Source organism: Accipiter gentilis, chromosome 8 (genome assembly GCF_929443795.1).
Source record: "Accipiter gentilis chromosome 8, bAccGen1.1, whole genome shotgun sequence".
NCBI lineage: Eukaryota > Metazoa > Chordata > Aves > Accipitriformes > Accipitridae > Astur > Astur gentilis.
In genome coordinates, this window is record NC_064887.1 from 21,889,598 (window position 1) to 21,961,365 (window position 71,768).

Sequence of the window (71,768 nt, forward strand, 5' to 3'; positions counted from 1 at the left end):
ACAGGGAAAAAGGCACAGACATAAGAGGCCTAGAGAACTGTGATAAAGGCAGGAATGTAAAAGATACAGATCAAACAATGACATCAAAAAGGAGGCTTAAAACAGAAATGCACTTTCTCACAGTGACTAATTAAATGGGAGAGCAAAAGCATTAATAGATTTTTTTGTTTTAATAATTCATTGCATGTTTCATAAATAAAATCCAATCACTACAAGAGTTCCTGGTCCAGCTGCAGTTTCTAGCTTAGGACATCCTTGCACAGATTCTGGCAAGTAGCAAGGAGATCTTGCTGGGAAGAGAAAATATCACTGCAGTCTTGTTACATCTCTTGCTCTAAGTACTCATTGCTACCACTTCTGGAGACAATACCAGGCTCAGTAGATCTCTGCTTTGCCATGTGGCAATTCTGATGTCACGTATATTAAAACTAGTGAGTTTGTGCCAGATTAATCTGAACTGTTCCACGCTAATACACTAGCTATGTAGCAGCATGGATATCAGATCATTAATTTGGAGGAAGAGAGAGACAAAATGGACCATTCGTGAGTTGTGTGTTTCTGGGAGGCAGGGATGCTCACCATCTGAGCCCTACAGCCCCAGAACCATGCCACATCCCATATCAACAAGAACAGAATTACAAGGCAAATAATATTTTTCACACATCAGTATGGATGCCATGCAAAATTCCAATTCATCATTAAAGCCGAATGATTCCTAAGGCCCAGCAGGACAAAAGTCTCTCTGAAAGGCAAAGCTGGAGTCCAGCTTAGTCCAGTATCATTTGTCCAGGATGACTATCATAGATGCCTGGTTCAGTGACACAGATGTTCAGCTTTTGGGGTTTACAATATGTAAAGTCACTTTTGCACAGCACAAGGAAGACCAGCAGAAGCTATACAGGGGTTGAATTAGCTCATGTATGAGCTCAGCTGGCACCAAGTGTGTTCTGAAGCCCTTGTCCTGTGCCACTCTCTCAGGTAAGTGAATGCAACAGCTCCCCTCTTCATGCATACCCCTTTGAGAAGCTGCAATCAGACTGATGTGAGCAAAGAATTTCTCAGAATTACTAGCAGATCGTCCCTGTTAACCATCCTTCTATTCACTTGGAGTCTTTCTTACTTCAGCCTGCACAATCACTGAGACACTAACTTCTGCATTGAAATGCAAAAGATTGCAGTTTTTCCTCAATGATTGCCATTCATCTTAAGTTGTTTGGAAAAGGGATGTACCCAGGTAGAGCACAGTTTACACACATGAAAAAAGAAAACAGGCCATAAGTATTTAAACAAAAGCTCACGCATAGATACCAAGAAAACACCCATTTCGTAATGTCTATCTGTATGAACTGGCTTGCATTTAAAGACCGAATTTCTTAATAAAGCTTGAGAAGTTTTCTGCTTAGTTCATCTAGGAACACTTCCCGTTTTGGACATCCTCTACGTATCTCAGCCTCTCACTGACAGATTAAAGAAACCAAGCAAAATAAAAATGCTGTTATTTGAACAAGAGCGCCACGTAGCGTTACAAACTGTGATGGAAAACAAAAGGCAGGCAATCTCTAGCCTTCCCAAACCCGAGTAAAGGAAAAACATGGGCATTATTATACTGAATATGAAGTCTCCCCATCTTGTGATTTTTGACAAAACAGGAAACAGTGTAGCGTTCAGTGTAAGGAGGAGAAACAAAGCACACTTTTTAGTTCATTCTGCAGCCTGCATGTCAGCAAAAAAATTATTTCAAGTAAAGCAAAGTAGCAGTGAATCCATTGCATTTGAGCTATTTGCATCAGTTAGTTTTCATTTAAAACGTGCAAGAAATATGATTTGTAGTTAAGTCAAGAGCAGATGACCAGTATTTGCAGGCTGCACCTAACAACTCAAACCAGTAAACTACTTGTTGTGAGACCAATCACAAGTTTCTACTTGACTGGGAGTGTTTGCCTGTCTAGAACCCAAATGGAAATATGTTAGTGTTGATTTGTCATCACAAGTTTAGTCTGAGAAAAGTGAACACTGAAACCTTCTCAATCTCTTCTTGTGAAGAAGTTTTCTTGACTGCAGTGGGATTCCTTTATGAAGCAAAGCAATGAGAATTTTCTTCTATACAACATTTTATCATTCAAAACCAAAAAAATATACAGCAGCCACCAGTGTAGTGTCTCCAGAACCAAACTGCCTGTCAAGTATTCTCCTGCTGATATGAAACACTTCCATAGATTTCCTGCTTTTTTTCAAAGGAGTATACCAGAAATTTTGGAAGTCACTAGAATACAGTGACATATTGCTTCCTCTTACTAGTCATGCAGGAAGAGAGCAGGTGGGGTGGTGTGAACAGACATTACACAAAATTGGCAGGTCTTTCAATCAAACAAGTTAAAATACTGCATATATGCCTCACATAAGAAACTATACAATACTGCTAGCACTGGGAAGGAACAAGTTAACCAGAGCAACTGAAAATTTTGCCAACCTTAAAGCTATATTAGATGTGGAACAAGGAATTTTTTTCTTCTTGAGGAAAAGAAACTGCATTAGGGAATGAAACTATTTTAACATTCAATTTCAATAAGAGTTGCTCTAGGAAGCATTTAGATAGCTTTAATTTATAAAACAACATCTACAAAGAAAACAGACAATCCATTTTGCTGCTAGGCAAGACTATTCTTTTCTAGTTTCTATTTTATGGTGTTTTCATCTTATTAAAAGGGACAAAACCTTTTATTAAGACATTTACATTCATGTTTTAAAACCCCTGCATTCATTGCCCATGCAAATGAAACAACACACAGTACAGCTACTGTATTACAGAAAGAATCCAGCATTGATCTTAATTTAAAAAGCCATCAATCATGCCTAGGTTGAGAGATTTTCTTCTATAAACTCACGGTATACAAGAGTCCCCCAAAGCTTCAGTACTACGTGGGCCTGTGATTCCCAGGCTCTTGAGATAAGAGTTCTCAAAAAACAAACAAAAGAGACAAACCCACACAACTAGCAATATGCCTCTTACACTTCAGCCTGTGTTTTGCCATATTTCTTCATAGTCCCCCTTTCCCAATCTGCACATGACTTTTCCAGCTTCCAGGAAGAAAGGGGACGATTCAGCTTACACTCACTTGCAGTCTGCTGATGATGACAAAGGGATTAATCCCAGTGCTTATGCCTAAACCAGTTACTTGAGTAGCCAAAAAGAATAACACTGACTACAAACACAACCTTGTAGCTTTCTGAATAGGACTTGTCCCTGCAACAGGCTGCACTGTGGATTTGGGGAGACAGAGGAAGAGACAGAAATAGACAGCTTTAGTAAATGGAGAGAACCACTACCTGACCCACACATACAAGTATTTTAGAGCTGGCCATCAGGTACTAGAGAGATGTTGCTGTAATAGTCTACACCAAGCCAGGCCTCACTATTTACTATTCTATCCAATACTCCAACACCTTTATTTCCAACTAGCTTAGTAGCCCTAGGCTGAAGATATATTTTGAAGCATTACAACTAAAAATCAATACTTCCCAGTATCAAAAATGAAGAACTGTGGAAGCAAACTTTCAGAGCTGAAAAAAACCCCAAATGCAAAGCACTGTACTGCATGGCATATTAAGGGTTCATTTCTGAGATGCCATTTGAAGAGTGTCCTTCCATACTTAGACAAATCATGAACCAAAAGTTAAACAATATAGTCTCTTTCCATTCCCTGTACCCAGTCCATATATTTAGATAAATCTTCTGACTAAAAAAAACCACCCTCCCATATTCTTATGAACAGTTCTGCCGTAAGATATGCCAGCTCAAAGGACCCTCACTTAATATTAACAGAAGCTGCTTTTCCTGAAGTCAAATCAGCTCCTAATCTACAGTTCGCTCAATAGTACAAATACAACTGCAACATTCTTGAGCAAATATTTTCATTTCCATTTAAGCATCAAGTGGCATAAATCCATCTTATTCACACAGAAAAGTAATTCAGAAGCCACAAGCAACCAAAGACAGAAAACCACACAAATCCACACACACAGATAGGTTCTTCCCGTTTGAGTTTTGGCTAAGTACAACTGGTTTTAATGCACTTACATTGCAAACATGTTTTCTCTTAATGGTTTAGAAGCACTGAGGGGGATGGGACAGAACAGTGGTTTAGGTGAAGCAAATGGTGGTTTTACTAAAGGAGTGAAGTTCCCAAACTCATATGCTTCTGTAAGTGTACTGCTCTTAGAGCAGAGGGAATATTTTTTGCATTTAACTGCAAAGACAGACAACTGCATTTGGCTCATGCATCAACCTGCATTTGGAACAGTTTCTCACTCCTGGCTTTTTTAATGCACAAAACTGTCATGAGCAGGAAGTTCTCACATCACATGACATTAGAACACAGTAAAGTGAACAGATATGATGGATTCTGGATCAATCTTTCCAGTTTTCCCAATAATATTCACAAAAGGTTTAGGGAACTATCAAAACAGCATTTTTAGCACATCTTAGTCTTCTTAACCTATAAGCTTCAATCAAGTTAATTACTGCACTTAAAAAAAATAGAGACTTCATTCCTTATTCAGGCAAAGACCCTCATTAAAAGTCCCATCAGAAGGCAGCTTTTGCAGAACTGCAGCATCCTTCTATTGATTTGAATTCAAGTTCTCCCTAACACCAAGCATGATGCACATGTGCTATTATTCTTCAATTACATCTTCAGGGAGGTGTTGATGGAAAAGTTGTAATAGAAAGCATTCCTTGCAGGTTTTTCAACTGCACAATATTTCATCACAAAATTCTCAATGACTTATTTCATATGTGGTTGATTGCTGCCAGGAAGGCAATGAGGAATACTATATTTCCACAGACATAGATGGTTAATACAACCTGTTTGAACAGACGACCCTGGAAGAGAAAGGGAAGAAAAGCCATAGAAGTGTCAGTCTTTTTATTGGTTTGAACAAAGAATCAACCCATCTCACAGTAGTTATTTACAAAATTGTGTCTTACCTCTGCTTCTGCAGATGTGAGTGACTGCAGTATCTGTACTCTGTCATCCTCTATCACTTCAACTGTTAGTGGGAAGGAAAAAAAAAAGTTAAGTCAGCTCTTAAAAAGAAGGAGGTTTTTCATTTTTATACTACAGAAGTCTTGATCCTGTGACTAAGAAACTAAGTCTTACTCAGCATCAAATTTGAAAAGCACTTGGAAGTCTCATTTGACATTTTATGGCCTGTACCATCATGCTCACAACAGCACAAGTGAAAAAACTATTCTGGATCTGACCTACAAAAAGTAACTTCTGGACATTGAAGTGGGAAAACATTTTGTCTCTTTTGCTAGAGTGAATCACGAAAACACTGAGTTTTGAGCTGAACAAAATATTTGTCTGATCTAAAACCTTTTACTTTTCATTTTGAGTAGATTCCATTAAGAAGTATCTTCCATTAGCCAACATGAAAACATTAATTGTTCAAACATTTCAGGTTCTTTTCTCTACTTTGAGGAAGTAATTACTGCAAGTTAAATTTAAACTCACATCTTTTATAATCACTCCTTCACGTGCCACCTTAAACAGCCTTTTAACTAATCACGCTTCTTCAATTCTGCAGACATTTCATCTCTGTCTTACATATAGGTTGTTCACATGTGCACAGTCATCTCCTCTCAGTGGCACCAGCCAGTGAAACTAAGAATTTCCAATGAAGTTACTACCAGTCCCTTCTCTAGACATATTGGAGTCAGGATTTCACCTTCATTCCCCTGTTCAGTCAAAATTGCAAGCATTTGTGCTCAAGTTTCTGATCATTTTGCTCATGCAATAATAGCCATTCATATCAGCAATTTGTCACAATAACATGCAGACTAAATCTGCATGACTTAACCTGGACTTTACCTACCTACCTGGGATCAAAATCATGACAAACAGTGATAGATACTTGGAAAATACTTACGCATTTCAGTCTGCCCCTATGAACAGTCATTTCAGAAATAAGAGGCTACTATTTAAAATGGAACAAAACCAGTATTTCTAGAACACTTTGGTCTTGAAAGCTGGTTTACTCCCATATTAGTTTGTACAGAAGATATGACACTGTTAATCAAGAGTTATTCCCTTTCAGCTTCCAAGTTAGAGGCCAAAGAACAGCTCCTGAAATTCAATCCACTCAGTTAACATTCTTTTTGCACAATCGTCAGCAAGCAAGATAACAATGGGAGTTTTCTTGGGCTTGTACCTTTACGTATGAGACAGTAGCTGTGTATTTCCAGAAGAATCTCAATACCGACATGCCAAGCTACAAAACCAATCATTGTATATGTGTCCCATGGGTCTGGCAGGTCAAGTGCTGGTAGATCCATTCCCAAGAACATAGTCACCACTAGTCAGTAAAAACAAGATAAAAAGACACTAAGAGTGCTGTGCAGGGTGATTAAAAAATGCTCTCAACACCTTTGGTAATAGATTTCCCATTGAACTGTCTACAACTGCTTGGGGAATGAGGTTAAATGAATCCATGCAGCTGAAAGTTGGGGTGGTTTTTTTTTGGCAGTGTGAGGGGGAAAGCAGGGAGAAAAGGAGAAGGCCAAGATAGTTTTCATCCTGTTCAGTGCCCTATCACATCCCACTAGCATTTGTGACTCTGCCAACAAGACCACAGTCACCACAACATTTGTGCTTAAGCTAGCTGTGGAAAACTGTCACTATTAATAGAACTAAGCCCAGCTTCTGCTTCTGTGAGTGAGTTTCCCCTCTCCCATTAAATAACATCGAACTATGTTACTCAAGAACACTATCCTCAAGTCTTCCAACACAAAAATAAATTACTCAAGATAAGAACAGGTCGCCATTACACAAATCTTTCAGATTTGTCTGTAATCTCTGTGGTTTTACATTGTCACTTTTTGTCCCTAAAGCTGTACCTGATGGCCACTTAAAACTCACATAGAAGATGTCCATAGATGTTTTAGATGAGCAATAGCCCAGACAATGAAAAAAGTTCCTTTAAATCACTTAAAAGGGAGTTACAACTATTACTCCTACTCACCAGCTAGTATTCTAGCTGTTGTACCAGTACTCCAGTGAAACCAGTTAAACAATTGCCTCCTACAAAAAAATGAAAAGCATTTTATTGATTACAGGGCAGGGTGCAGGAAATCAAAGAACATTGTTACCTACTTTAAAGATATCTTTTCAACGTAAAAAGATTTTTTTAAAGAAACAGGCATATTTAATTCCTGTGGCTGTAACTTAATGAGTTAGTTGCGAGTACCTTGGTGCATGACGAGACGGTCTGAAACCTGCCATAAGTGGTTGAAAGATTGTCAGAGCCATCAAGGTAAAGCCGAGATAGGGATGAAAACCTGCTTGCTAAACACAGGACATTTTTCTTTAATATCATATCTATATGAAGATATAGAAAAAATACCAAATTTGATAATTTTATTTATGTTTGTAGTAGTAAGTTACAATGGTGGAGCAGCACTGTGTTTAGACTGGCAGGGCAACAGGACACAGTAAGCTGCCCTGCAGCTGGATGGAGATGGTCCTCCTTGGCAGCATGAGACACTGCTAAGTCTGCCCAGGGTTTGTCCCACCTTTTTGCTGTATTGAGAAATTCTACCAGCTGAGAGAGCAATATGACTGTAGAAGCTATGCTCCAAGCTCTTCATCCTCAATCCTTTGTCTTCAGGAGAGTCTTATGTCATAACTCCTCCCAGTACTTGTCTCCCCTCTCACCCTATCTGTTTTAATCTTAAGCCTAAAATATTCTATTCAATTTCCCTAGCTCTTAGTTCATACCCGTGACCACATTCTCCCACCTTCAATTCAGATACTCTCTAGACCTTCCAATTTCTGATATTACCTTGTACCAAATATTATAAGGTGACAGCAACAGGTATACAACCTCTATCTACCTAATGTTTAAGACTAAGCTTAATCACTGCATACAGTTACTCAAGTCCAAGTTCATAACAACACTTATTCCCAGCAGGTTTACCACATTAAGTCAGCCATCCCATCCTCACTCACTTCCCAAATTCAAGTTCTCTAAGGAAATGGGAAGAAGACAGATTAAGTACATAAAGAAACTGTGAGCAAGGACTTTATTTTGGAGAAAGAGGAAGGAAGGGAAGTACTGAATTTTTTCAGCTGTGGTTAAAGGAGGCAACATTGCTTTTCTGTGCTGCTAGGATTTGAAATCAGCCTACTTAAGGACAGCTTTCACAGCACTTTCCTTGACAATAATTGTAACATCTTAGTCATCAGCAGACCTTCTCATTGATTTGGTCCAACCTTTTACATTTGAGTTAAACAAAACAAAAGCACGAACTTACTTGGCTCCAACCTCCTCGGTATATAAAAGGCAACACAAAAGAAATGCTTGTAAGCATGACTGTGGTCAACATGAGCATACGATGCACCTAGAAAAGTTAAGTTTGCTTTTAGAAACTCTACAGCTTTCTTAATACACCATTAAAAGACATTCAACAGATCTACAGTTAAGGATGTTCTTAGCTTCCTTTTAGACACCGCTTTTATTAGTAAAGCAGGTGAACTTCTGATTTGTAATTGTTCCGTTTTATAAGATTAAAGAAAGATAAAAATCACACCACGTTTAGTCTCCTATTTCTTGGATCTAGTAGGTTTATAATTCTGCTTACAACAAAGCTAGAAAATACAGATGGAGATATGGGGAGATTTTGCCCACCTGAAACCACATCTCCTTTCCAAACAGGAATGAATGAGACCAGACAGGTTTGAAGAATCGTGCAACAATAACACCAATACTAACTGTGGTAATCCAAGCAACAAACATTAGCACTCCTGAAAATTGAAAAAAATACAAGGTAAACATGAGTAATTTAGCTGCATACAAATACAGCTTCAAAGACTGTGTAATAGTTTAGTTCGTACACATATGGTCAGAATTTACCAGTGGTAAGTTTTTAATCACCTGGTTAAGAATACAACCTTATAGCATTTATCTTGTTAGAGGGCAGAAACATCCATATAAAAGATAATCATACTGCGCTCAAACAGCGTAACAGAGCACCTCTGGCTACTGCGTACTGCATATGCGCCAGTACAGTCAGTACATACTGGTGAGAGATGCTGTTCTGTCACCAATTTAGATGTCAGAGGATGAAAGGTGACATTTCCTGCAATTCGTTTGACAAAGAATGAGTGATAGTTCTCTCACAGGCCTGCTTTAGTGTCCAGTACTGTGCAAGAAAAAATTCTCATTAACTTCAATGGTTCTGGGCTGTCAGTTGAGGAGTTTCTCATTTCAAATAGAATTAAACTAATAATGTAACTAGAACAAATTAAAACCAGAGCCAAAGAGGTAAACAGAAACAAGTCCCAGTTATACATTTAAGAGAAAAAGTAAAATGCAGGTCCATTTGCCTGGGCAACACGAATCTTATAATGTTGTTCTTGAAATGAAAAGTTATTAATACCTTTACTCTGTCTTCACAGTCTCAGATCTTGCTAGCCAACAGTATATATAACATGACTGCCAGAAAGACAAGAGGAAATACTTACTCCGCAATAATGAGGAAAACTTAAATCTCCAGCCTCGGCAAGTCTAGCACTGGAAGACAAAACTAGAAGTTGCAGCTTACCATGAGCCTTGATAAGTTGCGGGGACCTGGAACCTCCAATATCCTGAGGAAGGCCTGTGACATTGTATATTCCATTGGTGATCAGAGGCTGATGACGATGTTTGTATATTAGTCCACCTAAGCAGTGACAAAGTGGTTTATTTATGGCTGATGAAAGCCACTGCACTTGTAAGTGTGCCCAATTCTTATTTATGAATGCAAGCCCTGTTGTGAGTACTGAGCATAATCATACAAACTAAATTTCTAACACACAATATGGTAAGAACCTAAGATGTCATCTAAGCCATCTCACATACTTAATGTACAAGAACCAGCTCGCCCCTCTACAGAAAATAGCTCTCTCCACTACATGCACAAGGCATGAAGAATAATTCCCTTTGATACTAGTCTCCATTTTAAAAAGATGTGGCCAGCTCTCAAGAAGCTACTAGTACCTTGCATCAAGTTGGCATACAACACACATATATGAGTAAGTTTATTATAACTTCCAAAAGCAAGCCCATGATCCAGAGAGGCAGTAAAGATGACTGGACTAAGTCCTCAAACTTGGAAACTGTAGTTCAGATAGTAATTCTCAGCTAAGCCATGTCTTACATAAGATTTACTAACTCATTAAGAGGTGTTCAAAGAAAAGCAACCATATGTAAGTCAAGTTTACCTTCACTAGCTTCCCCATCTGCCAGAAAGATGTAGTAAGTGGCATTCAGATTAAACCTCCCTTTGTAAGCAGGAAGACTAATACTCCTTCTGAAGGAACATTGAAGAATACCATCCACAAGCCTCCATGACACATCTTCAAGCACAGTCTGTGAAACAGGAGACATTTAATATCCAGTCTTTTCAGACTGGCACAGTAATTGGCTTAAAAGTAACCCTGCGGAAGACAAAAGTGTCACTGGTGCACAAAGAAAGAACAGCAATGATCAGGGGAGGAGGGATAAAAATCTCTTGCATGCCTACTTAGAAGGCATGTCAGTAAGCCAACACAGCAACATAAGGGTTGGACCTATTACCACCAATTTTTCCAGCTCATAACAACAATCTCCCCCTCCTTTCCAACATTTAACCCAAGATATATCGATTGTGGCTGCAGCCCTGGCAAAGGGACAGAGTAATAAAGGGCACAAAGTTCCTCAACACAGTAAGCTCCCACCACGTGACTTAATTTTTACAAGTAAGTTTAGACTTCCAAAGGTAACATTTACTAGAAAGTAAGAGCCCAATCAATCTCACCTTAAAGAATTATGTATCCATCTATGTATTTACAGCTGTTATGCAAAATAAAAGCACAAAGCAGCAGCATACCATTCATTACTTCAAACCTACATTTGTGGAAGTGTCTTAAGTTGTTTCCAAATGTACCTCTGAATCCAAAACAGGAGGACTTCGCCCCTTCAGATAGGCAGTGCTTACGTGAACATGGTGGTCCTCATTAACGCACAGATATGTGTCATCACCACCCTGCAGAGTTTAAAAGAAAAAGGTATTTATAGCCCATTAAAAACCACTACTGGCAGTCAGCAAAACCTCTTTGATTTAATATATGCAACAAAACACAAGACAGATTTCTCTAGATGTCAAGCTATTATTTCCCAGCTTTCAAACACTTCAGTATTACAGAGGAATCACATTAAGTCAGATGACATACAGTAAGGCAGATCATGAGTTACATTCCCTCCCCTCTCAGGGTAACAAGCCTATTATCAGAAGTTTCTTTAGTTACTTAGAATTTACTAAATTAATCAGACAAGACAGGCACAGATGTTGATGTTATTTAAAAAGCCTTTTTAGTCAAAAATTGGTTTTCCTCATAGCTGTAAAGATAAAGTATTGTTAAGAACCAAGTGTTCTTGTACTAGGGACATGAATATAAACAGCATCTCCTTTGTGCAACAGTTAGCTTATGGATTATGCAGTTGTCAACAGTGTCGTCCCTTCACTTTAACACCAGTTATAAAAAAGGAGCTCTAAACACTTTTTAAGACTAAATGAAGTCAGTCCTGTACAATGACGAAATGCAAATGGTTTTCAGAAAGCATAGCAATTCAGCTTCTGACAGGTGAAGTTTTTTGGCTAGGTAACAAAGAAAGATTGATCTAACCAGGAATTTCAGTCAGCTGCTGTGCAATCAGACAGGTCGGATTCTGCTAAGACAGATATACACAGGGAAATTCTATTGCGAATAGTCAGTCCCAAGCTAAAACTGAACATCCATCTATGAAAGGCAACCTGTGCTTCAGCGCTATGGGAGAGAAGTTACTTTGTGCGATGTCTAGCAGCATTTCAGTTTTCCACATGCATGTTTTGCTAGAGTACGATTCAAACTTTCCTAAGATCACAAAAGCAACTAAGGAAGTAGAATAGGACACTCACCATCCACTGGTCATGGGACAATGCAAATGCTAAATATCCTTCACTTGGACCACTCATTTCAATAAATACTGAACTCTTCTTTTCTTGGAAGGATAGAAAAAAACAGGAAGCACTTTCAGGATCACAGTTTGAAGGATTCCTAATGCAGAACTTCATACTTCCACAACCTGATGCATTAAACTAGACAATTAAGCAAACAAACAAGTCATAAACAATAAGAGTTTCCCTCTTCTTTCTCTCTTTCTACTCCTTTCTAGAAGAAAGTATGCAAGGAACATCAAAGAAATGCTATCTATGTCTACATACCGATCTCTTAACCCATTCCTACAATTAGCCCAGGATTAGTAGGTAAAATCATGGCAAGTTCCAAGCTGTACTTTTACTCAAGTTGAATTTTTCACTTTAAAAGACAGGATAATAGAATAACTTTGAAAAGAAAGTAAAAACTTTAGAAAAACTTCCCTTGGTTTACTTTTTAAAGAGGTAACATCAGCTGTGGAATGAGGGAGAAAAGAAGGGAAGACCACCAGCTTTGCATTTCCTTTTTAAAGTACAAACTCCACTGATACACAATGAGAAAATACATGGATTAAAAGTCAAACTTATTCCAGATCAAATAGTGATGCTTGCTCAGTCCATTCAAGAATCAGTAATGGAAGTCAGTAACAGATGAACTCATTGAAGGAAGTTTCTGAGCCTGCAGTTACCAAATAGGAAGCTATTAGTCAAGACCAGAGCAAGTCTTCTCCCATTTCTCTTCTCAGGTATGCATAATATTTTCTGACCATTAAGTTCTACATGCTCTATCAACTTTCTGACCTGTGTGTGGTGTAACAACATTTATCCCAGACCAGTTCAGGCAACTCAACAAACACAAGAGGGTAGCTGTCTATGTTCTTAGTCTCTGATATTTAAGTTACTCATCCATCATCTCTCCCTTTCTGTCAATAGGCTGTATCAATACGATTTCATTAAATTCCATCGATCACAAGCATTAAAAACAGCATTAGTTAGGTTTATAATTACTTACTGGCTTTGATAAGTAGGAAACTGAGTGTGAAGTTGATATAGCCTCTGATGTTGCATGCAAGGGTGTTGTTTGGGACAGTGCATTAGGCTGAGAAACAATGGGACCAGGAATCTTCACCCAGAAAGTCTTGTATTTCTTCACAACTGTGGCTCTTAAAAAATACAACATGCACACAGTCATAACTGTATACATCAAAAGCTGATTATTACTTTAAAAAAAAAAAGGAAAAAGGAAAAGCTTCTACAGTTTGTACAACTTATTTGTAAAACTCCCATCTTTATGCAGACCTCTACCATTTTAGGGATTAAAGTAGGAAAATATCTGAAATATCAGTGGAAAAATAATTTTAAAACATACTACTGCATGGTCTACTGAATATAAGAAACTCTCACGCCTGTGGCACAGATTACAACCTCAGAGAAGAGTTGCATAGCTTTTATCCATTAGTTTCCAAAAAAGTTAGTAGTATAACAGCAGGGTATACATAACATTTTGTAAGGTACAAGCACAGGAAAAGATTCTTAACACTGCATATTACAGGTATGAGATGTGAGCAGTTAACTAGAAATACTAATGAAACCCATCTCTGAATACCCTTCTACTTTCTCTGCAAAAATCAAAGTAATCATCTCCAAGCTTTCCCTAAAGAACAAGTGTCTGCATTAGTGTAGACTCTGCAGTGAGCAAGAGGTGTCAACTTTTCAGGCCATTAATCCAAGGTTACTTTCCAGTTGCTGGCCAATATTGGACACAGCCAATGACACAGGTTTACCTTATCTGCATTTTAATAAACTAGAACTAATACTAGATTTACTTACAGAAACTGTACACGTTTTGGTGCATCTCCAGGAGCAATCCAATAAACTTTTATGTATTTCTTTTTTGCTTTACTTGTGTGACTGACAGCTGAATTCTGAAAACACACATATATCAAGAGTTACACAGTGGATACACACTAAGGAGATTTCAGCTAACAGTCGTCACAGGCTGCAGCTAAATCCTAAACAGATACCAGACTGTTACACTGCACAGACCCAGCACAGCTGGCTTTTCCCCAGTCAGCCACGATCAACTCAGATGAAGTCTACCACTGAAACTCATACATACTAACAAACCTTAAGGCTAAAAGGAACAACCAGAGGTCTTTCAATCCAGAAGACTCCAGTGATGACACAGAGGTCCCTGCAGTGTTTATGCAGAAATGGTGTGATAACACTCCAGTTTTTTTGATAGTAAGGTAATGCTCCATTTTTTGATAGCAAGAGCATGAAGGGACAGGGCAATGACTGTACAGAGAGAACAGAACTAGTATTCCAGAGGACAAAACCCCCCAAAATAGTCTTGGGGTCAGACAGTTATTTGCACAAGGTAAACGGATTAGACACAGCACTGAACTAAGTCTTCTGAGCACAGAGGGCACAACCCAGACATCTCCACGGCTTTACTGCACTGATGGATGCATTAATCAGATGCCACTGGGGGGCAGATGGTAGCAGAAGAGAGAGGAAAAAAAAAAAAGATACATCTAGGCAGATCGAGAACTTTGCCCGCACCAGCTCAGATGATAATGTACATGATGTTCATGAAGTTCAGGTGGGTTGCTGAAATACTAGTCAGAGTTCACATCTCTTGCACATGAGGCTGAATCAATTTATCTAAAATGGATATTGAAGACTTATCTAACCTGTTACTAAGAAGGTTCCATTAACAGTAACTGACAGGTCAACACTAAAGATAATAGCCTATTCTAGTGTTTGTTTACCACAATAACTGCCCTAAACTTTCCTTGCTGTAAGACGTGTTCTCTGTCCTTAACAAGTATGGAAAATGATTGATAACTCTCCTCCTCAAAGCAAATAGAGCATGCACTCCTGTTTTTAATATTAAGTACAATAACCAGGAAAGCCCCACATTCCTTGTGCACAAGTAAAAATTACATTATGAATGCTGCATCTTCCTGCAGCAGTCTGACAGAGTTGCAGTGAGCCATGCCTCTATACTGCAAGTTGGACCAATGTCCTGGGAGACTTACTGAGCTCAAAGATTACATAGTTTAGCTCCATCCTGTTACAGACATAGTCTAGTACAAACACCTCAGTGCTTGATGTCCCATTTTAAGACACTAGACTATACCTTGATACGGCCACATGTCAGAAGCTGAGAAAGTTTCTGGTCAACTAACATGAAAGAACCAACTGCAGGGCTATCCAGGTGTTCTGCATCCCGGGCTTGTATGAAAAACCCTTCAAAATCTGGTCCAGACAGATGAACTGAAGCAAGAAGAAAAATAAAAGGATATTGAAATATTCTCCAGAGGAAGAATGAAATATTTCAACAATGACCACCAGAAGCTCATTTTACAAATACTGAATGACTGCTAAATGGATCACCTGAACAAGATTCAGCTGCTTAGATAGATCTAGTATAGCTAACCCAGTACAGACATGCTACAACACAAAGAAACAGTAAATTAAACTTTCCAGCTATAATTGACACAATACCTTCTATGTTGTCCCCTGGTTTAAATTCAGTCCCATTCACTGTAATGGTGTGCTCAGGTGACAGTTGTGGAGAGCTACCATGACAGGGTATCATGCTAGTGCAGGCTTCTCTTATTTTTCCACTTGGATAGCTATCCACAGATGCATAGAAGCAAATAAACATCCAAACAGCAAAAGCAAGGCCAGGCAGCTCCATCTATATAAATGAAGAGTTACAGGCAGTTAAATACAATAAGCATTTACATTACAGGTTACCACTCATCTTTAAAAGAATCAGTTGAATACTAAAATTTAAAAACATGTTTAAAACAAAAGCATGTATGAGAAGACACCATTCCCAACTGCAAAAGCTAGAAGTAATGTGTGCTTCTGATAACTGCCAGACTTTGCAGGAATGTTCACAGATATCATGTTCCAGGCCATCAAGAGTACAGACAGCAGTGGATGGATCTGGGTGGATTATTTCTCTCAGTGCATTTTGACATCACTTTTAAAATTTCTTTTGCTTATGCCTCTCCTGTTCCCTCTCTCCCTCCCTCCCTCTCAAAAAACCCCCCACCATCTCCAAGTCCCTTAAACATCTGCACAGGACAGATGGATCTTAAAACACATTTCATTGATGTATAAAGGTCCACAGTACTGAGGAACTACACAGCTAGTATCAAGCCCACTCTTTTATTAATCATAGCTCCAAACTGTGCATCATTGCAGACTGCCTTTTCTTTCCACAACTCGTGTCTACTTCTTCACATATGACAAATAATACCCAGATAACAAGTTCTTCTTTCTGCAAGGAAACTAAAGTTGCCAAATGTCAAAAATAGATTTTATATATGCAAAAGAGTGGGAATTTGGTATAAAGATTTAGACTAAGACATATGCTTGTTGCAGACAAGCACAAGACTTTTCCTTTGAACTCTTCTTTATGGATACTGGATCTCCAGACAATTAGTCAAACAACATCATTGCTTGTCACACTCTCATTAAGGGAACACTATGCATGAAAAACATGTGGGGTAGTAGGACCAAAGAGCCTAAAACAGTTCTATGAACCCCTAATCCCAGCATTCATCATATAATGTTTTGCTCTGCCACACTACTGTTTTCAAAAAAGCTGTGGTAACTGTTTTGTTACTCAGCAGCATGCAAGGTTTAGAGTTGTGTTGTTGTTTACAGAATGCCTTAACCACCAAGAAAAAGCATTTGCATGTCTAAAAGGCTGGGAGAACAGAGATAAACTTCCTTTCAATCTTTAGGCACAAGAAGTGGCTTATCAGGTCTAGTAGAACATGTACCAAGCAAGTAGGTCTGCCTTCTGGAAGAGCCATGCCCGTTTTGCACCAAGTGATAAGAAGTATCAGGTTATAAAGTTCCCAGACACCACATGTATATGAAGATAAGAAAGGCACAGAGTCATTTCAGACTGAACTCTGATACCTAAAAAGCAGTCAAATGAAGACAAGGCATGTCATTAGTCTTACACGCTCTCTAAGAGTCATCAATATTAACTCTTCCAAAGTTTTCATACACTCAATGCCAAAAACCCACAATATCCAGGGCATTGCTACATTTGTACTTCAACATAGGGGCTTCCTGGCAACTTTACACTAGTAAATAGAAGAAAATTAGAGGGGAGATGGGGTTGAACAGTTACAATTCAGGAACCAGGGAAAAATAAACAACAAACACTCAACTCCTTCGAAATATTCAAGATAACATTATGATAATATCTTTAACTTCTAGTTCAAGTAAGCCTTTCCTTCTAGTTCCAGGAATTCTCCAAACTGTCACAAATCTCCATCAAGGTGATTTTAATCGTAAGTTAAGGAAGCCTACAGGAAGCTAAAAACTAAGGTTCAGTACAACAGTGGCATTAAAGCAGCTTTTATACGTACCAGTGAAATCTTCAAAACAAGTTGCTGCCAGAAGAGATAAGGCTGCATACCACAGTGACAAGAAAAATAGGTTAGTTTAAGTAGCAGAGGATGTGGTAGGGATTTAAAATGAAACAAGAAATAGCCTTTGGCAGATTCAACTGACTCAAAAGCTGGCAGAAGAGAAAGAGGAAGAAGCAGAGATGAAAAGAATGAAAAAGGCCAAAATCTGGAAGAAGTACTGTACCAAAGAGCAATTTTTTTAAAACTTTATACTTTTTTTAAACAGGATTGGCTGTAGAAAAGCTATCTTCCCTATGCACGTTCAACGATGAGGACTAGATCCTATAAAGAGCAGTAAGTTCCATATTAAAATTTAGCCTTCCTCAAACAACGCTTACTCAGTTGCCCTGAGAAGTCCCTTTCCTCCTTTATCTGGAATTACATTATGGCACTCTACATTCTCCACTTGGACAGCAAAAGAGGCTGAAGGAAGATGGGAAGCACTGTTATAAAACCAATCATTCTGTGGTTAAAGATTAATTTTGTATTTTTAGGACAATACCTCCTAAAGTGTTACTGTAGGCAAAACTACAATAGGTCAACATTTGTCCTGGTTGCAGCTGGGATAGAGCTAACTGTCTTCCTAGTAGCTGGTACAGTGCTATGTTTTGAGTTCAGTATGCAAAGGATGTTGATAACACTGATGTTTTCAGTTGTTGCCAAGTAGTGTTTAGACTAAAGTCAAGGATTTTTCAGCTTCTCATCCCCAGCCAGCAAAAAAGCTGGAGGGGCACAAGTTGGCACAGGACACAGCCAGGGCACCTGACCCAAACTGGCCAACAGGGTATTCCATACCATGGGACATCCCATCTAGTATAGGAACTGGGAAGTGGGGGCAGGGAATTGCTGCTCAGGGACTAGCTGGGTGTCGGTCGGCGGGTGGTGAGCAATTGCCCTGCGCATCATTTGTACATTCCAATCCTTTTATTACTACTGTTGTCATTTTATTAGTGTTATCATTATTAGTTTCTTCTTTTCTGTTCTATTAAACCATTCTTATCTCAACCCACGAGTTTTACTTCTTTTTCCCGATTTTCTCCTCCATCCCACTGGACGAGGGGGCGAGTGAGTGAGTAGCTGCGTGGTGCTTAGTTGCTGGCTGGGGTTAAACCACGAAATGTTCTAGAGAAGTCAAGCTTTAAGAAATTATTCCTAATCTTCTGATTAAAGAACTCTGGACTTCAACTCAAATACCACAGTAAACCCCTTTTTATAACACAGTAGAACTTCATATTTAAAACTGTAGTTTGTAATAGCCAAAAATAGAAGTTTACAATCACGCATCTGCTGTCCCTAATTCAGCTAGGATCTCACTGCACCTTCCTACCCCCTTCTGCAACACGCACACACCCCCTTGGCCTTCAGCCAAGACCTGTTCAAAACAACCCTCATACCAATCGTAACAAGCAAGAAAGACAAGGACACAAAATCTGAATATACAGGAAGGAAGAGGGGAAATCCAAGAGACACCCAAAACTTCCTCATATAAGCAGGTTAAGATGTCTCCTTCAGCTCTAAAAAAAGTGCCTGTTACAAGAACATGAAACAGTATGTCATGCCCTTGTGAATACAACAGTCTGACCAAGAAAAGGAAAAAGTGAGTTAGTCTGGAAAGCTGAGGACATATGATTGAGAGTTCAAAAATGAACAATATTAAAAAAACACCTAAGGAAGATACGTAGTTAAACTAATGAACCAGCAATAAGCAGTTCTGAGAAGGGACAAGAAAAAGTATGTTTGTACTAAGGCTGAAGATGGATAAGCAATTATATCCATCCTCAGATCCTCAGTCAAGTATTTGCACAAGAGATCATCTGCTTTGCTAAACAAACAAAAAAACCCCAGACAGCCATGGGCAAGAAAAGTCACTCCTATATAAAACTCACCTCTTCTTCTGTAAGGATACATGGTTTCCTCTTTTCTCTGATTAGAGTTCTAGAGCCCCAATAGCATTATTTCCCTCCAAGTGATGTTGTCAGGAATGACTGCATTTTTAGACATTTAGCATGTCATATATACCTTAGTGCAGAACAGTTACTTAGAATTAGAGGAGTAACTAGCTTTAAAATTTTAACTGATCAAACAGAGGTAAAGGAATCCTGCTCTGTAATAAGTGAACAAACAGTAAACTGTAGAATACGTGACTTTTTTCTGATATTCCCCTTTGCAGGAAAAACAGAGGAAGACAACTAAACCTCACAACTACATACAAGCCCAAACAAAAAGCGTTATGATTAATGGCATGGAAAGGATTTGTTACAGGGAGGTTAGGTTCAGGAAAGCTGAAGTGTGATATGTGAATCATGCTTAACCTCACCACAGAAGAATAAATGCTTTTTAAAGAATAAAGTAGAAATAAAAACAGTTCTCCATCTGTACCAAGAAGGACCTGAGAGACTGACCAAAACTATCACATCCTACAGCACTGTTACTCTATCATTCTTTTCCTCCCAGAAACATGGCTAAATTAAAGAAACACAGTTAATTTGCATTCTAATAAAGATTAATCAGGAGATCTCTGCCAGATCATCTTTTCTAAATAAGAATATAACAAACTGCATCAAAACCTTAAATCACCAAGTATTACCACTAAAGCTATATTCAAAATGAGAATGTATGTTAAGTCAAGTTTTGAGGTGTGTAAGCTGTGGAATAGCCTGCTATTACCAATAGCATTTGAAAATACTCTCAGTTTCCGCTATCACTTATTATAAACTGTAGATTTGTCCTTCTTGATATATTTTGCTTGCAAGTTGTATTAAGAAGCTTTGGCCATAGTGGCTTATTTATAACCCTTTGAAATACAACTCATTGGTGACAGCCTATGAACTAGCAGACAGTCAAGTTCCCTGGACTAAAGAAGAACAGGAATAATTGACTTCAGGACTGAAGCATAATGATATTAAAAAACATAAAAGCTAATTCCTGCAGCATTTTTCTCCTGGCAATTCTTCAGGATTTTTGTTAACTTACTATTGTTTGAAAGGCCTGGAAAAAAACCAAGGAATTTAAGCGTTTCTGCAGTATCCAGTGATTTCTTTTCCTGTATAAATGCATTACACTGAAACACTTCTGTTAACCGAGGGCCTGAGAGTACCTATAATCTCCTTCTTCTATCCTGCCTGTATGCCAGCTGCACACCATGTGGTAGCATGCATAAGTAAATGCCCCAGTCAAAGTTACAAGGATGTGCTACAGAGCATATTAGCTCCACAGTTAGAACACAATCACATAGCATTGATTGTTGATAGTACTTAGTCTTGTACTATACAAAGACTTTTCAATATGTTATATACAACCAAAGATAGCATAAGATCAGGAATCCTTTCTCTACAGATATAGATACTAGTGCATACCACACCGTTACAGCATAGACAGTTATTCAAACCACTACATTTCATACATTTATTTAGAATGGAAAAAATACTTCAATACTCATTAGTTTGGAGCATGATTGTAAATTTGTTATTCCCTCCCTACTTAAATCTTCACTATAATACATAACTCGCACCCCCTGGCAGAAAAGAAAGCTTCAGAACAAGTTTGTTCAAAGAAACATCATCATTACCTGAAATTCTAACAGTGTTTCAAATATCATGTCACTCTTAGGGCGGAGGGAGGGAGGGAAGAGAATTGTGTACTTGAAGCCACTTATAATACAGCCTTCCAATTAATATAAAGCCAAAAAGATACAGAGTGACAGTCATCACCCTTGCCTAATGTGGGCAAAATCCCCTAGAAGTTAAGCTTTTCCAAGGAAGTTGAGTAATCAGAACATCAGTTAGTATTTATTTCATATGGAACTTGATTATAACTGTAAAATTCTACTTCATCCAGAGATTACTCAATACTAACTGATTTCTAATGTAATCTGAAATTTCAGTCAAGCATTTCTTGAGCCACACTACCAATTTATTTTATATGTTTGCTGGGCAGGTCAGAACTCAAGACAGAAATAGAGCTTTTTGTTAGAGCACCCTTTTTTAGGATTTACATTACATACAACCCACCAGAAAATTGGAGGAAAGTTATGTAGAAAAATAAGAACAGGGGTCCCAAAGGTACTCCATTTATGTGGCCAGTTATTCCAACAGTAGTGGGATGCAGAACAGTTATTTTAAATAAGAGGCAGCCAAAAACAGCTCATTGAGAGCCTACAACAGATATTTCTGAACAAGTGAACTTCAGACAAGCATTTCAGTTAGTATGAATGGAGATGAAGTAGCTAGTATTCTTCATACTTATGATGGACCATGACAAGACAAGAATGCCTTTGTGATAATTCAAACATTAATGGTTAAAGGCCAAAGTGATTATTTGTGGCTTAACGTGGCAAGGCAGACTACAAAGAGAAATATGGGTTTGCTTATAGTAATAGCTACCATGTTTTGTAAAGTTTCGATGCAATACAACTGCATTTGTCTGAACATTTAGACTTTATCATCCTATTCATTCAGGAGTCATCTCCTTCTCATCCTAAGGGTGGAGGAGAAAAGAATAAGAAATGGTTGGGAGGGGAAAAAAAAAAGAAAAGAAAAAAAAAAAAAAAAGAGTGTTCTAATTTTAGGAATAGAACCTTTAAAAGCCTGAACCAACCATACCAAAATTTAGTGGGACTCTTTTTGTGATTTCTAGTATACATGGGAATCTATTCTCCTGATTACATCTCATAATTTTACAGCAACTGGATTTGGATAAATGGAGAGAAGTTACTCCCTCCTGTGTTGAAAAAACTCCTACACTCCCAGCAGGTGTCAACAGCTACAAAAGCCCTAGTAGACTAATTCCTCGAGGACGCAATGCTCACACACAAACTCAGGATCTCTTCACAGAGGTTATCTTCTTTCAGCTGTTTAAGAGAACTTTGTTAGCTGCAGAGTACAAAATCTAAAACTAGTTTCAGAGAGAAGAGGAGATGAGAGGAGGGGCAAGGCAAACATACTGCCAGTTCAAAGGTACAAAAACTATCATAGCCAGAACTTTTCTCCTGAGCACCATCAGATAAGGCAGCAAGCAGAAAAGGAAAAAGCCATCTAAAGGTGAATAAGATGTATTAACAAAAGGTGTTTCTGCCTTGTCTCTTTAGAAATATACTCTTACAAAGCAGAAGCAGACAGCCTTACTGTCCAGGAATCACCTTCCCTCTGAGTTTAAAAAAAGAGCTCGAGTTATAACTTCTCCTGCTTATTTAAATGTGGTCATATCACAATAGCTGGATTGACCAAGGGCAGAAAACAAGCAGTGTTCACATTCAGAACAACTCATTACTTTTAAAATACAAGCACGCCTCCCCCCCACCCCCAGACGACAAAACATAACACACCTCAGCCTCTTGATTTTTCTACTCAGGAAACATTCAAAGAGAACTTCAAGCCTAGTGTGTTTCAAAAAGAATTTTTATGATATTTTAAGTGTAGATACTTACCTTACAGCCAGCCCTTCTGTTACAGTGACCAAGTCTGAGTAAGATTGCCATTGGCTTTCTACTTACAGTAAGACAACTTATATTACTTGTAACCTCTCCTATTTGACTTGCATCTAACTGTATTAACCTTCATCATATCCAGGATCAGAGGAAGTTTGTCTGTAAGAAGAAACAGTACACACATAAAAAAGGAAACATTTCTAAGAGCGTTCTTTACTTCAGGCACATATTTTATACTGCCTCCCGAGCTAAGGCCCCAAGACTCCTACACTTCAGCTGAAATGCGTGAAGTTGTAATGATGCACTGACCCTGCAGCTTCCTTTGCTTTGTCAGACATGTACTCCACAGATCTCAGAGAGTTTTGTATTAAGTAATTATTTATCTTCTGGTGCAGTTCAAGAAAAAAACCACCCAAACCCAACAACAACAAACCAACCCCAACTTTTAATACCTTCTTCCTCAAAGGGCAGGTTAGCTGCCCAAAATCAAATTTGCAGCATGATTTTAAAGTTTGTTATGCATTTACTCCCTATTGAAGAGACACTTTCTTTTAGAAAAGGGATAAGCAATCTTACAACAGAATAAGCTAAAAGTTTGTCTTTTTTTCCATATATCCCACCAAGAGTGAACAAGAGCCAAGGATTTTGCCCCTTTCAATTGTTTATTTTGATTATTTAACTTTCTGTTGGGCAAGCTGCTCTGCATATTATCTTTAAGGCGCCAACCATGCCAACTTTTATCTATATGAAGAATCCAAAGTTGCAAGCTGATCTAAAACCAATATAGTTTGTTACCCAACAAGCAAATCCAACCACAGGATCAGCACGTTTACTGTAACAGTTACCATGCAACCATCTCCTATGCACATTAATGAAGAAACAAAAGAAGAAAGTAATATTCATGTAACATTAAGAAGCAAAGATGCAAGAGGAACACAGTTGGTGTAGCTTCCAGATAAAATAAGCCATATCTTACCTTTACTCATTAAGGCAAGCAGGCTTAAGAGCTTTCTCTAAAGCAATTCAGAAATGCTTGCATGAAAGGCAGCAGCTACGAGGTGCTTTAAAACCTTCAGCAAGTTTTAATTTGCTTCATTGCTGCTGCAGATTTTCTATGAAGCATATATAGTTTTGAAAAAGCTTGCAGTATCCGCACTTTGAGCGCTCACTGGCGTCAGCATAACCAAAGCGCCCTGGCGCTACAACAGCGTCTCAGCGAAGACATACCCCTCGCTCCTGACAGCCCCACGCTCTTCTCAACTCCCCAGCACCGCCCCCGCCGAAAAAGGCAGCGGGAAAGCAGCAGGTGAGCTGGCTGGCCCCCACCCCCCTTCCTCTGCTTGGGCCCTCTCTGCGTCAGCAGGGGGCGGTCCCGCAGCAGCAGCAGCAGCAGCAGCAGCAGCAGCAGCAGCAATAGCAGGCGAGCGGTCGGCCTGCTGGCCGGCCAGAAGCCGCTCCCCAGAGGGAGACTCGCCTCCTGCCGGGGATGGGCCGTCCCGCCGGCGGGGGCCGCGCCCGGGGACTCGCGAAAGGGCGCGTGAGAAAGGCGGAAGTCGCTGCCCAGCCTGACTCCCCAGGAGGACCGGGGTCCCGTGGGACTTGTGAAGGGCGGGTAGTCTGACTGCAGTCTCCAAACGTTAGAGGTGTTGAACGTCCTGATTGTGCAACTGCAGTCTTGCCCCATGGGCTTTACTGAGGGATTGTCCTTGTAAAAGCTTGCGGAGCTCATTTGCGGTGCTGTTCGTGTGCCCGAAGGTATTCGCATATAGAGGCTTGCAAAATCAGGGTTTTCTTATCAAGAAAGCAAATAGGTGCTGCTGTAACTGGGGTTTTGCTGGCAGAAGCTGCAGTTGCTTACACAGGCTCCTCACCATTCTGTTTTTCTTCATTTCATTCCAAGTCCTCAATTGCTCGCAAATCAAAGTGGCAAAAAGAGACAATTATTTAATAAAAATCCAATGGGAACTTTGCCCTCCCACAGAATAGAAGTATTGTGTTTCTGTTAACAAACACCTTGACTGGAGGGCTCTGGTAAATCACTTGCTTATTAGCAGGTCTGAGCAGTTCTAGTGATCTCAGTACTATTAATTTAGTCATATTTTCTCAAAAAGTACTATCTGCTAAGATATAGTAGACTTGCAAATGCTCTGTTAGTGTTCTGTTTCCTGAGTTTCTATAAAAGCAACACTAAGCTTAGATGTACTCTGTAATATCATATTATAAGATCTATTTAATGTGAAAACCGATAATGAAGTACTTTGCCTAATCAGACAAGTTATTTAACTGTTACATTTGTATTATATTGCTTATGGAAGTCACTGGGAAGCTGAGATCTCACGAAGTGTACAGCAACTGAAGAAATGTAACACATAATCAAAAGCTTAAAATTAAATATGGATGTTTCCCCCTACCTGGGTGGTTGGGGCGGGGGAATTCAGTTTACAACAGCCATTCATAAAGTCCCCAAAATACAAAAAAGTTTGATAAAATTGTCAGCCCAAATAGATACATCCTTTATTAAGTGCTTGTGTGTTTCTAATTAATTTATGCTTCCTTGCAAATACATTATTAGGATGACAAATACTAATGTAAATACCTTTACAGTATGAAAACTAGTGACCACAGTGACCAATATTATTGACAATATTTAGGTTCATATCTTACACAGATTATAGTGAATTTAATATCCAAATATTTTTAAGATCCTATTTTAGGGTCTTGGCTCATTGACAGAATAGGGTGTATACTTTTGAAACATTGTTATAGATATAAGAATATATGGAAGTAAATTCCTCATTAAGACCCTCAAGGAGGGATGAAATGCAAGCTACAATCCTGTTGGAAACTGTAATCAGAGTCTAAGAAAAAAAAAATCATTTATCTGTGAAAGTTAAAGTTGGTAAGGGAGGGAATACTGTTTTGCTTCTCATGTTATAGCTTCTCTTATTTCAGAAGGTGTTAGTTATTGCCAAAGAGCTATAAAGCAAGAAAACCAGGAAAACACCAAGAGAACCAGGAAAAAACAATTACTCTAACTACTGAGTGCAAGTAGCCATAATCATTCTGCATAGGCAGTTATCAATCTGTGTGGAAGGACTCTTTGCAAACATACTAGTCTCCTTAAAAATATAATTAATAATCAACAGTTCTACAGAGTTCATGAAAATATTTCTGTGAAAGAGTCAAGGAAATAAAATGCATTAGGATATATGAACTATAAAAAGTCCACAGATGCAGCTTCTTTGTAAAGTGTACTGCAATTATAGTTCTGTTAGTGTGTTCATAATAATTCTGTATTTATTGCAAAGCAGGAGTTTCTAGCTTAACCAAATGATCATTTAGAGACATAGAGGGCTGGGGGTTGGTTTTTAGTCTCCCTGCAAGCCTGAAGAGAGAGTCATGTAATCTACTATTGAACTATGTCAGAAAATGACGATGTCACGTGACAAATAAACAACATAACATCTAACATGAAAAGAAGCTGATGACTTTTTTTTTTTTTTTTTTTTACATAGTTTGTTACAGGACCTCAAGGAAATAAGTGAAAGTTTGTAATTTTGAAAGCAACAGCTATTTCATAAAGGAGACTTCATGCTGAGTATACAAAGCAGAATTTCTGTTGCTTAAGAACTGAGGACACTGTAAAAGACATATAATTTTGGAAATTAAATATTGTACAGTCCAAGGCATACACTGATAGCTATGCTGTTTTTTAAGGCCAAAGTAATAAGGAAAACAATAAACCATTGAAGCTAGGTCTGAAGAGAACCTGTGTTATTATGTGGTTCCTTGTAATCAATTTTCCTCTTGGGTACTAAGCTAATAATACAGCAAAACTCCGGTATTTCAGAAGGTCCGCCCTTGCTAAATTTTCATATATGTGTGCACTAGGCAAATGGTTTCTGTATGTTACTGGCAAGATTATCAGTAAAACATTTCTTGAGTTCAAATCAAGTGATGTGCAAAAAGGCTGCATCCCTATTAGATTGTTTTGATGATGGATAACTTGGATCTAAGAAATTTTTGTTACTACTGGTTTCTATTTTGATATAGTGACATATGTTTGAAAAAGTGCATTTAGATTTGGCCAAATACATGTAGAATACTGGTCTTCCTATGAAGATAACAGTCCTGACACCTTTATTTATCTACCTCCCTCTTGTGTATCCTAAACTTACAAGACTAGACTTCAGCATTTTTCAAACTTTTCAGCGTTATCATCTTAGAAAAATATGTACTAGGGAAAAAATAATAATATTATCTTAGATAGGAAGAATTTTTCCTGCCAAAGCAATTTTCATATGCTTTTTTTTTCCCCAGAGAGGGGAATGTTGAGTCATTGAAATAATCCTGACCATCTAAAAGAAAGTAAATGATGATAAAAGTCACAATGTAGCATGAAATATTTTCCTCCATAATTAATTCTTTTCCCTTGAGCTTTGGCACTGTTTCACACTTGTCTGTTTTACCAGCTGACTTACTTTTAACCTACAAACTAGATAAATGTATTCCACTGACCTCCAGAAATATCCTTTTTATGTATGCTTCTTTTGGTCTTTATTCCTCTCTACTAATCAGCCCTTTCTACTTTCACTATTTTTTAATTTTTTTGTGTCACACATAAAAATTCACACATGGAAACGTATTTATACGAAAATATTTGTTTACCTAGAGGTAAAAGAAAAATGCATTTTACGGCTTTCAGTCAATTACACTAACTAGCCACCTGGTGGCATTAGCCACTAAGTAAAATAAGGTTTTCCACTCGGCAACACAGAAACCTTTCATTTGTATCTCTATTCTGACACATCAACAGCTGATGTATGCTCACAATAGCTTTCTACCAAAATGTGTATCTACTTGAAAAGAATTTTTCCAAAAAAATACTTCCTTGCTTATCTGAAATGAAAGAATTAAGTTTGGTTCCCTGATACCAATTTGAGCCAAGTCTGTATAGGTGCTATAATACAATGACAACCTGCCACTTTTCTGAGAAAGTGTCCACTTAATTCAGTGCACAGCACAATTAAATCAATGGATGAAGGACTGCAGTAAAATCATTTTAGCCACTTCAAGAGATGTGGGCCATCACTTTATCTGATGCACACTATTGAAGTTTTACCTGCTAAAAGTACTGAATTATTAACTTCATTGAGTTTTCTATATTTTTCACCATTTCTGTGGTGCTTTTTAAAATTATTAAGTTTATTATATCAGTGAGATGTAATGAGAGCCTATTATACCATTTGACAGGGAACAAAGAGCTTGCTGGCAAAAGCATTGCCCTGCAAGTGCTTCTGTTTAGGGCACTTTAGACCTGATAACACAATTTGTAATGTGAAACTACAAGATTAATTGAAACAGGTTAATCAGTTTCTTTGCCAGCCAATCTCACTTCCAGCTCTGCCCCACAATTTTTTTTCCTCTTCCCTTTCACTAGGACTAGGAACTAATTTTCCCACTCTTTCATTTCATCTCAGAGGTCCTTTCACAGACAACCCATTTACAGTTTTTCACCTTTTTCTCAGCAGCTCTCAATTTGTCTTCTTCATGGCTTATAAATGCATTATTTGTTCAGACCTGGTAAGTCTGTGGGTTTTGTAGTTGCTCTGAGTTCAAGCACAAGCAATCATTCTGTAGGGATGATTGTTCAATGCTGTTAGGTGTAGCAACATGCTAGTTAGTATATGTACAATACCACTGTGGGGGAACCATGTGGTGATGTTTGGGTATGCTCATAGGAATGCTTGCAGGGATTTTAGCTCTTACAAAAGCTAACAAACTGGTCAGACTACAACAGAGCTGGTAAAAGGCATATCCAACATAGGAGAGTTGTGAGACAAATAAGAGAGAGAAGATTGTTTCATACAATCTTTCAAGTCCTGTAAGCAGCAATCCTCACTTGATGAGTACAGGGGAATATCAAATGAGGTGTAAAGAGACCCAGTCCAGAGATGTTAAGGAAAGCTGCATCCTGCAGAGCCAGGCTAGTACATAGTCTCTGTGCAAGCTGGTACCTCCAAGGAAGTTCCATACTTTGAGGGAACTCACTGCACAGCACCTGTAGTGGCCTAACAAATATGTCACTGACATACTTGGAGCCAGAATATCAATACTGTGCTACTGTATGAGACTGATTGCTCCACCAACAAGAATCCAGCTGGAATGGAGAGCCAGTGGTTTGCACAGAGGTAAGATACTATAAAAAGCTGGGCAGCAGCAGCAGTTTGTCCCAATGTACAACAATAATTCCTAGCTCCTGTGAGTTCACGTAGGAGCTGCTGCCCAGTTATGGACAAGCTACTTCTGATCAGGAATCCTAAGCTCAAAGTCATGGCTAACCAAAAGATCTGACAATATCAATATGACAAATGCTAAATAAGGACTTGAATTTCCAGTAGACACATTTGGTGATGGTTCAACTGTAAATGTTTAATTAGGTGCACTGATTGCTATACAGCAAAAGAAGATTTGTCAGTCTGAATTTTAGCTTTGTAGCATTCTAGTGCAAACCACTTTTGCATCATCTTCCCTGCTCGTATTTAACTTGGTGGTAGAATGCAAAAACTGGTTGAAAAGTGTCTTGGAACTGAAAGTGATTTGGCAATAAGAAATCAGGAATTTGCTCCAAGGCATGAAAATGAAGAAGAGATGAAAATTATCATTTAAAACAAACAGTTGCTGTAGTCAAAATTTTATTTGGACCTCTTTAAAGATAAATGCATTGAATTTTACAATTTTCTATTAAAAATTAATAGCAGTCCAGCTTTATACAGAAGTGAAAGCAGAAAGCATTGATTGTTTGAGGCCACACAGGAAAAGAATGGCCAAACTGGGATTAAAAAAAACAAAAATGTTTCAGCAATCCAAAAATTCATGATGACACCAGGTTCATCTTTGAAAGGTCAAACCAACACTACCAAGTAACTAGAGGAAAGGGGATTTACATGTTCAGTAACAACAAACTGTATAGGCTAGTGTCCTAGCCTCTCCATCTCATTTGATTTGTTACTTACATAGACATTTTTATTCAAGCCTACTATTTATTCACTGTCTATTAGGCTATTGCAATCTGTTTAGCTACTTAGAAGGGATTTTTTAAAAAAATAGGCTACAAGGTGATTACTTCAATGTTCTGACCAATATTTTCTCTCAATACTAGATTCTAATGTCCAAGGCCACAAGTAAATTCTTCCTGGGCACATAATGTGCCTAAGAACACCACTTGCTTTCAGCTGCTGATAGCAAAGCAAAGACTGCAGTCGATTCAAATTGCAGAGATACAGTTGTAAAGAAAAGGAGCTTTCCTTCAAAATCAGGGTTGCATTTCTGGATGAGATCTCCCCATTTGAAGACAAGAGCTAGCCAGAAGATTTGACACCTCTGAAGTTTCCTATTGTTTGAAGAGTGTTAATTCATGAATGTACAGGTAATGAGTGTGGGGCATTGAGAAAAACTGTGCTATCAATTTAAATTTTATGAAGTCTCATATCTCCTGCATACAAGCCAAAGGAATCTGCTATTCATTTTAGTTAGATGTTCAGTTAAGTTCTCTCTGTGGTAGTTGGCTTTTACTGTTGTTATTGGGAGCTATTGTTCTGTTATTAAAAAAAAAAGACTAGTCATGTAAGTACTCTCAGTTCCCTCACTGAAGAATTCTGGTATTAATATAGTTGAAAAAGCTGGAAAATTATTTCCTGATAATGACATTGATATGGTACCCAATCTTATTTTGAAGCAACTACTGATCTTTTCCTGCTGTGATATATCATATCACACACAGAAACTGTAAACAAGATAAAATGGCACTTGGAAATCCACCATTTAGATGCCACTGTAGCAAATGTCATGCATAATTGCTGTTGTCTGTGTCCTAAACAACATCAGCAATGCTAAATGGTAGCACTTGTGCATTGATGTTTTGCTGCTGTGGCTTCCATATACAGAATTAACACAGGCCCAAAGTCTGTAAGGGATGTGCCAGCATAAGAGGTGATGTTGACGGAGAAAAGATTAGAGCAGTCTGCTCTGCTTTCCGGATTAAACATCATCAAGGGACCTGCTATACTCATTCAGTATCTTTGTAAGAGTCATTTTTTTCATATTGAATTGAAGGCCAAAGAAATGATACTGTTCTAATTATAAAGTGATTAATAGTACGTAGGGAATTTTTTTGCTCTGTAGTGGATCAAGTCCTTTATTTAGACTGTTGACATCTGTTTTAGCTACAGTCACAAATGCTCAAAATAACTACTTCACGATTTGGAATAAGGAGTCTGTATGCTAGCTTGGTTTTCTAATGATTTTTGCCTTCAGAAACTTAGAAGTCCTTTTTCATAAACTCGTAAACGTTTCAAAACCTGTCTAAAAGCATAGTTTGGTGAGGATGTGGCAGTGTAAACCTAATAATTAGAGTAGGGTGAGTTTCCCTATTAATTAGGGAAAACAAAAGAGCCACATTTAAAAACTTAGTCTTCACCTTGACTTGGCAGCCTATTCACCGGCACAATAGTACTGGGGATCTGTGCTTTCCACGGACTGAACACCTCATGTCTCTCATTCCAGACATAGCCTATTTTCGAAATTCTGGCTCCTTCTCCACAATGAATATGCCAGCTCTGAAAGATGTTCCAGATCTTCATCTTTCCCATGCAGCCTATACACAGGCACAAGAGCATTGGGCATTTGTGCTTTTCCACAGACAGAACATCTAATCGTCATCGTCCTCGGCAGTAGCTCTTTTTAAAAAAGACAAACATCCGGCTCCTTCTCTTTCAAGGCTAGTGCCAGACCTGAAAGACATTGCTGGTCTTCATCTTCCCCGTGCAGCCTATTCATTGCAACAGCACAAGGGATCAGTACTTTCCCACAGACAGAACATCTCATGGTCCTCGGACTCACAGAAGCTCATTTCGAATTAGCATATCTCAGGCTCCTTCTCTGGCAAGGAAGGTAGCAACCCTGAAAGATGTTGCAGGCCTTCATCTTCCCTTTGCACCCTATTCACCGGCACAACAGCAGTGGGAATCTGTGCTTTCCACAGACGGAACATCTCAGGACTCTAATCCTTGCCAGAGCCTCTTTCCGACACGGCAAAAGTCCGGCTCCTTCTCCCACAGGGAATGTGCCAGGTGTGAAAGATGTTGCAGGTCTTCATCTTCCCTGTGCACCCTATTCACCGCAGAAACCGCACTGGGGATCAGTGCTTTCCACAGACAGAACATATCATAGCACTTCTTCTAGGCTGAGACTAATTTCGAAATGGTAAACGTCCGGCTGCTTTTCCCGCAAGGAAGGTGGCAGCCCTGAAAGATATTGCAGGTCTTCATCTTCCCGGAGCACCCTATTCATTGCCACAACAGCCCTGGGGATCTGTGCTTTCCACAGACTCAACATCTCACGGCTCTCATCCTCCGCAGAGCATCTTTCCGAAAAGGCAAACGTCTGGCTCCTTCTCCCACAGGGAATGTGCCAGCTCTGAAAGATGTTGCAGGTCGTCATCTTACCAGTGCAGCCTATTCACAGGCACAACAGCAGTGGGCATCTCTGCTTACCACAGGCGGAACATCTCCCAGCACTTGTTTTAGGCCCAGCCTAATTTAGGAATGGTAAACGTTTGGCTGCTTTTCCCGCAAGGAAGGAGGCAGCCCTGAACGATCTTGCAGGTCTTCATCTTCCCCCTGCACCCTATTCACAGGCAAGACAGCACTGGGGATCAGTGCTTGAACAAACTGAGTATTTCAGGACTCTCGTCCTCGGCAGAGCCTCTTTCTGAAAAGGCAAATGTCCGGCTCCTTCTCGCACAGGGAATGTGCCAGCCCTGAAAGATGTTGCAGGTCTTCATCTTCCCCGTGCAACCTCTTCTCTGGCACAACAGCACTGGGCTTCTGAGATTTCCACACACGGAACATCTTATACCACTTGACCTAGGCCGAGCCTAATTTCAAAATGGTAATCATCTGGCTCCTTCTCCCACAGGGAATGTGCCTGGTCTGAAAGATGTTGCAGGTCTTCATCTTCCCCGTGCACCCTATTCACCCGAACAACAGCACTGGAGATATGTGCTTTCTGCCGCGATTGAGAGATGGGACACAGCTTGATGCAAGCAAAATGTCGATTTTATTATGATTCTTCACATACATTTATACTAGTTCAGGCTAGCGTGTTCTAAGCTGATTGGTCCAAATTCTACGTTAAGCATTTACAGATACATTAATCATTCACAGATTGGCTAATGCTAAAGGAATTTTTTAAACATTTACTTCTTCTATTTACAGCAATCTATCTTGAGCAAGAACAATAGTTCCTCTTCTACAGGGTGATTGTTTTAAAGTCTCACCAGCTCACAATCCTCTGTACAAACATAGAGTGAGCAGTCTTTGTCTCTTATAATCAAAGTTCTTATCCTATCTTTCCCAGGGCCTATGGTCGACAAGTTCTAGCACACCTCCTTCTATCAATTTAGCAGTGCTGGGGGTTTTACTGACACCAGACAAATTCTGTCCCACATCTCCCCCTTCCTGTTGCACAATAAGAACTCTTCTTATGGAGCGTGCTATCAATCCTTGTAAGCATTGTAACAAACACGGCAAAAAAAGTAACAAGAGAACAAAGACAGCCAAAGCATACACAATTATTTTCACAAAACTCCTTAACCACCCCGACAATCCCCATCCTTCAAAAAGTTGGTCTAACCAATCCCAACTGTCGCTTTGTCGAAGCTTAGAGACTCCAGCTTTAAGCTGCTGGATGCTAGCTTGAATAGATTCCAAATGGTCTGAGAGATTCATACAACACATACCCTCAAATTCCTCACAGCCATGTCCTTGTGCCAAAATCACAAAATCTATAGCAGCTCTATTTTGCAAGGTAGCATGGCGCACACTATCTACATCTAATAAAAGACCAGATAGCGCATTACTAGTAGCATTCGTTTGTTTAGCAAGCCAGCAGCCAAGCTTATCTAAAGTCGCTAATGCTCTTGCAGCAGCAGCCCCGGGTAATAAGAGAGAGGTAACAAAGCGTTGGCTAAAAGACCAAAACTCCACATTGTCATCACAATTGGGGGTATATGTATGGACACCACGCCTTGCCAGCGTTCAGTCCCTGTTGTCCTGGTCCTCCTCAGGAGATTCACCAGTCTGTTGCTCGAAAGACTGGTCCGGAGCAACACTGGATGATTGTGGTAGGGATTCACAGAAAGGTCGTACACTCTTTGCCAGGATCCATCGGGGGCCTTTCTCTGTAGAGACACAAGCATAGCCTCTGCCCCATGTGATAAGGGGATACGGTCCCATGACTTTACCTGTTTCTGGATCACGGACCAACACTGCGGCCTTAACTCGCGTCTCAAGTGAAGCATTCGTGTTAAAATGTCGGACTATTGGAGGGTTGCTATCTAATAAAGAGCAATTCAAAAAATTAAAAACATACAAAGCTTTCTGTAGACGTTCCTCAGGAGTTGCAGTCCCTACTCCCCCTTTTTGTTGTTGTAACAAACGTTTCAAAGATTGGTGAGAGCGTTCAATCAGGGATTGACCTGTAGGGGAATGAGGGATGCCAGTAATGTGGGTCACCCCCCAAGAGTCAAAAAAAGTTTTTGTTGCGGCCGAGACATATGCAGGGCCATTGTCCGTTTTTATTTGAGGGGTATGTCCAGGGTGGCAAAAGCACGCATCAAATGTTTTTGAACATCACGCGATTTCTCCCCTGTGTGGCAAGAAGCAAACAAAGCGCTTGAAAAGGTGTCAATAGAGGAATGGATATATTTCAATTTACCAAACTCCGGATAATGCGTAACGTCTGTTTGCCACAGTTGCAGGCTCTGCAGTCCTCTGGGATTGACTTCTTCTGCTATTGACAGGAAAGAATGTCTTTGACAGTCAGGACATACAGCAATAATATTAGACGCTTGTTGGGAGGTAAGCCCAAACTGCTGTTTGAGACCTCCAGCATTCTGGTGAAAAAAGGAATAGCTGAGTTTTGCCTGTGCTATACGATCTGGCAGTATTTGTACTGGTAATGTCAGCAAATCAGCTCGTCGATTCCCTTCTGTAATAAAACCAGGCAAAGAAGTATGTGCCCTGACATGCATGATAAAATAGGGATGAGGGCGCAAATCTAAAAGAAAAATGAGCTCTTGTAATAAAGCAAATAAGTCAGAATGCGAGATATCACGCAGTACAGATGTTTCAGCTCATTCAACAATTCCTGCAACATAATCAGAATCAGTAATTATATTAAGCGGTATAGACCATCTCCGGAAAGCTCGAACGACAGCAGTCAATTCTACTATCTGAGGAGAACCGGGGACGGTTTCTATGTCTGAGTCCCTTTGCCTTTGCTGGTTATCCCAACATAAGATGACTGATTTATGTGATTTCCTGGACCTGTCCGTAAATACAGTGAGAGCTTGTAATGGTAAATCACTCCTTTTTGGTTTGGGTATCAGGGAAAAATCACTATTAAACAGCTTATGTGGAGGTGGGTGAGATGTAAGTTGACCCGTATAGCCTGCCAATGCCATACTAAAGGCATCTGATTGCTGATAAAGCCACTGTAAGTATATGTTTGTCACTGGTAAACAAATATATACAAAATCTACTCCTGATAACGTTAGCAAGCATTGCCTAGCTTTAATGATCAAAAAGGAAAACATGTTGTGTCAGGATAGTTTTCGTAGGTTGGTTTGACAGGAAAACCCATTCGATAATTAACAGTGGGTCTGGTTTCTGAGGATCCCATTGAAACATTAGGGCATGAGGCTGTTCAGCAGGGTTCAAAATAATTAGATAAAAAGGTAACTCAGGAGCCCAGCGATGTACTTGCCTATGAGCAATTGCTGTGGCAATTTTTTGCAAAGAGTCAATAGCCTCTGGGCCAAGGCTGCGGGGGGAACTCAAGTCAGTGCTTCCTTTTAACAGTTCAAATAGAGGACCTAAGTCTGCATTGGAAATTCCCAACAGCGATCAGACCCAATTGATTGTTCCCAGCAATTTTTGCATATCATGCAAGTTTTTTATATCTGTCTGTATCTGTAAAGCTTAAGGAACTATAGTTTGAGCCCTTATGCGCCAGCCCAAATATTTCCACGGTGGTATTTTCTGAATTTTTTCTGGCGCGATACAGAGGCCTGCCGAACTAACGGCAGCCGTGACAAGGGCTACAGCTTTCTCCATGACCTCGTGATGTTGTGCAGCTACCAGGATGTCATCCATATAGTGGTACAGTAAGACACTGGACATTGCGGTCCTAACAGGACTAAGCACTTTAGCTACATATCATTGACATATCGTGGGGCTATTTTTCATTCCTTGTGGCAGTACAACCTACTGGTATCTTTGCAACGGGGCTTGCATGTTGACGCTTGGAACTGAAAAAGCAAATTTAGGAGCATCATTTGGATGCAGGGGGATATTAAAAAAACAGTCTTTGAGGTCAATAACAGTTAAATGCCAGTCTCGAGGAATCGTAGTGGGGGATGGGAGTCCAGGTTGTAGGGCTCCCATGTCTTCCATAGCGTCATTAATTTTTCTAAGGTCACGGAGCAAGCGCCACTTGCCAGTTTTTTTCTTAATAACAAAAATAGGTGAATTCCAGGGGCTAGTAGAAGGCACAATGTGTCCTTTCATTAACTGTTCCGTGACTAATTCTTGGAGGGCGCAAACTTTTCCAGTGGTAGGGGCCATTGATCTACCCAAATAGGGGTATTGGTTTTCCAGGTTAATCTTTGGGTGTCGCGCACTTCAATGGCCTGTAAGAGACTGTGTTGGCTTCTGCTGGCTCGACATCGCTGCTGCCTCGACATCCTGTTGTTGTAGGGGAGTGCGCACAAGACGTCCCCAAAGAAAGCCACCACATCCGTGCCTGCCGAGCTGTGCCTGCCTACAAGCAAGGTGAGAAACCACCACGAGCACCTGGGCATGCGCCCATGGAGGAACTGGGGGCGGCACACAGGATAATGAGTTCTGAAGAAAGAGGTGGACCTTTCGAAGAAGTAATGGGGGACTGGGACGATAAAAGAACTGCGTACTCCCCTCTCGCGTGCGCGCGTGTGGACAGCCTGGACTTGGAAACTATCCGAAAGACTGTAACAGAAGGACCTGACCCTCCAACATCGGCATCGGAACCGGTTCAGCAGGACGTTGCTGGATTCGTGGTGGTGGTAACTAGTCTCGCTATCTCTCTCTCTCCCGTTCTCTTGCTTCTTAGGTCTGCCTTTCCCTTTCTTCCTTCCTCACTTTGTTCTATCGCAGTTGTTGGTTGTTGTAGGAAATAAAAGTTATAAGGTTGTACAGCATTTGACCTCGTTTGTGTCTTAATCTCGCTCTCGGGAATATTTAACAACCCTCCCCGATATTGGATCGGGACATTTTAATTGGTGTCAGAAGTGGGATCCCTAGAGATGAGAGTGCTGTACCAATTCGTTGTTGAAGTTTTGTGTTAGTGTGTGGCTTTGAGGTTTTGCTCTTGAGAGTGAGAAGGGCGGAAATCCGGAACTATTGTGAGACCCTCTCAAGACGTTGCCCTCTTCTAGTGGTGTTGATCTGTGACTGGATAGTGTGCCCTTCTGAGAGGGAGACCCTCTTAGAACGCCGACCTCTTGACTTGCATTAGAGAAAATGGATGCTCGGGAAACTGTTGGTGTGTGCGATTTTGTGCCCTCGCAGGTTGAAGGAATAGAAAAACTATATGATCTTTTAGTGGACTACTGATCTTGCCCCTCAGTCCAGGGACAAGATTGGGTGAAAAACCACTGGTTTCAACCACAGAGTGTGGTGGATCAGGTAAGAATCTTACAGAAGGAAGCTAAGGTTAAGAAAGGAAAGGGAAAAGCTATAATTGGTGCGGTGCTGGGAGCGAGTCTGGCAGCCGCGATGGAAGAGAGGAAGCAGAAGTCTGGTCAAGATGATATGATCAGAAGTCTGCAGGAAGAGTTGCAAGAAAGTAAACAGTCTCTGGAGGAGGAAAGGAACCTTGTTAAGGTTTTAACAAGAGAATTGAAGAAGTACATGATGAGAGAGGCAGAGAGAGAGACGGAGGTAGAGACGCTGCCTGTGGAAAAAAGGACACAGCAAATCTATCCTCAGGGGGATTTGCAAAGGGCAAAGAAGACGGTAGAGAGCCCTCCCCATGTGTGTCCAGTGATTAAAACAGAGTATGTGTATGAGGACAGTAGCGATGACCGTCCCCAGGTTATCATTAAAGAAGCCTCATACACAGCAACTGAATTGGCAAAATTGAGGAAGGATTTTTCAAGGATGGCAAAGGAATCTGAGACAGAGTATGTGTGGAGAGTGTCTTTGACAGGAGGAGATGGAATCTTATTGTCAGAGCAAGAAGCAGAAGGATATTGGGGTCCAGGTGTGTTTCTAACAACTGGCGATCACCGGGCCCGATGGTCACTGACTGCGTACTGGGCTGGAGGCCTGAACCCCATGGAAAGGGGAGATCCCCTTGCCATAACCGGTACGGTGGATCAGCTGGTAGAAAGTGTGCAAAAGGCGGCATGCATCCAGATGATGTATGACCGGGAGCTCAAGCCCCATCAGGGCTCCCCGATGATGCTGCCTGTGGACCCAGAGAGGATGAGCACCCTAATACGGGGGCTCCCTGACTCTCTGAGACCAATTGGGATCCAACTGCGAGGGACAATTCTAAATACCCTCAATGGAGAAAGGACTAGGTCCACTCCGGAGGGGAGAATGTCCCACGACCATCGGCGGCCAGGGATAAAAGTGTGGACATGGGGAGAGGTAGCTCAGGAATTGATTGATTTTGAGAGAAAATTTGGCCGTGTTAGTGGGCCATCTCAAAGAACTGAAAACAAGATTGTACGGCTACTTAGTGGGCGGCTATTAGCCCCTGGAAGACAGCAGCCCCTAAGTCGACAGGCACTGTGGCAACTAGGGCTTCAGAAAGGCATTCACCGGGACTTGATGGATAGGCTCTCGACCCAAAGATTGGAAGAGCTTGTGCAGAACTGGTCAGGGCAAAAGGCCGTCTCCAAACCAACTCCTAGTGCCCCACCCTTGATAAACCCTGAGAATGAGTTGACTAAGGAGGAGAAGTTGGTGGGAAACTTAGATCCTCTGCTCCCAGAAGGTGAGGGGGGAGACGGAGGGTGAATGTTTGTTAGGCAACTCACCTGCAATACAAAAGGAGATTCACTGATTACTATCGCTGTAGGACCAAAGAAAAGACCGGTGACCTTTTTAATTGATACTGGGGCACAAATTACTGCGCTAAGGCGGACTGAGGCAGAACAATGTGGGATTTTGGCCCCATCTAAAAATCTGATTGTCTTAAATGCTTTTGGGAAAACCCAATCTGTGCCCATGACTCCAGCAACCCTATGGTTACCAGGGGAAGAAAACCCAGTCAATACCATGGTGGCTGTAGGATCTTTCCAGATGAACCTTTTAGGTATAGATGTTTTGAAGGGTAGACAGTGGCGTGACACCCAGGGAAACTCATGGTCTTTCGGTGCCCCTCAGATTAGGCAGTTAGCTGAAACATCCAGCCTGGAGGTGCGTCCATTGCAAGAGGCATCTACCCTTCTCCCTTCCAAGCTGACAAATGTTAAACCCTATCCAGTGCCTCTAGGAGCAAGAGAAGGAATTACGCCAGTTCTGGAGGATTTAAAGAAACAAGGGGTTGTAGTTCCCATAAAAGCAGAGGACCAATATATACATGATGTGCTCATAGGAGGAAAGCAGGTAGAAGAAGTTAGAGAAGCCCAGAATGACATGTTGACAATTCCACCTGAGAAAATCCAAACCCCTTCAAGTGAGGTAAAGTTTTTAGGAATCTGGTGGAAGGGAGGCATGATCCCACCAGATACCCTTTCCTCTCTTGATCAGACCCAGATGCCAAAGTCAAAGAAAGACTTACAGCATGCACTAGAACTGCTTGTGTTTTGGAGAAAACACATTCCTGACTTCACAATTATTGCTAGACCCCTGTACGACTTGCTGCGAAAGAGAGCTCAGTGGGAATGGACTCAGGTCCATGACAAAGCTTTACAGTTGTTGGTGCTTGAAGCGAATGCCTATCAGGCCCTTGGTCCCATTCAGAAGGGCCCAGAGGGACCTGTTCGGCCCATTGGGTTTTATTCTTGCAGCTTTAAAGATGCCGAAAAAAGGTATACAACTTGGGAAAAGAGTCTATTTGTAGTTAGTTTAGCTCTGAGAGAAGCTGAGCGGACCATCCGGCAACAATCTATAGTGCTTAGACGTCCATTGAAAGTGATCAAAGCAGTTTTGGCAGGAACTCCACCCCCTCATGGGGTGGCCCAGAGAGCCTCTGTACAAAAGTGGTATGCACACATAGAACACTACTGTGGAATCTTCTCCGTATCAGAAGGAGCTGCAAAAGTGTTAAATATATAAGACGAGGTGAACTCAGATAGAGACACCTCCGAGCTTTTGCCTGTAATAGAAGTAGCTCCTCCGTTTTCTGGACAATTGCAAAATGTCTGGTTCACGGATGCCCCGTTGAAGCGAGAGGGAAAACTTTGGAAATATCGAGCTGTGGCACTTCGAATAGATACCGAGGAACAGATCATCACTGAAGGGATAGGCAGTGCACAAGTAGGAGAACTATTTGCTGTGTGGAGCGTCTTCCAGCACGAGGCTCAATCTGCTGCTTCTGTCTATATCTATACTGATTCTTATGCTGTGTTTAAGGGCTGCACTGAGTGGCTCCCATTCTGGGGACAAAATGGGTGGGAGGTCAATAGGATACCTGTATGGCAAAAGGAAAAATGGCAAGATATTCTTACCATTGCCAGACAAGGAAAATTTGCAGTAGCCTGGGTAGCATCTCACCAACCAGATGATGCCCCGGTGAGCCAATGGAATGCTAAAGTGGATGAGCTGGCCCGGCTAGCCCTCCTACAAAACTCCCAGATAGTGGAAAATTGGGAACGCCTGTTAGAATGGCTACATGTAAAGCGACAACATTCAAGAGTCAAAGACCTCTATTGTGAAGCACACACCCGAGGGTGGCCAGTTACCAGAGAAGAATGTAAAACCTGTGTGTCTTCCTGCGAACAGTGCCGCTTCCGTTTGGACAGACGCCCACTGGAGGGTGACCCCCTGCATTTGAGAGAGGCAAAAGATGCCTGTGGAAAAATTCATAAGATTGATACTAACCCGAGAAGCGAAGTTGTTCTTGTTTCACTTTCAGGAAGAAGCAAGCGACACAGACGTGCCCACAGAAGAAGAGAAGCAGACACGATGTTATTTCTAATTATGTTATGTTGGAGATTTACCTATGAAGGTGAAGGGAAGCCAATTCCCCCACCTCCCCTTATCCCATATGACTCCTATAAGGAGACCGAATCTGTTTTGTTAGAAACTAGCCCATGTCCCCATCCAAACATGGAGCGTTTGGGATGGTGATCCATGGTCTTGGTTACCTGGAGCACCATGGGTAAAACAGAAGCTGTTTTACCCGTTGTGTGCATTTGTCGCTTTGATGTTTGTGCCATGTGCTATTCCTTGTTTTATTCAACTAATCCAACATGTCGTATCAAATATGCAATTTGTGCCTGTTGCTTCGCCTGACGGTGTGAAGCAGGTTCGTGTCGTTCGCAAATCAAAACGCGCCACTGTATCAATTGTTTAGGTACATGTGCTCTGGGCTGGGGCGTGGAGCTGTGTGAGCACTCCTTCACGCGCAGGTTAGTCAGACCACCATTTTCTGGCTCCGTAGTTATCCAAAATGCATGCTTTTCTCATAATTAATTTTGCGTCAGTTGTTTTGTTAGCCCTCTATATATGTATGTCTTGGTCTTGTAGGTGTCCCGGATGGTTTTGGGACTTTGTGGCAGTTGTTTTGTTGACCTTTGCTGCGTTTTCCCTTGTTATATGTATGTGTTGGTTTTGTAAGGGACCGCACCAACCATCTTGTAACTGTACTTGTTCGTGTGGACCACCATCTTCTGCCCCTCCCCATTCCGACAGCGTAGGCCCGGACGGGGACATTTCTCAGTAGGTACTGTTATCATTGTTACTATCTTAATATGTGTTTAAATAGAGTAGTAGTTAACTATCATTTTGTAGAACTATTGTTTGTTTACTTTTGTATTGATCCCATTTTGGAAGAAGAGTTTAGGCCCAAGCGGCGCATGCATCTAAGGCGCATGCTGACTCCAACACCAACAGACCGCGTGGGCCGCGAGGACTGAGACCATTTTGTAGCATACTGCTGGCAAAATGACGGAGTATGACTACGTGTTCGCATTAATTCCAATTTATTATATAGCCTTTGCTTTGTTAGCAGTTATCTTAATAGTTCTCTTAATACTTCATGCGAACGGCCATAGTTTTTTTTGTTGACTCTCTGTAACCTTGAAACGTGTTTTGATATTGTAGAGTTAGTTAAGATTAGAATAACAGTTGATGTTAAGTAGATGTTGTTGTTTAATTGTTAAAATTGTTATGATAAGCATTGTAGTCTTTAGTATCATAAGAGTTAGCTAAATTCATAGGAGTTGATCGTTATGGTATTGTAGTAACATGGAATCCAAATCATCTTATCTTGACCCTTGGTTCTTGTTTTGTTGTATTATGGAAATCTGTTAAATCATTGTAGGAAATTAGCATGTAGCTTTTCCCTCTTTCTCTCTCTATACCTTTACTTTCTACGCCACCACGAGGACAGCAATGTCGAGCCACGGGGTGGATGTAAGAGACTGTGTTGGTTTCTGCTGACTCGACATCGCTGCTGCCTCGACATCCTGTTGTTGTAGGGGAGTGCGCACCAGACGTCCCCGAAGAAAGCCACCACATCCGTGCCTGCCGAGCTGTGCCTGCCTACAAGCAAGGTGAGAAACCACCATGAGCACCTGGGCATGCGCCCATGGAGGAACTGGGGGCGGCACACAGGATAATGAGTTCTGAAGAAAGAGGTGGACCTTTCGAAGAAGTAATGGGGGACTGGGACGATAAAAGAACTGCGTACTCCCCTCTCGCGTGCGCGCGTGTGGACAGCCTGGACTTGGAAACTATCCGAAAGACTGTAACAGAAGGACCTGACCCTCCAACATCGGCATCGGAACCGGTTCAGCAGGACGTTGCTGGATTCGTGGTGGTGGTAACTAGTCTCGCTATCTCTCTCTCTCCCGTTCTCTTGCTTCTTAGGTCTGCCTTTCCCTTTCTTCCTTCCTCACTTTGTTCTATCGCAGTTGTTGGTTGTTGTAGGAAATAAAAGTTGTAAGGTTGTACAGCATTTGACCTCGTTTGTGTCTTAATCTCGCTCTCGGGATCATTTAACAACCCTCCCTGATATTGGATCGGGACATGGCCCCACCTAAAAATGGGTCCGAATGGACATTCCCCACTGGGACAGTACATCATGCCCCCATAAAATCATGGGAACAAGCAGCACAAAAGGCTTAACGGAGGCTATATGCCCCTCCGGACCTTGAATTTGGATTAATTCCACACTTTGGCGGCTGCTGCCAGTTCCGCCGATTCCTGCCAATGTTTGGGAAACATTGGCCAGAGGCCACTGTGGGGGCCACTCAGCCAAAGATATTACTGTAACATCAGCCCCGGTATCAATAATCCCATTTAGCACTACTTGCTGTCCCCCACGAATAAGGGTGCATTGACATATATGTTGTTTCTGAGAGATAGACTGTACCCATAAAATTTGTGGGTTCCCCGTAGATCCGAACCCTCCCTGCCTTTGTTGGGGCTGACTAGGAACCGGGGAGTCCGTTCCCGTGGGAATTAGTATCAATTGCGCTATAAGGCTACCTTTCGGTACGGTGCAGGGAGGAAACGGGGTCCATGCCATAATTTTAATTTCATCAGTACTATCAGAATCAACAACCCCAGGTAACACAAAAAGCCCTGACAATGTGGTAGATGATCTTCCTAACAACAGCACTTGTGTTTTGGGGGGGCAAGGGTCCTGAAATATTTGTTGACAGCAAGTGAACTGAACAATCAAGTAACATTACTGTGTGGGCGGTTGCCAGGTCCAGTCCGGCACTCCCAGCTGTTGCTGGACGGAGACTTGAGGCACTGCTGCTTCCCTCCGTGGGGGTTGAGACGTCGGCTGCGGTATTTGTGTCTGCACGCGTCGCTGCTCCGCGCTCCGTGATCGGTTTCCCTGTATCGGTTGTCCCTGGAAATCAGACCGACATTGATTAGCATAATGACGCCCTTTTCGGCATCTAGGGCAAACCGCAGGGGCTTGGTGCCTGGCTCCCGTATTCATAGACAGGCAGTTCTTTTTTAAATGCCCTGGTTTACCACAGCCGTAGCAATTCCCCAAATGTGACGGACCGCACATGGCTGCAAAGGCAGCAGCCATGGCCTCAAATTTATGATCCACAGTACCAATTCTATTACAAGCCTCTACCATTTCAACCAATGTAGGATTCGGATTCAGGAGAGATTTTAACAACTTTTTACAATCCACATTAGCATTCTCGACGGTTAATTTTAACAACAGAATTTCCCGTGCCTCCATATTATCTATTTGGTGTGCCAAAGCTTGTTTCAGTCTATCGATAAACTGCATATAAGACTCTCGGGGTTCCTGGGTAATAGTAGTAAAAGCCTTTTGCGGTTTCTGTGAGTCAGGAACCTTAAAAAAGGCTTTTTTTGCTTCTTCACGAATTGCCTCAAGGGCTTCCCGTGGAATTCGAGCCTGATCCACAGGACTGGTGTGCTGACCTGTACCTGTGAGGTGCTCTATAGTCAGCACAGCTATAGCTGCATTGCCGTGACCTATGTAAGTTAAGAGGAGCGCTTGGAGTCCCCCCCTCCAATGTGCCTCCCACAAAGTATATTGTGTTGGTGTCAGTAACAATTGTGCTAAGGATTTTAAATCATGTGGAGTCATTACATAGGTATCAAAACCAGAGGATAATAAGCTTGCAAAATACAGAGAGGAAGTCCATGTTCAGTGACAGTACGGCGCAACTCCTTAATCACTGGAAAAGATAGAGCTTCCCAACGTGCCCCCCGACCTTGGTAGATCACAGGGGCTACTATTGTTTTAGCAATTTCCAGCTCTCCTTCCTTTAAGGCTTGGCGCCTTATGTTAGCCCAGACGTCATGTGGGTCAGGGGGGTAGAGGTCTGGCTCCTTTTCAGAGTCCACTGGTCCCGGATCAAAGGGATCCTCTTCTGGGGGGTACCCCACGGCACACACCTCTAGCGGCGCAATGGATTTTTGACCCTCTGATGGTAACAGAGGTATCGCAGGAGAGTCTTCCTCTCTCTCTGCTTTGTCTTTGTGACTTTTTTCCTGGGCTTTTAAAGTCTCAAAAATATCTCTCCACCACGGAAGCATGCACTGTGCTTCGGCATTCCCTGTAGTCGCCGCATCCCATAGTTTCACCCCCACATCATCCCAAAGTTCCCGCGTAAAAATAGTAGATGCAGTTACAGTGGGTATTTTCACTTGTACCCATTTAAGCATTGCTTTAAGATCATGCCCAGAAATATTCTTTCCATGCTTTTGAAGAAGAGCTTTCATAAGCTCATATACGTCTCTTTCCGGGGAAGATGCTTGATTCCCCATGTTTCCCACAGCTCACCTCTCTACTCCGGAGGGATGTCAGGCCGGCCGGCTCCTGCTTCCTTTCAGCAGCTCATTCAACATTCTGTGGGACTCGCAGCATGTCATGCAGATAGGTGGTTCCTGAACCCTAGAATCACGTCGGGGTCACCAATTTGCCGCGATTGAGAGACGGGACACAGCTTGATGCAAGCAAAATGTCGATTTTATTATGATTCTTCACATACATTTATACTAGTTCAGGCTAGCGTGTTCTAAGCTGATTGGTCCAAATTCTACGTTAAGCATTTACAGATACATTAATCATTCACAGATTGGCTAATGCTAAAGGAATTTTTTAAACATTTACTTCTTCTATTTACAGCAATCTATCTTGAGCAAGAACAATAGTTCCTCTTCTACAGGGTGATTGTTTTAAAGTCTCACCAGCTCACAATCCTCTGTACAAACATAGAGTGAGCAGTCTTTGTCTCTTATAATCAAAGTTCTTATCCTATCTTTCCCAGGGCCTATGGCCGACAAGTTCTAGCACACCTCCTTCTATCAATTTAGCAGTGCTGGGGGTTTTACTGACACCAGACAAATCCTGTGCAACAGCTTTCCACAGACGGAAAATCTCATAGCACTTGTTCTAGGCTTAGCCTAATTTTGAAATGGTAAGTGTCCGGCTCTATCTCCCACAGGGAATGTGCCAGCTCTGAAAGATGTTGCAGGTCTTCATCTTCCCCCTGCAACCTATTCACAGGCACAGCAGCAGTGGGCATCTGTGCTTTCCACAGACGGAACATCTCATAGCACTTGTTCTAGGCCGAGCCTAATTTCGAAATGGTAAAGGTCCAGCTACTTTTCCCGCAAGGAAGGTGGCAGCCCTGAAACAAGTTGCAGGTCTTCATCTGCCCCGTGCAGCCTATTCACCGGCACAACAGCACTCGGCTTCTGAGCTTTCCACACACGGTACATCTCACGGCTCTCATCCTCTCATCCTCTTTCCGAAAGGGCAAACGTCTGGCTCCTTGTCCCACAGGGAATGTGCCAGCTCTGAAGGATACTGCCCGAGCAGGCTATGCACAGCCACTGGGCATGTGTGCATTCCCACAGACAGAGTATCACACAGCACTTGTCTTCGACCGAGCCTAATTTCGAAACGGTAAATGTCCGGCTCCTTATCCCGCAAGGAAGGTGCCAGCCCTGAAAGATGTTGCAGGTCTTCATCTTCCCCCTGCAGGCTATTCACATGCACAACAGCAGTGGGCATCTGTGCTTTCCACAGACTGAACATCTCATAGCACTTGTTCTAGGCCAAGCCTAATTTCGAAGTGGTAAGCGTCCGGCTCCATGTCCCGCAAGCAAGGTTGCAGCCCTGAATGATGTTGCAGGTCTTCATCTTCCCCCTGCAGGCTATTCACAGGCACAGCAGCACTGGGCATCTGAGCTGTCCACAGACGGAAAATCTCACGGCTCTCATCCTCGGGATAACATCTTTCCGAAAAGGCAAACGATCGGATCCTTCTCCCACAGGGAATGTGCCAGCTCTGAAAGATGTTGCAGGTCTTCATCATCCCCATGCACCCTATTCATTGCCACAACAGCACTGAGCATATGTGCATTCCCACAAACAGAACACATTAGCCCTTCATCTAGGCCGAGCCTAATTTCGAAATGGTACATGTCCGGCTCCTTGTCCCGCAAGGAAGCTGCCAGCTGTGAAAGATGTTGCAGGTCTTCATCTTCCCCCTGCACCCTATTCACAGGCACAATAGCACTGGGCATCTGTGCTTTCCCACAGAAGGAACATCCAGGGCTCTAATCCTCGGCAGATCCTCTTTCCAAAAAGGCAAACATTCGGACCCATCTCCCACAGGGAGAGCCTAAGTTCGAAATGGTAAACATCCGGATCCTTCTCTCAGAGCAAAAGTGCCAGCTCTGAAAGATGTTGCAGGTCTTCATTTTCCCTGTGCAGCCTATTCACCGGCACAACAGCTGTGGGCATCTGTGCTTTGCCACAGACAGAACATCTCAGGGCTGTCATCATCGGCAGACCCTCTTTCCGAAGAGACAAACGTCCGGATCCTTATCCCACAGGCAATGTGCCATCCCTGAATGATGTGGCAGGTCTTCATCTTCCCTCTGCACCGTTTTCATCGGCACAACAGCACTGGGGATCTGTGCTTTCCACAGACAGTAATCTCATAGCACTTAATCTAGGCTGAGACTATTTTCGACATTGTAAATGTCTAGCTACATTTCCTGCAAGGAAGGTGGCAGTCCTGAAGATGTTGCAGGTCGTCATCTTCCTCCTGCAGCCTATTCACCTGCACAACAGCACTGGGGATCTGTGCTTTCCACAGACGGAACATCTCAGGGCTCTCATCATCGGCAGAGCCTCTTTCCGAAAAGGCCAACGTTCGGATCCTTCTCCCACAGGGAATCTGCCAGCTCTGAAAAATGTTGCAGGTCTTCATCTTCCCTGTGTGCACCCTATTCACCGGAGAAACAGCACTGGGGATATGTGCTTTCCATAGACCGAACATCTCATAGCACTTCTTCTAGGCCGAGCCTAATTTTGAAATGGGAAACGTCTGGCTCCTTCTCCCATACGGAATGTGCCAGCTCTGAAAGATGTTAGCGGTCTTCGTCTTCCCCCTGCAGGCTACTCACCGGCACAACAGCAGTGGGCATCCGAGCTTTCCACAGACGGAACATCTCAGGGCTCTCATCATCGGCAGAGCCTCTTTCCGAAAAGGCCAACGTTCGGATCCTTCTCCCACAGGGAATCTGCCAGCTCTGAAAAATGTTGCAGGTCTTCATCTTCCCTGTGTGCACCCTATTCACCGGAGAAACAGCACTGGGGATATGTGCTTTCCATAGACCGAACATCTCATAGCACTTCTTCTAGGCCGAGCCTAATTTTGAAATGGGAAACGTCTGGCTCCTTCTCCCATACGGAATGTGCCAGCTCTGAAAGATGTTAGCGGTCTTCGTCTTCCCCCTGCAGGCTACTCACCGGCACAACAGCAGTGGGCATCTGAGCTTTCCACAGACGGAACATCTCATAACACTTGGTCAAGGCCGAGCCTAATTTTGTAATGGTAAACGTCCGACTCCTTGTCCCGCAAGGAAGGTGGCAGCCCTGAAAGATGTTTCAGTTCTTCATCATCACCGTGAACCCTATTCACCAGAACAACAGCAATTTGAATCTGTGCTTTCCCACAGACCGAACATCTCATAGCACTTGTTCTAGGCCGAACCTAATTTCAAAATGATAAACGTCCAGATCCTTGTCTCGCAAGGAAGGTGGCAGCTCTGAAAGATGTTGCCGATCTTCATCTTCCCCCTGCACCCTATTCACAGGCACAAAAGCACTGTGGATCAGTGCTTAAACAAACTGAATATCTGCGGACTCTCGTCCTCGGCAGAGCCTCTTTCCAAAAAGGCAAACGTCCGGATCCTTCTCCCACAAGGAAGGTGGCAGCCCTGAAAGATGTCACAGCTCTTCATCTTCCCCGTGCAGGCTATTCACAGGCACAACAGCACTGGGCATATGTGCTGTTGCACGGATGGAACATCTTATTCCACTTGATCTAGGCCGAGCCTAATTTCGAAATGGTAATCGTCTGGCTCCTTCTCCCACAGGGAATCTGCCAGCTCTGAAAGATGTTACCGATCTTCGTCTTCCCCGTGCACCGTATTCACCAGAACAACAGCACTGGGGATTTGTGCTTTCCAGAGACAGAACATCTCATAGCACTTCTTCTAGGCCGAGCCTATTTTCTAAATAGTAAACACGTAGCTGCTTTTACTGCAAGGAAGGTGGCAGCCCTGAAAGTTGTTGCAGGTCTTCATCTTCCACCTGCAAGCTATTCACACGGCACAACAGCACTGGGGAGCTCTGCTTAAACTAACGGAACATCTCAGGATTCTCATACTCGGCAGAGTCTCTTTCCGAAAAGGCAAACGTCCTGATCCTTCTCCGACAGGGAATGTGCCAGCTCTGAAAGATGTTGCAGGTCTTCATCTTCCCCACGCACCCTGTTCATCGCAACAATAGCACTGGGGATCTTTGCTTTCCTACAAACGGAATATCTCATAGCAATTGTTTTAAGTCGAGCCTAATTTCAAAATGGTAAACGTCCGGCTCCTTCTCCCACAGGGAAGGTGGCAGCTCTGAAAGATGTTGCAGGTCTTCATCTTCCACCTGCAGGCTATTCACAGGCAGAACAGGACTGGGGAGATCTGCTTAAACAAACAGAACATCTCAGGACTGTCATCCTCTGCAGAGCCTCTTTCTGAAAAGGCAAATGTCCGTATCATTTTAACACAGGGAATGCGCCAGCTCTGAAAGGTGTTGCAGGTCTTCATCTTTCCCGTGCAGCCTACTCACCGAACAACATCACTGGGCATCTGTGCATTCCCACAGACGGACCATCTCACAGCAATTGTTGTAGGCCGAGCCTAATTTCGAAATGTTAAACGTCCAGCTCCTTCTCCCACAAGAAAGGTGGCAACCCTGAAAGATGTTTCAGGTCTTCATCATCCCCGTGAACCCTATTCACCGGAACAACAGCACTGGACATCTGTGCTTTCCCACAGACGGAACATTTCATAGCACCTGTTCTAGGCACAGCGCAATTTCGAATTATATTCGTCCAGCTCCTTCTCCCACAGGGAATGTGCCAGGTCTGAAAGACGTTTCCAGTCTTCATCATCACCTTGCACCCTATCCATAGGCACAAGAGAACTGGGTATCTGTGCATTCCCACAGACGGAACATCTCATAGCACTTGTTCTAGGCCGAGCCTAATTTCGAAATAGTACAGGTCCGGCTGCTTGTCCTGCAAGGAAGCTGCCAGCTGTGAAAGATGTTGCAGGTCTTCATCTTCCCCCTGCACCATACTCACAGGCACAACAGAACTGGGCATCTGTGCTTAAACAAACTGAATATCTCAGCACTCTCTTCCTCGGCAGAGCCTCTTTCTGAAAAGGCAAACGTCCGGATCCTTCTCCCACAGGGAATGGGTCAGCCCTTAAAGATGTTGCAGGTCTTCATCTTCCCCGTGAAGCCTATTCACAGGCACAACAGCACTGGGCATATGTGCTTTCAACGGACGGAACATCTTATGCCACTTGATCTAGGCCGAGCCTAATTTCGAAATGGTAATCGTCTGGCTCCTTCTCCCACAGGGAATCTGCCAGCTCTGAAAGATGATACCGGTCCCGTGCTTCCCCGTGCAACCTATTCACGGGAACAACAGCACTGGGGACCTGTGCTTTCCACAGACGGTACATCTCAGGAATTTCATGCTCGGCAGAGCCTCTTTCCGAAAAGGCAAACATCCGGATTCTTCTCCCACAGGGTCTGTGCCAGCTCTGAAAGGTGTTACCATTCTTCGTCTTCCCCGTGCACCGTATTCACCAGAACAAGAGCAATGGGGATCTGTGCTTTCCACAGACTGCCATCTCATAGTACTTGGTCTAGGCCGAGCCTAATTTAGAAATGGTAAACCTTTGGCTGCTTTTCCCGCAAGGAAGGTGGCAGCTCTGAAAGATGTTGCAGGTCTTCATCTTCCCCTGCACCCTATTCACAGGCACAACAGCAGTGGGCATCTGTGCTTTCCCACAGAAGGAACATCTCAGTGCTCTAATCCTTGGCAGATCCTCTTTCCGAAAAGGCAAACATTCAGACCCATCTCCCACAGGGAATGTGCCAGCCCTGAAGGATACTGCAGGTCTTCATCTTCTCCCATGCAGGCTATTCACAGGCACAGCAGCATTGGGCATGTGTGCATTCCCACAGATGGCCTATCTCATAGGACTGATAAATGTCTGGCTCCTTCTCCCACAGGGACTGTGCCAGCTCTGAAAGATGTTACCGGTCTTCGTCTTCCCCGTGCACCGTATTCTCCGGAACAACAGCACTGGGGATCTGTGCTTTCCACAGACGGAACATCTCATAGGACTTGATCTAGGCTGAGCCTAAGTTCGAAATTGTAAACGTCTGGATCCTTCTCTCAGAGCAAAAGTGCCAGCTCTGAAAGATGTTGCAGGTCTTCATTTTCCCTGTGCAGCCTATTCACCGGCACAACAGCAGTGGGCATCTGTGCTTTGCCACAGACAGAACATCTCAGGGCTGTCATCATCGGCAGAGACTGTTTCCGAAAAAGCAAACGTCCAGATACTTCTCCCACAGGGAATGTGCCATCCCTGAAAGATGTTGCAGGTCATCATCTTCCCCGTGCAGCCTATTCACAGGCACAACAGCAGTGGGCATCTGAGCTTTCCACCACAGAACATCACACGGTTCTCATCCTCCACAGAGCATCTTTCCGAAAAGGCAATCGTCAGGCTCCTTTTGTCACAGGGACTGTGCCAGCTCTGAAAGATGATGCAGGGCTTCATCTTCCCGGTGCACCCTATTCACAGGCACAACAGCACTGGGCATCTGAGCTTTCCACACACAGAATATCTCATAAAACTTGTTCAAGGCCGAGCCTAATTTCGTAATGGTAAACGTCCGGCTCCTTGTCCCACAAGGAAGGTGGAAGCCGTGAATGATGTGGAAGGTCTTCATCTTCCCCGTGCAGCCTATTCACAGGCAAAGCAGCACTGGGGACCTGTGCTTCCAGAGACGGAACATCTCAGGAATATCATCCTCGGCAGAGCCTCTTTCCAAAAACGCAAACGTCTAGATTCTTCTCCCGCAGGGACTTTGCCAGCTCTGAAAGATGTTACCAGTCTTCATCTTCCCCATGCACTGTATTCACCAGAACATCAGCAGTGGGGATTTGTGCTTTCCACAAAAGGTCATCTCATAGCACTTGATCTAGGCTGAGCCTAATTTAGAAATGGTAAACATTTGGCTGCTTTTCCCGCATGGAAGGTGGCAGCCCTGAAAGATGTTGCAGGTTTTCATCTTCCCCACTCACCCTATTCACCGGCACAACAGCAGTGGGCATGTGTGCTTTTCACAGACGGAACATCTCACAGCTCTCATCCACCGCAGAGCCTCTTTCCGAAAAGCCAAACATCCTGATCCTTCTCCCACAGGGACTGCTCAAGCTCTGAAAGAACTTTCCGGTCTTCATCATCCCCCTGCACCCTATTCATCGGAACAACAGCACTGGGGATCAGTGCTTTCCACAGACAGAACATCTTATAAGCACTTGTTCTAGTCCGAGCCTAATTTCGAAATGGTAAACATCCAGCTCCTTCTCCCACAGGGAATGTGCCAGCTCTGAAAGATGTTGCAGGTCTTCATCTGCCTCGTGCAGCCTATTCACAGGCAAAGCAGCAGTGGGCATCTGAGCTTTCCACACACCGAACATCTCACGGATCTCATCCTCCGCAGAGCATCTTTCCGAAAAGGCAAACGTCCGGATACTTCTCCCACAGGGAATGAGCGAGCCCTGAAAGATATCGCAGGTCTTCATCTTCCCTGTGCCTTCACAGGCACAACAGCAGTGGGCATCTGTGCTTTCCACGGACGGAACATGTTATACCACGTGATCTAGGCCGAGCCTAATTTCGAAGTGGTAATTGTGTGGCTCCTTCTCCCAGAGGGAATGTGCCAACTCTGAAAGATGATACCGGTCCTCATCTTCCCCCTGCACCCTATTCACCAGAACAACGGCACTGGGGATCAGTGCTTTCCACAGACGGAACATATCATAGCACTTCTTGTAGGCCGAGCCTAATTTAGAAATGGTAAACGTCCGGCTGCTTTTTCCGCAAGGAAGGTGACAGCCCTGAAAGATATTGCAGGTCTTCATCTCCCCCGTGCACCCTATTCATTGCCACAACAGCACTGGGCATCTGAGCATTCCACACACGGATCATCTCACGGCTCTCATCCTCCGCAGACCATCTTTCCGAAAAGGCAAACGTCCAGATACTTCTTCCACAGGGAATGTGCCAGCTCTGAAGGATACTGCAGGCCTTCATCTTCTCCGTTCAGGCTATTCTCAGGCACAACAGCATTGGGCATGTGTGCATTCCCAAAGATGGACTATCTCATACCACTTTATTTAGGCTGAGCCTAATGTTGTAATGGTAAACTTCCGGCTTTGTCTCACAAGGAAGGTGGCAGCTCTGAAAGTTGTTGCAGGTATTCATCTTCCCTGTGCAACCTATTCATTGCCACAAAAACACTGGACATATGTGCATTCCACAGACGGAACATCTCATAGGCCTTGGTCTAGGCCGAGCCTAATTTCGAAATGGTAGATGTCCGGCTCCCTGTCCCACAAGGAAGATGGCAGCCCTGAAAGATATTGCAGGATTTCAACTTCCCCCTGCACCCTATTCACAGGCATAGCATCACTGGGCATCTCAGCTTTCCACAGACGGAACTTCTGAGGACTCTCATCTTCGGCAGAGCCTCCTTCCGAAAAGTCAAATGTCCGGATTCTTCTCCCGCAGGGACTTTGCCAGCTCTGAAAGATCTTACCGGTTTCATCATCTCCCTGCACACTATTCATCGGAACAACAGCACTGGGCATCTAAGGTTTGCACACACTGAATATCTCACGGTTCTCATTCTCGGCAGAGAATCTTTCCGAAAAAGCAAACTTCTGGATATTTCTCCCACATGGAATGTGCCAGCTCTGAAAGACGTTGCAGGTCTGCATCTTCCCCCTGCACCCTATTCACAGGCACAACAGAACTGGGGATCAGTGCTTAAACAAACTGAATATTTCAGGACACTAGTCCTAGGCAAAGCCTCTTTCCGAAAAGGCAAACGACCGGATCCTTCTCCCACAGGGAATGGTTCAGCCCTGAAAGATGTCACAGGTCTTCATCTTCCGTGTGCAGCCTATTCACAGGCAACAGCACTGGGGATCTCTGCTTTCCCAGAGACTCAGCATGTCACGGTGCTCGTTCTCGGCAGTGCCTTTTTCTGAAAAGGCAAACTTACCACTCCTCCCACAAGGAAGGTGCCAGCCCTGCAAGCTCTTGCTGGTCTTCACAGTCCCCCTGCAGCCTATCCACAGGCACAACAGCACTGGGGATCTCTGCTTTCCCAGAGACTCAGCATGTCACGGTGCTCATTCTCGGCAGAGCCTTTTTCTGAAAAGGCAAACTAACAGCTCCTTCTCCCACAAGGAAGCTGCCACCCCTGAAAGCACAACAGCACTGGGGATCTCTCCTTTCCCAGAGACTCGGCATGTCACGGTGCTCGTTCTAGGCAGAAGCTTTTTCTGAAAAGGCAAACTTACGGCTCCTTCTCCCACAAGGAAGGTGCCAGCCCTGAAAGATCTTGCTAATCTTCACCATCGCTCTGCAGCCTATCTTTAGCCACAACAGCACTGGGGATCTCTGCTTTCCCAGAGACTCAGCATGTCACGGTGCTCCTTCTCGGCAGAAACTTTTTCTGAAAAGGCAAACGTCCGGCTCCTTCTCCCACAAAGAAGGTGCCAGCCCTGAAAGATCTTGCTGGTCTTCACCGTCCCCCTGCAGCCTCTCCACAGGCACAACAGCACTGGGGATCTCTGCTTTCCCAGACACTCAGCATGTCACGGTGCTCGCTTTCGGCAGAAACTTTTTCTGAAAAGACAAACGTCCGGCTCCTTCTCCCACAAGGAAGCTGCCAGCCCTGAAAGATCTTGCTGGTCTTCACCATCCCCCTGCAGCCTATCCACAGGCACAACAGCACTGGGGATCTCTGCTTTCCCAGAGACTCAGCATGTCACGGTGGTCGCTCTCGGCAGAGCCTTTTCCTGAAAAATACACGTCTGGCTCCTTCTCCCACAAGGAAGGAGCCAGCCCTGAAAGATCTTGCTTGTCTCCACTATCACTCTGCACCCTATCTTTAGCCGAAAGAGCACTGGGGATCTCTGCTTTCTCAGAGACTCAGCATGTCACGATGCTCGTTCTCAGCAGAGCCTTTTTCTGAAAAGGCAAACGTCTGGCTCCTTCTACCACAAGGAAGGTGCCAGCCCTGAAGATCTTGCTGGTATTCACTATCCCTCTGCAGCCTATCTTTAGCCGCAACAGCATTGGGGATCTCTGCTTTCCCAGAGACTCAGCATGTCACGGTGCTCACTCTCGGCAGAGCCTTTTTCTGAAAAGGCAAACGTCTGGCTCCTTCTCCCACAAGGAAGGTGCCAGTCCTGAAAGCTAATGCAGGTCTTCAATATCCCCCTGCAGCTTATCTTTGGCCGCAACAGCACTGGGGATCTATGCTTTCCCAGAGACTCAGCATGTCACGGTGCTCGCTCTCGGCAGAGCCTTTTTCTGAAAAGGCAAACTTACGGCTCCTTCTCCCACAAGGAAGGTGCTAGTCCTGAAAGCTCTTGCTGATCTTCACTATCCCTCTGCAGCCTATCCACAGGCACAACAGCCCTGGGGATCTCTGCTTTCCCAGAGACTCAGCATGTCACGGTGCTCGCTCTAGGCAGAGCTTTTTTCAGAAAAGGCAAACTTACGGCTCCTTCTCCCACAAGGAAGGTGCCAGCCCTGAAAGAAATTGCTGGTATTCACTATCCCTTTGCAGCCAATCTTTAGCCGCTTCAGCATTGGGGATCTCTGCTTTCCCAGAGACTCAGCATGTCACGGTGCTCGTTCTCGGCAGAAGCTTTTTCTGAGAAGGCAAACTTACGGCTCCTTCTCCCACAAGGAAGGTGCCAGCCCTGAAAGATCTTGCTGGTATTCACTATCCCTCTTCAGCCTATCTTTAGCCGCAACAGCACTGGGGATCTCTGCTTTCCTAGAGACTCAGCATGTCACGGTGCTCACTCTCGGCAGAAGCTTTTTCTGAAAAGGTAAACGTCTGACTCCTTCTCCCGCAAGGAAGGTGCCAGCCCTGAAAGAAACTGCTGATCTTCACTATCCCTCTGCAGCCTATCTTTAGCCGCAAGAGCACTGGGGACATCTGCTTTCCCAGAGACTCAGCATGTCACGATGCTCACTCTCGGCAGAGCCTGTTTTTGAAAAGGCAAACGTCAGACTCCTTATCCCACAAGGAAGGTGCCAGTCCTGAAAGCTAATGCAGGTCTTCACAGTCCCCCTGCAGCCTATCTTTAGCCGCAACAGCATTGGGGATCTCTGCTTTCCCAGAGACTCAGCATGTCACGGTGCTCACTCTCGGCAGAAGCTTTTTCTGAAAAGGCAAACGTCTGGCTCCTTCTCCCACAAGGAAGTTGCCAGCCCTGAAAGCTAATGCAGGTCTTCACTATCCCCCTGCAGCCTAACCACAGGCACAACAGCACTGGGGATCTCTGCTTTCCCGGAGACTCAGCATGTCGCGGTGCTCGCTCTCGGCAGAAGCTTTTTCTGAAAAGGCAAACTTACGGCTCTTTCTCCCACAAGGAAAGTGCCAGCCCTGAAAGATCTGGCTTATCTTCAGTATCCCTCTGCACCCTATCCACAGGCACAACAGCACTGGGGATCTCTGCTTTCCCAGAGACTCAGCATGTCACGGTGCTCGTTCTCGGCAGAAGCTTTTTCTGAAAAGGTAAACGTCTGGCTCCTTCTCCCACAAGGAAGCTGCCAGCCCTGAAAGAAATTGCTGGTCTTCACCGTCACCCTGCAGCCTATCCACAGGCACAACAGCACTGGGGATCTCTGCTTTCCCAGAGACTCAGCATGTCACCGTGCTGGTTCTGGGCAGAAGCTTTTTCTGAAAAGGCAAACTTCCGGCTCCTTCTCCCACAAGGAAGGTGCCAGCCCTGAAAGAAATTCCTGGTCTTCACTATCCCTCTGCAGCCAATATTTAGCTGCAACAGCACTGAGGATCTCTGCTTTCCCGGAGACTCAGCATGTCACGGTGCTCGCTCTCGGCAGAAGCTTTTTCGGAAAAGGCAAACTTACGGCTCCTTCTCCCACAAGGAAGGTGCCAGTCCTGAAAGATCTTGCTGGTATTCACTATCCCTCTGCAGGCTATCATTAGCCGCAACAGCACTGGGGATCTCTGCTTTCCCAGAGACTCAGCATGTCATGGTGGTCGTTCTCGGCAGAAGCTTTTTCTGAAAAGGCAAACTTACGGCTCCTTCTCCCACAAGGAAGGTGCCAGCCCTGAAAGATCTTGCTGGTATTCACTATCCCTCTGCAGGCTATCATTAGCCGCAACAGCACTGGGGATCTCTGCTTTCCCAGAGACTCAACATGTCACGGTGCTCGTTCTCGGCAGAAGCTTTTTCTGAAAAGGCAAATTTACGGCTCCTTCTCCCACAAGGAAGGTGCCAGCCCTGAAAGATCTTGCTGGTATTCACTATCCCTCTGCAGCCTATCTTTAGCCGCAACAGCACTGAGGATCTCTGCTTTCCCAGAGACTCAGCATGTCACGGTGCTCACTCTCGGCAGAAGCTTTTTCTGAAAAGGCAAACGTCTGGCTCCTTCTCCCACAAGGAAGTTGCCAGCCCTGAAAGCTAATGCAGGTCTTCACTATCCCCCTGCAGCCTAACCACAGGCACAACAGCACTGGGGATCTCTGCTTTCCCAGAGACTCAGCATGTCACGGTGCTCGTTCTCGGCAGAAGCTTTTTCTGAAAAGGCAAACGTCTGGCTCCTTCTCCCACAAGGAAGGTGCCAGCCCTGAAAGATCTTGCTTATCTTCAGTATCCCTCTGCACCCTATCCACAGGCACAACAGCACTGGGGATCTCTGCTTTCCCAGAGACTCAGCATGTCACGGTGCTCACTCTCGGCAGAAGCTTTTTTCTGAAAAGGCAAACTTACGGCTCCTTCTCCCACAAGGAAGGTGCCAGCCCTGAAAGATCATGCTGGTATTCACTATACCTCTGCAGTCTATCATTAGCCGCAACAGCACTGGGGATATCTGCTTTCCCAGAGACTCAGCATGTCACGGTGCTCGTTCTCGGCAGAAGCTTTTTCTGAAAAGGCAAACGTCTGGCTCCTTCTCCCACAAGGAAGGTGCCAGCCCTGAAAGATCTTGCTTATCTTCAGTATCCCTCTGCACCGTATCCACAGGCACAACAACACTGGGGATCTCTGCTTTCCCAGAGACTCAGCATGTCACGGTGCTCGTTCTCGGCAGAAGCTTTTTCTGAAAAGGCAAACGTCTGGCTCCTTCTCCCACAAGGAAGGTGCCAGCCCTGAAAGATCTTGCTTATCTTCACTATCCCTCTGCACCCTATCCACAGGCACAACAGCACTGGGGATCTCTGCTTTCCCAGAGACTCAGCATGTCACGGTGCTCGTTCTCGGCAGAAGCTTTTTCTGAAAAGGCAAACGTCTGGCTCCTTCTCCCACAAGGAAGGTGCCAGCCCTGAAAGATCTTGCTTATCTTCAGTATCCCTCTGCACCCTATCCACAGGCACAACAGCACTGGGGATCTCTGCTTTCCCAGAGATTCAGCATGTCACGGTGCTCGTTCTCGGCAGAAGCTTTTTCTGAAAAGGCAAACGTCTGGCTCCTTCTCCCACAAGGAAGGAGCCAGCACTGAAAGATCTTGCTGGTATTCACTATCCCTCTGCAGGCTATCATTAGCCGCAACAGCATTGGGGAACTCTGCTTTCCCAGAGACTCAGCATGTCACGGTGCTCGTTCTCGGCAGAAGCTTTTTCTGAAAAGGCAAACGTCTGGCTCCTTCTCCCACAAGGAAGGTGCCAGCCCTGAAAGATCTTGCTTATCTTCAGTATCCCTCTGCACCCTATCCACAGGCACAACAGCACTGGGGATCTCTGCTTTCCCAGAGACTCAGCATGTCACGGTGCTCGTTCTCGGCAGAAGCTTTTTCTGAAAAGGCAAACGTCTGGCTCCTTCTCCCACAAGGAAGGTGCCAGCCCTGAAAGATCTTGCTTATCTTCAGTATCCCTCTGCACCCTATCCACAGGCACAACAGCACTGGGGATCTCTGCTTTCCCAGAGACTCAGCATGTCACGGTGCTCACTCTCGGCAGAAGCTTTTTTCTGAAAAGGCAAACTTACGGCTCCTTCTCCCACAAGGAAGGTGCCAGCCCTGAAAGATCTTGCTTATCTTCAGTATCCCTCTGCAGGCTATCATTAGCCGCAACAGCACTGGGGATCTCTGCTTTCCCAGAGACTCAGCATGTCACGGTGCTCGTTCTCGGCAGAAGCTTTTTCTGAAAAGGCAAACGTCTGGCTCCTTCTCCCACAAGGAAGGTGCCAGCCCTGAAAGATCTTGCTTATCTTCAGTATCCCTCTGCACCCTATCCACAGGCACAACAGCACTGGGGATCTCTGCTTTCCCAGAGACTCAGCATGTCACGGTGCTCGTTCTCGGCAGAAGCTTTTTCTGAAAAGGCAAACGTCTGGCTCCTTCTCCCACAAGGAAGGTGCCAGCCCTGAAAGATCTTGCTGGTATTCACTATCCCTCTGCAGCCTATCCACAGGCACAACAGCACTGGGGATCTCTGCTTTCCCAGAGACTCAGCATGTCACGGTGCTCACTCTCGGCAGAAGCTTTTTTCTGAAAAGGCAAACTTACGGCTCCTTCTCCCACAGGGAAGGTGCCAGCCCTGAAAACTAATGCAGTTTTTCACTATCCCTCTGCAGCCTATCCACAGGCACAACAGCTTTGGGGATCTCTGCTTTCCCAGAGACTCAGCATGTCACGGTGCTCGCTCTCGGCAGAAGCTTTTTTCTGAAAAAGAAAACTTTCGGCTCCTTCTCCCACAGGGAAGGTGCCAGCCCTGAAAACTAATGCAGTTTTTCACTATCCCTCTGCAGCCTATCCACAGGCACAACAACTTTGGGGATCTCTGCTTTCCCAGAGACTCAGCATGTCACGGTGCTCACTCTCGCCAGAGCCTTTTTCTGAAAAGGCAAACTTACGGCTCCTTCTCCCACAAGGAAGGTGCCAGCCCTGAAAGATCTTGCTGGTATTCACTATCCCTCTGCAGGCTATCATTAGCCGCAACAGCACTGGGGATCTCTGCTTTCCCAGAGACTCAGCATGTCACGGTGCTCCTTCTCGGCAGAAACTTTTTCTGAAAAGGCAAACGTCTGGCTCCTTCTCCCACAAGGAAGGTGCCAGCCCTGAAAGATCTTGCTGGTATTCACTATCCGTCTGCAGCCTATCTTTAGCCGCAACAGCATTGGGGATCTCTGCTTTCCCAGAGACTCAGCATGTCACGGTGCTCACTCTCGGCAGAGCCTTTTTCTGAAAAGGCAAACGTCTGGCTCCTTCTCCCACAAGGAAGGTGCCAGCCCTGAAAGATCTTGCTGGTATTCACTATCCCTCTGCAGCCTATCCACAGGCACAACAGCACTGGGGATCTCTGCTTTCCCAGAGACTCAGCATGTCACGGTGCTCACTCTCGGCAGAGCCTTTTAATGAAAAGGCAAACTTACGGCTCCTTCTCCCACAAGGAAGGTGCCAGCCCTGAAAGTTCTTGCTGGTCTTCACCGTCCCCCTGCAGCCTCTCCACAGGCACAACAGCACTGGGGATCTCTGCTTTCCCAGAGACTCAGCATGTCACGGTGCTCGTTCTAGGCAGAAACTTTTTCTGAAAAGGCAAACGTCTGGCTCCTTGACCCATAAGGAAGGTTTCAGCCCTGAAAGAAATTACTGGTATTCACTATCCCTCTGCAGCCTATCCACAGGCACAACAGCACTGGGGATCTCTGCTTTCCCAGAGACTCAACATGTCACGGTGCTCGTTCTCGGCAGAAGCTTTTTCTGAAAAGGCAAACTTACGGCTCCTTCTCCCACAAGGAAGGTGCCAGCCCTGAAAGATCTTGCTGGTATTCACTATCCCTCTTCAGCCTATCTTTAGCCGCAACAGCACTGGGGATCTCTGCTTTCCTAGAGACTCAGCATGTCACGGTGCTCACTCTCGGCAGAAGCTTTTTCTGAAAAGGTAAACGTCTGACTCCTTCTCCCGCAAGGAAGGTGCCAGCCCTGAAAGAAACTGCTGATCTTCACTATCCCTCTGCAGCCTATCTTTAGCCGCAAGAGCACTGGGGACCTCTGCTTTCCCAGAGACTCAGCATGTCACGATGCTCACTCTCGGCAGAGCCTGTTTTTGAAAAGGCAAACGTCAGACTCCTTATCCCACAAGGAAGGTGCCAGCCCTGAAAGATCTTGCTTATCTTCAGTATCCCTCTGCAGCCTATCCACAGGCACAACAGCACTGGGGATCTCTGCTTTCCCAGAGACTCAGCATGTCACGGTGCTCGTTCTCGGCAGAAGCTTTTTCTGAAAAGGCAAACGTCTGGCTCCTTCTCCCACAAGGAAGGTGCCAGCCCTGAAAGATCTTGCTTATCTTCAGTATCCCTCTGCACCCTATCCACAGGCACAACAGCACTGGGGATCTCTGCTTTCCCAGAGATTCAGCATGTCACGGTGCTCGTTCTCGGCAGAAGCTTTTTCTGAAAAGGCAAACGTCTGGCTCCTTCTCCCACAAGGAAGGTGCCAGCCCTGAAAGATCTTGCTGGTATTCACTATCCCTCTGCAGGCTATCATTAGCCGCAACAGCTTTGGGATCTCTGCTTTCCCAGAGACTCAGCATGTCACGGTGCTCGTTCTCGGCAGAAGCTTTTTCTGAAAAGGCAAACGTCTGGCTCCTTCTCCCACAAGGAAGGTGCCAGCCCTGAAAGATCTTGCTTATCTTCAGTATCCCTCTGCACCCTATCCACAGGCACAACAGCACTGGGGATCTCTGCTTTCCCAGAGATTCAGCATGTCACGGTGCTCGTTCTCGGCAGAAGCTTTTTTCTGAAAAGGCAAACTTACGGCTCCTTCTCCCACAAGGAAGGTGCCAGCCCTGAAAGATCTTGCTGGTATTCACTATCCCTCTGCAGGCTATCATTAGCCGCAACAGCATTGGGGAACTCTGCTTTCCCAGAGACTCAGCATGTCACGGTGCTCGTTCTCGGCAGAAGCTTTTTCTGAAAAGGCAAACGTCTGGCTCCTTCTCCCACAAGGAAGGTGCCAGCCCTGAAAGATCTTGCTGGTATTCACTATCCCTCTGCAGCCTATCCACAGGCACAACAGCACTGGGGATCTGTGCTTTCCCAGAGACTCAGCATGTCACGGTGCTCACTCTCGGCAGAAGCTTTTTTCTGAAAAGGCAAACTTACGGCTCCTTCTCCCACAAGGAAGGTGCCAGCCCTGAAAGATCTTGCTGGTATTCACTATCCCTCTGCAGGCTATCATTAGCCGCAACAGCACTGGGGATCTCTGCTTTCCCAGAGACTCAGCATGTCACGGTGCTCGTTCTCGGCAGAAGCTGTTTTCTGAAAAGGCAAACTTACGGCTCCTTCTCCCACAAGGAAGGTGCCAGTCCTGAAAGATCTTGCTGGTATTCACTATCCCTCTGCAGGCTATCATTAGCCGCAACAGCACTGGGGATCTCTGCTTTCCCAGAGACTCAGCATGTCACGGTGCTCACTCTCGGCAGAAGCTTTTTCTGAAAAGGCAAACGTCTGGCTCCTTCTCCCACAAGGAAGGTGCCAGCCCTGAAAGATCTTGCTGGTATTCACTATCCCTCTGCAGCCTATCCACAGGCACAACAGCACTGGGGATCTCTGCTTTCCCAGAGACTCAGCATGTCACGGTGCTCGTTCTCGGCAGAAGCTTTTTCTGAAAAGGCAAACGTCTGGCTCCTTCTCCCACAAGGAAGGTGCCAGCCCTGAAAGATCTTGCTGGTATTCACTATCCCTCTGCAGCCTATCCACAGGCACAACAGCACTGGGGATCTCTGCTTTCCCAGAGACTCAGCATGTCACGGTGCTCACTCTCGGCAGAAGCTTTTTCTGAAAAGGCAAACGTCTGGCTCCTTCTCCCACAAGGAAGGTGCCAGCCCTGAAAGATCTTGCTGGTATTCACTATCCCTCTGCAGCCTATCCACAGGCACAACAGCACTGGGGATCTCTGCTTTCCCAGAGACTCAGCATGTCACGGTGCTCGTTCTCGGCAGAAGCTTTTTCTGAAAAGGCAAACGTCTGGCTCCTTCTCCCACAAGGAAGGTGCCAGCCCTGAAAGATCTTGCTTATCTTCAGTATCCCTCTGCACCCTATCCACAGGCACAACAGCACTGGGGATCTCTGCTTTCCCAGAGACTCAGCATGTCACGGTGCTCTTTCTAGGCACAAACTATTTCTGAAAAGGCAAACGTCTGGCTCCTTCTCCCACAAGGAAGGTGCCAGCCCTGAAAGATCTTGCTTATCTTCAGTATCCCTCTGCACCCTATCCACAGGCACAACAACACTGGGGATCTCTGCTTTCCCAGAGACTCAGCATGTCACGGTGCTCGTTCTCGGCAGAAGCTTTTTCTGAAAAGGCAAACGTCTGGCTCCTTCTCCCACAAGGAAGGTGCCAGCCCTGAAAGATCTTGCTTATCTTCAGTATCCCTCTGCACCCTATCCACAGGCACAACAGCACTGGGGATCTCTGCTTTCCCAGAGACTCAGCATGTCACGGTGCTCACTCTCGGCAGAAGCTTTTTTCTGAAAAGGCAAACTTACGGCTCCTTCTCCCACAAGGAAGGTGCCAGCCCTGAAAGATCTTGCTGGTATTCACTATCCCTCTGCAGGCTATCATTAGCCGCAACAGCACTGGGGATCTCTGCTTTCCCAGAGACTCAGCATGTCACGGTGCTCACTCTCGGCAGAAGCTTTTTTCTGAAAAGGCAAACTTACGGCTCCTTCTCCCACAAGGAAGGTGCCAGCCCTGAAAGATCTTGCTTATCTTCAGTATCCCTCTGCACCCTATCCACAGGCACAACAGCACTGGGGATCTCTGCTTTCCCAGAGACTCAGCATGTCACGGTGCTCGTTCTCGGCAGAAGCTTTTTCTGAAAAGGCAAACGTCTGGCTCCTTCTCCCACAAGGAAGGTGCCAGCCCTGAAAGATCTTGCTTATCTTCAGTATCCCTCTGCACCCTATCCACAGGCACAACAGCACTGGGGATCTCTGCTTTCCCAGAGATTCAGCATGTCACGGTGCTCGTTCTCGGCAGAAGCTTTTTTCTGAAAAGGCAAACTTACAGCTCCTTCTCCCACAAGGAAGGTGCCAGCCCTGAAAGATCTTGCTGGTATTCACTATCCCTCTGCAGGCTATCATTACCCGCAACAGCTTTGGGATCTCTGCTTTCCCAGAGACTCAGCATGTCACGGTGCTCGTTCTCGGCAGAAGCTTTTTCTGAAAAGGCAAACGTCTGGCTCCTTCTCCCACAAGGAAGGTGCCAGCCCTGAAAGATCTTGCTTATCTTCAGTATCCCTCTGCACCCTATCCACAGGCACAACAGCACTGGGGATCTCTGCTTTCCCAGAGATTCAGCATGTCACGGTGCTCACTCTCGGCAGAAGCTTTTTTCTGAAAAGGCAAACTTACGGCTCCTTCTCCCACAAGGAAGGTGCCAGCCCTGAAAGATCTTGCTGGTATTCACTATCCCTCTGCAGTCTATCATTAGCCGCAACAGCTTTGGGGATCTCTGCTTTCCCAGAGACTCAGCATGTCACGGTGCTCACTCTCGGCAGAAGCTTTTTTCTGAAAAGGCAAACTTACGGCTCCTTCTCCCACAAGGAAGGTGCCAGCCCTGAAAGATCTTGCTGGTATTCACTATCCCTCTGCAGGCTATCATTAGCCGCAACAGCACTGGGGATCTCTGCTTTCCCAGAGACTCAGCATGTCACGGTGCTCGTTCTCGGCAGAAGCTTTTTCTGAAAAGGCAAACGTCTGGCTCCTACTCCCACAAGGAAGGTGCCAGCCCTGAAAGATCTTGCTTATCTTCAGTATCCCTCTGCACCCTATCCACAGGCACAACAGCACTGGGGATCTCTGCTTTCCCAGAGACTCAGCATGTCACGGTGCTCGTTCTCGGCAGAAGCTTTTTCTGAAAAGGCAAACTTACGGCTCCTTCTCCCACAAGGAAGGTGCCAGCCCTGAAAGATCTTGCTTATCTTCACTATCCCTCTGCACCCTATCCACAGGCACAACAGCACTGGGGATCTCTGCTTTCCCAGAGACTCAGCATGTCACGGTGCTCGTTCTCGGCAGAAGCTTTTTCTGAAAAGGCAAACGTCTGGCTCCTTCTCCCACAAGGAAGGTGCCAGCCCTGAAAGATCTTGCTTATCTTCAGTATCCCTCTGCACCCTATCCACAGGCACAACAGCACTGGGGATCTCTGCTTTCCCAGAGATTCAGCATGTCACGGTGCTCACTCTCGGCAGAAGCTTTTTTCTGAAAAGGCAAACTTACGGCTCCTTCTCCCACAAGGAAGGTGCCAGCCCTGAAAGATCATGCTGATATTCACTATACCTCTGCAGTCTATCATTAGCCGCAACAGCACTGGGGATATCTGCTTTCCCAGAGACTCAGCATGTCACGGTGCTCGTTCTCGGCAGAAGCTTTTTCTGAAAAGGCAAACGTCTGGCTCCTTCTCCCACAAGGAAGGTGCCAGCCCTGAAAGATCTTGCTTATCTTCAGTATCCCTCTGCACCCTATCCACAGGCACAACAGCACTGGGGATCTCTGCTTTCCCAGAGATTCAGCATGTCACGGTGCTCGTTCTCGGCAGAAGCTTTTTTCTGAAAAGGCAAACTTACGGTTCCTTCTCCCACAAGGAAGGTGCCAGCCCTGAAAGATCTTGCTTATCTTCAGTATCCCTCTGCACCCTATCCACAGGCACAACAGCACTGGGGATCTCTGCTTTCCCAGAGACTCAGCATGTCACGGTGCTCGTTCTCGGCAGAAGCTTTTTCTGAAAAGGCAAACGTCTGGCTCCTTCTCCCACAAGGAAGGTGCCAGCCCTGAAAGATCTTGCTTATCTTCAGTATCCCTCTGCACCCTATCCACAGGCACAACAGCACTGGGGATCTCTGCTTTCCCAGAGATTCAGCATGTCACGGTGCTCGTTCTCGGCAGAAGCTTTTTTCTGAAAAGGCAAACGTCTGGCTCCTTCTCCCACAAGGAAGGAGCCAGCACTGAAAGATCTTGCTGGTATTCACTATCCCTCTGCAGGCTATCATTAGCCGCAACAGCATTGGGGATCTCTGCTTTCCCAGAGACTCAGCATGTCACGGTGCTCGTTCTCGGCAGAAGCTTTTTCTGAAAAGGCAAACGTCTGGCTCCTTCTCCCACAAGGAAGGTGCCAGCCCTGAAAGATCTTGCTTATCTTCAGTATCCCTCTGCACCCTATCCACAGGCACAACAGCACTGGGGATCTCTGCTTTCCCAGAGACTCAGCATGTCACGGTGCTCGTTCTCGGCAGAAGCTTTTACTGAAAAGGCAAACGTCTGGCTCCTTCTCCCACAAGGAAGGTGCCAGCCCTGAAAGATCTTGCTTATCTTCAGTATCCCTCTGCACCCTATCCACAGGCACAACAGCACTGGGGATCTCTGCTTTCCCAGAGACTCAGCATGTCACGGTGCTCGTTCTCGGCAGAAGCTTTTTCTGAAAAGGCAAACGTCTGGCTCCTTCTCCCACAAGGAAGGTGCCAGCCCTGAAAGATCTTGCTTATCTTCAGTATCCCTCTGCACCCTATCCACAGGCACAACAGCACTGGGGATCTCTGCTTTCCCAGAGACTCAGCATGTCACGGTGCTCACTCTCGGCAGAAGCTTTTTTCTGAAAAGGCAAACTTACGGCTCCTTCTCCCACAAGGAAGGTGCCAGCCCTGAAAGATCATGCTGGTATTCACTATACCTCTGCAGTCTATCATTAGCCGCAACAGCACTGGGGATATCTGCTTTCCCAGAGACTCAGCATGTCACGGTGCTCGTTCTCGGCAGAAGCTTTTTCTGAAAAGGCAAACGTCTGGCTCCTTCTCCCACAAGGAAGGTGCCAGCCCTGAAAGATCTTGCTTATCTTCAGTATCCCTCTGCACCCTATCCACAGGCACAACAGCACTGGGGATCTCTGCTTTCCCAGAGACTCAGCATGTCACGGTGCTCGTTCTCGGCAGAAGCTTTTTCTGAAAAGGCAAACGTCTGGCTCCTTCTCCCACAAGGAAGGTGCCAGCCCTGAAAGATCTTGCTTATCTTCAGTATCCCTCTGCACCCTATCCACAGGCACAACAGCACTGGGGATCTCTGCTTTCCCAGAGACTCAGCATGTCACGGTGCTCGTTCTCGGCAGAAGCTTTTTCTGAAAAGGCAAACTTACGGCTCCTTCTCCCACAAGGAAGGAGCCAGCACTGAAAGATCTTGCTGGTATTCACTATCCCTCTGCAGGCTATCATTAGCCGCAACAGCATTGGGGAACTCTGCTTTCCCAGAGACTCAGCATGTCACGGTGCTCACTCTCGGCAGAAGCTTTTTTCTGAAAAGGCAAACTTACGGCTCCTTCTCCCACAAGGAAGGTGCCAGCCCTGAAAGATCTTGCTGGTATTCACTATCCCTCTGCAGGCTATCATTAGCCGCAACAGCATTGGGGAACTCTGCTTTCCCAGAGACTCAGCATGTCACGGTGCTCGTTCTCGGCAGAAGCTTTTTCTGAAAAGGCAAACGTCTGGCTCCTTCTCCCACAAGGAAGGTGCCAGCCCTGAAAGATCTTGCTGGTATTCACTATCCCTCTGCAGCCTATCCACAGGCACAACAGCACTGGGGATCTCTGCTTTCCCAGAGACTCAGCATGTCACGGTGCTCACTCTCGGCAGAAGCTTTTTTCTGAAAAGGCAAACTTACGGCTCCTTCTCCCACAAGGAAGGTGCCAGCCCTGAAAGATCTTGCTGGTATTCACTATCCCTCTGCAGGCTATCATTAGCCGCAACAGCACTGGGGATCTCTGCTTTCCCAGAGACTCAGCATGTCACGGTGCTCGTTCTCGGCAGAAGCTGTTTTCTGAAAAGGCAAACTTACGGCTCCTTCTCCCACAAGGAAGGTGCCAGTCCTGAAAGATCTTGCTGGTATTCACTATCCCTCTGCAGGCTATCATTAGCCGCAACAGCACTGGGGATCTCTGCTTTCCCAGAGACTCAGCATGTCACGGTGCTCACTCTCGGCAGAAGCTTTTTTCTGAAAAGGCAAACTTACGGCTCCTTCTCCCACAAGGAAGGTGCCAGCCCTGAAAGATCTTGCTGGTATTCACTATACCTCTGCAGTCTATCATTAGCCGCAACAGCACTGGGGATCTCTGCTTTCCCAGAGACTCAGCATCTCACGGTGCTCGTTATCGGCAGAAGCTTTTTTCTGAAAAGGCAAACGTCTGGCTCCTTCTCCCACAAGGAAGGTGCCAGCCCTGAAAGATCTTGCTTATCTTCAGTATCCCTCTGCACCCTATCCACAGGCACAACAGCACTGGCGATCTCTGCTTTCCCAGAGATTCAGCATGTCACGGTGCTCGTTCTCGGCAGAAGCTTTTTTCTGAAAAGGCAAACGTCTGGCTCCTTCTCCCACAAGGAAGGAGCCAGCCCTGAAAGATCTTGCTGGTATTCACTATCCCTCTGCAGGCTATCATTAGCCGCAACAGCATTGGGGATCTCTGCTTTCCCAGAGACTCACCATGTCACGGTGCTCGTTCTCGGCAGAAGCTTTTTCTGAAAAGGCAAACGTCTGGCTCCTTCTCCCACAAGGAAGGTGCCAGCCCTGAAAGATCTTGCTGGTATTCACTATCCCTCTGCAGCCTATCCACAGGCACAACAGCACTGGGGATCTCTGCTTTCCCAGAGATTCAGCATGTCACGGTGCTCGTTCTCGGCAGAAGCTTTTTTCTGAAAAGGCAAACTTACAGCTCCTTCTCCCACAAGGAAGGTGCCAGCCCTGAAAGATCTTGCTGGTATTCACTATCCCTCTGCAGGCTATCATTAGCCGCAACAGCTTTGGGATCTCTGCTTTCCCAGAGACTCAGCATGTCACGGTGCTCGTTCTCGGCAGAAGCTTTTTCTGAAAAGGCAAACGTCTGGCTCCTTCTCCCACAAGGAAGGTGCCAGCCCTGAAAGATCTTGCTTATCTTCAGTATCCCTCTGCACCCTATCCACAGGCACAACAACACTGGGGATCTCTGCTTTCCCAGAGACTCAGCATGTCACGGTGCTCGTTCTCGGCAGAAGCTTTTTCTGAAAAGGCAAACGTCTGGCTCCTTCTCCCACAAAGAAGGTGCCAGCCCTGAAAGATCTTGCTTATCTTCAGTATCCCTCTGCACCCTATCCACAGGCACAACAGCACTGGGGATCTCTGCTTTCCCAGAGACTCAGCATGTCACGGTGCTCGTTCTCGGCAGAAGCTTTTTCTGAAAAGGCAAACGTCTGGCTCCTTCTCCCACAAGGAAGGAGCCAGCACTGAAAGATCTTGCTGGTATTCACTATCCCTCTGCAGGCTATCATTAGCCGCAACAGCATTGGGGAACTCTGCTTTCCCAGAGACTCAGCATGTCACGGTGCTCACTCTCGGCAGAAGCTTTTTTCTGAAAAGGCAAACTTACGGCTCCTTCTCCCACAAGGAAGGTGCCAGCCCTGAAAGATCTTGCTGGTATTCACTATCCCTCTGCAGGCTATCATTAGCCGCAACAGCATTGGGGAACTCTGCTTTCCCAGAGACTCAGCATGTCACGGTGCTCGTTCTCGGCAGAAGCTTTTTCTGAAAAGGCAAACGTCTGGCTCCTTCTCCCACAAGGAAGGTGCCAGCCCTGAAAGATCTTGCTGGTATTCACTATCCCTCTGCAGCCTATCCACAGGCACAACAGCACTGGGGATCTCTGCTTTCCCAGAGACTCAGCATGTCACGGTGCTCACTCTCGGCAGAAGCTTTTTTCTGAAAAGGCAAACTTACGGCTCCTTCTCCCACAAGGAAGGTGCCAGCCCTGAAAGATCTTGCTGGTATTCACTATCCCTCTGCAGGCTATCATTAGCCGCAACAGCTTTGGGGATCTCTGCTTTCCCAGAGACTCAGCATGTCACGGTGCTCGTTCTCGGCAGAAGCTTTTTCTGAAAAGGCAAACGTCTGGCTCCTTCTCCCACAAGGAAGGTGCCAGCCCTGAAAGATCTTGCTTATCTTCAGTATCCCTCTGCACCCTATCCACAGGCACAACAACACTGGGGATCTCTGCTTTCCCAGAGACTCAGCATGTCACGGTGCTCGTTCTCGGCAGAAGCTTTTTCTGAAAAGGCAAACGTCTGGCTCCTTCTCCCACAAGGAAGGTGCCAGCCCTGAAAGATCTTGCTGGTATTCACTATCCCTCTGCAGCCTATCCACAGGCACAACAGCACTGGGGATCTCTGCTTTCCCAGAGACTCAGCATGTCACGGTGCTCGTTCTCGGCAGAAGCTTTTTCTGAAAAGGCAAACGTCTGGCTCCTTCTCCCACAAGGAAGGTGCCAGCCCTGAAAGATCTTGCTTATCTTCAGTATCCCTCTGCACCCTATCCACAGGCACAACAGCACTGGGGATCTCTGCTTTCCCAGAGACTCAGCATGTCACGGTGCTCACTCTCGGCAGAAGCTTTTTTCTGAAAAGGCAAACTTACGGCTCCTTCTCCCACAAGGAAGGTGCCAGCCCTGAAAGATCTTGCTGGTATTCACTATCCCTCTGCAGGCTATCATTAGCCGCAACAGCTTTGGGGATCTCTGCTTTCCCAGAGATTCAGCATGTCACGGTGCTCACTCTCGGCAGAAGCTTTTTTCTGAAAAGGCAAACTTACGGCTCCTTCTCCCACAAGGAAGGTGCCAGCCCTGAAAGATCATGCTGATATTCACTATACCTCTGCAGTCTATCATTAGCCGCAACAGCACTGGGGATCTCTGCTTTCCCAGAGACTCAGCATCTCACGGTGCTCGTTATCGGCAGAAGCTTTTTTCTGAAAAGGCAAACGTCTGGCTCCTTCTCCCACAAGGAAGGTGCCAGCCCTGAAAGATCTTGCTTATCTTCAGTATCCCTCTGCACCCTATCCACAGGCACAACAGCACTGGCGATCTCTGCTTTCCCAGAGATTCAGCATGTCACGGTGCTCGTTCTCGGCAGAAGCTTTTTTCTGAAAAGGCAAACTTACGGCTCCTTCTCCCACAAGGAAGGAGCCAGCCCTGAAAGATCTTGCTGGTATTCACTATCCCTCTGCAGGCTATCATTAGCCGCAACAGCATTGGGGATCTCTGCTTTCCCAGAGACTCACCATGTCACGGTGCTCGTTCTCGGCAGAAGCTTTTTCTGAAAAGGCAAACGTCTGGCTCCTTCTCCCACAAGGAAGGTGCCAGCCCTGAAAGATCTTGCTGGTATTCAGTATCCCTCTGCACCCTATCCACAGGCACAACAGCACTGGGGATCTCTGCTTTCCCAGAGACTCAGCATGTCACGGTGCTCGTTCTCGGCAGAAGCTTTTTTCTGAAAAGGCAAACTTACAGCTCCTTCTCCCACAAGGAAGGTGCCAGCCCTGAAAGATCTTGCTGGTATTCACTATCCCTCTGCAGGCTATCATTAGCCGCAACAGCTTTGGGATCTCTGCTTTCCCAGAGACTCAGCATGTCACGGTGCTCGTTCTCGGCAGAAGCTTTTTCTGAAAAGG

The 71,768-nt window shown here is 44.7% G+C and overlaps 2 protein-coding genes across 7 annotated transcripts; one reads left to right on the forward strand and one right to left on the reverse strand.

The window, feature by feature from the left end:
- Window positions 1-3,970: 3,970 nt before the first annotated feature.
- Window positions 3,971-24,187, reverse strand: FRRS1 (ferric chelate reductase 1). 6 transcript variants are annotated; one of them, XM_049809019.1, is made up of 18 exons: window positions 24,040-24,187; window positions 22,871-23,029; window positions 15,509-15,704; window positions 15,141-15,277; window positions 13,826-13,920; window positions 13,008-13,158; window positions 11,978-12,157; window positions 10,967-11,065; window positions 10,263-10,410; window positions 9,605-9,721; window positions 9,185-9,202; window positions 8,689-8,804; window positions 8,315-8,401; window positions 7,249-7,346; window positions 7,024-7,082; window positions 6,214-6,357; window positions 4,988-5,049; window positions 3,971-4,882 (listed from the first exon to the last, which is right to left on the reverse strand). In XM_049809019.1, exons 2-18 carry the CDS (start codon window positions 22,919-22,921, stop codon window positions 4,790-4,792), a joined length of 1,851 nt encoding a protein of 616 aa, XP_049664976.1. In that variant the 5' UTR covers window positions 22,922-23,029; window positions 24,040-24,187; the 3' UTR covers window positions 3,971-4,789. The 6 variants fall into 6 exon arrangements, with proteins under 6 accessions (XP_049664976.1, XP_049664975.1, XP_049664977.1 ...); XM_049809018.1 differs by having other exon boundaries at window positions 23,847-24,187; XM_049809020.1 differs by lacking the exon at window positions 9,185-9,202 and having other exon boundaries at window positions 23,847-24,187.
- Window positions 24,188-36,800: 12,613 nt separating this feature from the next.
- On the forward strand, window positions 36,801-40,260 carry LOC126041587 (uncharacterized). Its single transcript, XM_049807487.1, is given in 3 exon segments — window positions 36,801-37,034; window positions 37,540-38,943; window positions 39,367-40,260. Coding segments are annotated over 3 exon segments (2,532 nt in total).
- Window positions 40,261-71,768: the final 31,508 nt, after the last annotated feature.

Excerpts from the sequence above, each read along its gene's own strand:
- FRRS1 (XM_049809019.1), bottom strand. The coding sequence starts at position 22,921 with ATGGCAATCTTACTCAGACTTGGTCACTGTAACAGAAGGGCTGGCTGT. Across the intron at positions 13,921-15,140 it reads TGACATGTGGCCGTATCAAG|AATTCAGCTGTCAGTCACAC; the intron begins GTATAGTCTAGT and ends GTGTGTTTTCAG. Across the intron at positions 5,050-6,213 it reads CTACTGTCTCATACGTAAAG|TTGAAGTGATAGAGGATGAC; the intron begins GTACAAGCCCAA and ends TCCCACTAACAG.